General features: G+C 43.5%; 1 long non-coding RNA gene and 1 pseudogene across 1 annotated transcript; one reads left to right on the plus strand and one right to left on the minus strand.

The window, feature by feature from the left end:
• Nucleotides 1-6,565: 6,565 nt before the first annotated feature.
• LOC147035143 (uncharacterized) lies at nt 6,566-57,616 on the minus strand. The gene is made up of 3 exons (XR_015061354.1): nt 57,415-57,616; nt 53,566-53,719; nt 6,566-7,388 (listed from the first exon to the last, which is right to left on the minus strand). It is a non-coding gene; the product is annotated as an uncharacterized LOC147035143 (long non-coding RNA).
• A 7,428-nt stretch (nt 57,617-65,044) lies between these two features.
• LOC147035144 (uncharacterized) lies at nt 65,045-69,810 on the plus strand (annotated as a pseudogene).
• Nucleotides 69,811-72,089: the final 2,279 nt, after the last annotated feature.

The raw sequence follows: 72,089 nt of genomic DNA on the forward strand, positions 1-72,089 counted from the left end.
ATTAAGCGTCAGAATGGAAAATCGGTTAAAGTGTCCCACTTGTCTTCACTATTCCTTGTCCAAATATTTCATATCACTGAATTTTTTTTTTTTTTTGCATGATTGCTGATTCACGCCTGCCTGAATTACAAGGGATGATAAATCCTTAGCATAAATAATTAATCAATGACATAACAAAAATAATTTCTGCATAATCTTATGGAGAGTCAGAAAAATGGACGAAAAAAATGATTATGATGAAAACAAAGAATATTGTTGCGGTTCTGCAAAGCCGGCACTCCTCGAAGGTAGACACCCAACATATATCAGTCCCGAGACAGTTATTTCATTAGTATTCGTTCAGTTAGCTCTTCCATTATGTGTAGTGGGTAAATGGCTCAAGATGCATTGTGTAGGGCTTTTAGTTAGGTCTTTAATTTGCTATCCTTTCATGTGTTTTATTTTGCTTTATTTCACACACGACCACTCCTTTATATATGCATGCATGCCACAGAGCAAACTACACAGCGACAGCTTCATGAGCATACGCACGTCATTCCCCAATGGATGCTTCACCTCAGACCCTCAACTGTACTCACTACGATGCTACAACCTTCGTACAAATCACAATACCCTCCTAAGAATCACCACAGTAAAGGCGCTGTCACACCTTGACGATTTAGCTAGCATATGCCGACTTATGAAAAATTTGTCTAAAACGCTGGCACACGTCGAATATGTTATGGGTAAGTTTGTATACGTTAAGAGCACGCTGAAAAATACTGCCATACGTCGTATTGCGCTGGCTTTCATCGTTGTACTTTGCAGTTGTCCTCAAATTTTTGCATGCTTGAAATTTTACGACGTATTCCAGCATATGACTCACACGTTCCGCTACGCTGGCCATAAGTTGTAGGCATGTTATGCGATCGTTGACACACGTCGACACACGTTACTTGTAAGTTACTCATAAGTCGAAACACGTCGAGGTAATGATTAGCGTACCCGAAACTTATTAATAACCTATGAGTAACGTGTTGTAGGCACGTTACACGATCGTTGCACACACGTCGAGGCACGTTATGCGATGGTTGACACACGTCAAGGCACGTTATTGTAAGTTACTCATAAGTCGAAACACGTCGAGGTAATGCTTAGCGTACCCAAAACTTATTTCTAACCTATGAGTAACGTGCTTTGAACCGATGTGTAACGTACCTCCAACGCATATTGACGTATGTAGACGTATTTGATTGACATCTTCCGGACGACCACAGAACTTACTGAACGTGTTTCTAATTTACAGCTACCGCATAATGACGTATTGGCAGCGTTAAAAAAAACAACAATAACTTGCAATATTTCGTCACGTGACGTACGATTGCCTCTTCAGTTTGCTCATCTTATTCTTAGTTCCTCCTCTGTGAATATTTTCTGTTTGAGGATATTGTCACGTCGACGTCGAAACTTAAAAGCAAATGTCTGAATATATTTTAAAATTCGTGATAGACTAAAATAAATAAATAAATAAATAAAAAACAACAACAACAACAACAACAACAACAACAACTTCAGATATTCCGTCACGTGCCTTCATGGAGCCAAGGAGAAAAAAAGAAAATGTGCCTTGACAGAGAAAATAAGTTTCGGGTAAGCTAAACATTACCTCGACGTGTTTCGACTTATGAGTAACTTACAAGAAACTTGTGTCGACATGTGTCAACGATCGCATAACGTGCCTACAACTTATTCCCAGCGTAGCGGAACGTGTGAGCCATATGGCGAGTACATCGTAAAATTTTCAGCATGCTTGATTAAAGCACAAGCATCCCAGAGTGACATGAGGTAATGGCAGTAGATCTACTTGAAGTCTGTATTGGAGAGTAGGGCATGGCCAAGTCCAAGTTTATCTTCAAATTTGAGCCTATATTTTATCTGTTGCAACATAAGTTATACAGGGTGGTGCAGAGCCGACTGACATTTCAGACCGCTCTCCTGTCCGAGGGGTGGGGTGGGCATGTTTGGGGTTGTGGGACAATTTATCTAAGACAATGTGCTGTAACTGGTGGAAGCCACCTTCCTGATGTTATCTACCATAAATAATAAAATTGCAAGCTTTGAACATGAATCTTATGTGCTTCACTTATCGCATATCCAAATTCATCAGCCGGTTCTGCGCCACGCTGTGCAATGTAAAGTTCAAAACATATTCAGGAGTTATACCTTTTAAATAAAACCAAAAAAAGACAGGAAAACAATTATTGCTTATGAGTGTCTTTGAATGTATAAATTTAAGCTTCAAATTCCAAAATTTTCCTCCTAAGGGAGGTGGGGGGGTGCACCTCCTCCCAGTCCCTCCACCACTTGATCGCTTCACTCCCTTGCACCACAGATCCTTTTCCACCTGACCGCTTTTTTTCTCTCTCAATTTTGGCAACTACATATAAGTTAAACACACACCCATGCCAAATTATATATAGTATGATGATCTATTTTTCTGAAAATTTTCGCAAATAAACGGTATTTAAACATTCCTATAATCGCCCCTCTCCCTCCAGGACTGATAATTATTGAAGGCCTATGCTGAAGCAGTCTTACCCTTAAGTTCAAGATGAAGGTCCATATCACTTTCTGCAGGAGATGATGTTGCCACCAAGTGTTCATTTTCAATTGCTGTCACGGTTGTGAGCTTTTTGTTTTTGGAAAAAGCTTCCACTACAATAATTTGCTGAGCTTGCTTCGTTAAGAAGGTGAAGAGAGGTTCTTCTGTATATTCACAAAAATGGCCACCATTGTCTGATTCAAAACAATACTCCAACCAAATGAAATGTTCAGAGGCATACCCCTGTTATGTATGCTGTCGGACCCGGCTATTTGTGGATTCACTATTCGCAGACCCCTGCGTATTCACGGTTTATAAAATGTGACCTGCTTTGATATTCGCAGCCCTGTGCTTTGCATTCTCGCAGTTTTTCGTGGATATATTTGCATTTTTTTAAATTTTTTTTGCGGGCATAGTCGCAGTTTTTCCATGGTATTTTTGATTTTCCCTCATGAATCACGAAACGACAGGAACCAATTCCCCATTTTCCATTGAAAAATAATGCCCCAACATTCGCTACATTTTCCAGGAACGTATCACCCGCAAATAGCGGGGTCCCATAGTACTCATAGGTATTGAAGTGTGCAGTTCATGCTTTTATTGTAACATACTTTTCATCCTTATTCCTCAAGATCAACAAACATGCAAACCCCTCCACCCCCATCCAAAATGCACAATGAGAGGTCCAAAGATAAGGTTGGTGGATGGTTTCTCCTTCAGACTCCCTATTTCCCTCTTCCTCTTACTCTGTAACCACTGCCAACACAATAAATTTGTTTGGGGAAGTTGTCACAAGAGGATCCAGTAAAATTGTTTACATTGAATACGGCCATGTTGTTAAGATGTACCAAACACTGTTCCTTTTCAGTACTCGCTTGAGCACTTTGGATCAAGGAAGATGCTTGGCGAGCGGTAAATGAGCTGCATGCTAACGGAAACACTGCTGATTTTGACAACGATCGATAACATAACAAATAGGAATGAATATGCAACCTGATATTAAAATAACCGAGAGAAGTGATTGCAGTGTTCATTAAGCATAAATCGAGAGGAATAATTTTAGTTGTTCATTAAATTATGGTTACAAAATGGTAAAATAGGACTTTTGGGATTTAATACAAAAAAAAACTCACGGAACTGCTTTAAAAAGGTGTGCATATACCACTGGTCGCTGGCCTTATCTGAGCTGAGATTGGATGAACATCCTGTGATCAGCATGTGATTTTGTCTTATGCCATCGCCGCTCAGAGCATCGTTGAGCTCAGCAAGCTTCCTTCACAGTGTCATTATACTGTACCTATTTGGTTTCAGACATACAAAACACTTTTTAGTTGTTGCAGGAACATACACCTCAAGAACTTCATAGCAGGCTTCATTGTTTTGCCAAACAAAATCATTTGCATCATAGTCAGAGCTTTCTGGTATGAATCCCATTTTAGTTGCTCGATCAATTAATTTGGACCTTCGCAGAGCAAACACGTCTTTCACAAGTGTGGTCTTAATAAGTTCAACACAGAGTGAACCATGGGGTGATCAGAGAGCTGGATTTGATCAACATGACATGATTTTAAGACAGTCACCAACCTTCGTGATCACAAGATCGAGGGTATGCCCAAGCGATATCGAGATCCTTGTACTACTTGTTCAAATTTCAAAGAAGACAAAACTGTGTTGTGTTGAACATTCTCAACTCTGGCTTTGTATGGCAGCCAACATGGAGGTTGATATCTCCCTCGACAAGCAATCTCCTTGGCAGCCTATCACAACTGAGTAACCCCTCAATCCTCTCCAGAAAACGTGGCAACTTCAATGAAGCTGAGAGAAATGACCAAAAAGTAGACTTTTCCCTGAGAGATTAAGGCATACCCTAATGATCTAGTTGATGATAGAACATCAGTCCTTCGCCTGAGCTTCAGGCTACATCTGTGAATGGCAGCAATCACTTCACCACAGCTTTCAGCTTCCTGTGGAACACTAAGAACTGAAATACCAGGTGGACATATCTCTCCAAATCAGAAAAATATTCCTTTTTACCTCTGCCACTGAAGGTGGACAGAGGTTATATTTTCACCCTGTCTGTCTGTCAACAGCATATCTCAAAACATTGTGGATGGATTCGGGCAATATTTTGTGCAGGGGTTGGTTGTGTAACAAGGACGAAATGATTCGATTTTTGTGAAGATTCGCCGAGTAGAATTTTTAAGTGATTCTTCACCATTGAGTAATAGTGTCAAAAACTATACAGTCATGGCCAAAAATATTGGCACCCTTGCACTATTATCAAATAATGCACCATTTCTTCCAGAAAATTGTTGAAATTAAAAATATATTTTGGTATCCACATATGTATTTCTTTGGTTTGCAGTGGAACAAAACAATAAAAAAAAACAGTAAATAAAATTACAAAATCTTACCTTATTCCACACAGAAATCCTAAAATGGTCCGGGCAATATTTTTGGCACCTTTTAGAAGTTGTTAGAAATAATTAGATTTTAAGCAGGTGATTCTCCTTTACTTTGGAATTTAACTCACCTGTTTGCAGAACCTGCAATATTTTTTTTTTAAATCACTCATTCAACCAGTTTGAAAGGAGAAAAGGAGTCATTCTGCTGTTTTGTGTCACTGTGTGGAAAGCAATGAGCATAGAGAAAAGAAAGAAAACCAGAGAATTATCTGAGGAGATCAGACGAGATGGTAACCAAACATGGACAACCTCAAGGATACTTCATTCATTCACACTTTGGGCTGGCAACAATTACAAATTTTTTTCCGGTTCCGGTTTTGGAGCAGCAAGAGGTCTCCTTCGGGGCTCCCTGCTGACGTTCTCAAAGCTAAGTTTCCGGTTGTTATTTGTCCCGTTTTAACTGTTTAATTTTCTCACCTACATGTTACTGTGTGTTGCTAGTTCGGTTTTGTTTCAAAAATCGTGCTATTTTGTGAGTATTTTTGTCGACGTTCTTACCTATGCTTGAGGCCTAGGCCTAGACTTGAGGCCTACCGGTTCCACTCGGTGTTCGATCGTTTTTTTTTTGTTTGTTTGTTTTTTTTTTTCTCCCCATTACCTTCAATTTCTATCCTCCCCATTACCTTCAATTTTGATCCTCCCCACTTTCCAAACATCCCCCATTCTCCCAACTAATCTCTTTCTTATCTCAAAAAAATAAAATAAAATAAAATAAAATAAAATAAAATACCCTACAACAACAACAACAACAACACCGCTCATCTTCTCCCGATTTTGCTTCTTCTTCTTCCTCTTAACTTCCTCCTCGTCTTCTTCCTCGATTTTTTTTTTTTACACTTCCATGACCTAATCTGTTGAACTCTCTCATACATTAATATTAACAACAAAAAAAAAAATATATATATATATATATATATATATATATATATATATATATATATATATACCCAACAACAACAACAACACGCTCTCCTCCCAATTCTTCTTCCTCTTAACTTCCTCCTCGTCTTCTTCCTCGATTTTTTTTTTTTTTTTACACTTCCATGACCTAATCTGTTGAACTCTCTCATACATTATTTTTAACAACAAAAACGATCTTATAATGCTTCATCTTACTCTCTCACACATGTGGTACTCTTTACTGTTTCACAATGCACTACTCTTCTGCTATTTTAACAGACTGCTCTCATTTCGACCTCTCCTTCATTCCTTGCCTAAAATATCCAACGATTACAGCGCTTCTTCTCTCCATTCTCTGAATTCGCCTTCATTGCATCCATCAAGAATTGTGTTAAATCGCATCTCTGACTCTTCACTCTTTCATTCACCTTTTTTCCCGCCTTTGGAATAAACTTCCTCACTCTATTCTTTCCCATTCTTCCCTCCAGGCTTTCAAAACAGCTGTTCACCACCACCTCTTATCTTCCCCCATCCAAATCCTCGATCTTTTCTACCCCCAATAATCCACCCAAGCCCACTTCCTTCATTTCTCCTGCTTTCCTTCCTGAAAGTCCCTGAAATGTCCATCTTCTCTTCGCCATGTTCCCCGTCCCATCCCCATCCCTCTCCCTTCCACAGTTCACCTAATGTGTCTGTTCCCCACTGTTTTGTCCCTTCCACTCCCGCCCCTCTTGTCTCATGCCTCCTTGCTGTGAGTTGTGTGTTTGCTCTCATACGAGCCTCGACCAAGGTATACAAAAAAAAAAAAAATGCCTGAAGAGGAAATTTTCTTCGACATTGGCAACGATGATGATTAAGGGCACTGAGAATGACGGTGCACTATATACTTGATGGTGGATGAGGCACAAGTTTGTGTGTCATGCAGAGATGGAGAGGGAGTGAAATAGGAAGCAGACTTTGAGGAATGTATTTGGAAGCAAGTATGTTGGAAGATAAAATATTTTAAAATTGTTGTTTAAAGAGGTTTAAGTTGATGGGGAGAGATGGGAGGAGGAGGAAGAAGAAGAAGAATAGGAAGAATAATTGTCTTTTATAAAAGCAGAAGGTATAAGGAAGGAATTAAAGTGAGGGTGGTGGATCATGGTACAGAGATAAATGGAGACAGGTCATGGGTATGGCAAAAAAACAACAACAAAACATAAAAACGTGTAGGCCCAAAAACTCTCCGATCCTGAGACGGAGAATCAAAATAAGTATAATGAGCACAAAAAAATAAATAAATAAAAATACAAATGAGTGAGCACGCGATATGAAGAAGAATTGACAGAAGCAGCTAGAGAACATGAAATCTACGGCAGCACAGACACATTCAGAATGATTCCTTAGCTTTTTGGAGGCAGACATATCCTGGAGGACCCAGAGATGCAACCATGACCAGGCAACTGGAAACAGAAGTATGTTTATGATTACAAAGTGTTCTGTTCTCGTCACGAAACATGTAAAATAAATGGCATGGCAGTGATTAAATCATGTATATGAAACTAGCATGGATCGGCTCGCGTGGCGAAAGTGGGGCAAACACCGCCACGTAATTCAAAACACCACCAACATATAACCACCATGTTATTCAAAACACCTCACCAACATGTAACCACCATGTTATTAAAAACACACCACCACGTAATTCAAAACACCTCCCGCTGTGCAATACTCAACACTTCACCATACGTCGTTCGAGAGACCGGCTTGTTTTAACTGAGGATAAGTACGTGAGTTGCCGTGTTGTCACAATTTACACCAAGCAGAATTAAAATATTTATTTTGAAAATGTATTTGTAATATTCTTGATATTACATTTTTATAAGCAATTGAAATTGAGGATTTAAGTTAAAAAAAAAAAACCCAAAGGACATACACACAGGAGAGGTAGGTGCAGCCCAGAAATTTGGTGCAATTTCACAAAAGTTTGAGGGAGTAGGTCAGTGACAACACAGGACAGGACAGGACAGGGCAACACAAACATATATGCGACATGAAATGACCATGGCAGTGATTTGTATTAAGAATATGGCAGTCATTACTGGGATATAACTCAGTCAATGATAGGTTAATATCAGCGAGGTTGAAAGAACATGCAGTGAATGCCACCATCATTCAGATATATGTCCCAACTTCTGGAGTAGATAAAAGAAAGTGTGGAGGAGTTTGATGGAAAGTTGCAAGAAATGATATAACAGGTGCTTGAAGGAGAAGTTTCAATTATTATGGAAGACAAAGACAAAAATTGGTGAAGCAAGTGCATGATAGATTGATTGCAGGAAAGCATTAACTTGATATCCAAAATGAGCCAGGGATGTGAATGCTGGAGTTCTATGTGGAGAATGATCTCATAATTGCAAGCACTTGGTTCACATAGCCCAAGTGTTCAAACAACCCAAGTCCATGTACACATGGGCTTCACCTGATGGGCAACAAAGAAAACATATTGACTACATTCTAATCAATAGATTATGATGAAGTGTTGTGCAGTCTGCAAATACTCCACCAGGCACAGACTGTGGGACATATCATGAACTACTTGTGGCAAAGCCACAAATCAAAGTGTGAAAGGTGTAAAAAAAAAAAAAACCAACTCCAACCACGTACGACCTGGAAAATAGAACTAAACTAGAAGGGCACTCGGTGGAGTGCATACCTCCCTCCGCCACACAATGCCTGATCTAATAGAACATATCAGGCCCAATAAATGATGGAAATATCATGCTATATATCATATTTAACCCCTTCTCTCAATGGTGAAGTATCACTTTGTACATACAGCAACCTTTGCACCCCACCGGTCATCTCATTCCAAATCTCATTCATACAATGCTATTCCCCTCAACAGAGAGGAAAGGTTGAAGAGCAGGGGGGATGGTGGGAGAGAGATAGAGGGAGGGAAGAGGAAAGGGGAGGGTGGAAGGGAGGGGTCTGAGAGAGAGGGAAAACGGTGGGAGAGAGGGGGTAGGGTTGGGAGAGAGAAAGAGGGGTGGGATAGGGGTGAGAGAAGCAGAGAGGTGAGGGGGAAAAGAGGGGGATGGGTGAGCGAAGGAGGGGGTGAGGGATTCTGGCAGATAGGATGCCCAATTTGTCATCTATCCAAGAGACGGCACACACATTGATGAATCACCCTGCTTGTGAAACATCGGGATGACAGTTTATTGGGATTTGAACATAGGCTACACAGAGCAAGCATGCATACCTATCAGCTTTCCTGCCATGATATATCGATTCATTATTTCATAACTAAAAACATTTTTTAGTCATTGTGATCAAATAATTTATTTTGTCTTCCTACCATAGAATAGCGGAATTGCCATTGAAACTTAAAGCATGCCAAGCAGCTTCACCAAGCAAAACGGCTGAAGAAACTTTTAAAAAAGAAGGAAACGTTTAATTTTTATTTGTATGTATCTATGCTAAAGTGATGGGTCATATAATGGAAGATTGCTGAAAAACGTCGTGGAAAATCTCACATTTTCAGTGAGCCAGTCACCGCATGTTGCACTGCAGAACAACATGTGGCTAAGAACGCATGCGAGTGATCCCTGAACTTTGTTCAAGTCAATCAACGTACAGTAATCAGTGACAGTGTGAATATTGTAGAGTCCTCACCAAGTGGCTTAAGCACTCCAAGGAAACGTTTGATAAGAAACGGCTCGCTTGGCACATGATTAGCAATCACCAAACCGTCATATTGAACATACACCTCCCGGACTCAAGAGGCACCTAAAATGTCAAAGATGTTTGAATTGGACAAATGATCACTTTACTTGGAGTCGAAACTGCTTGTAAGTTCGATTCTGGAGCTTGCAGTTTGTAATTCTGCTATTTAAGAGATTCTCGCGGTGAGCGCACGTGCCAAAATGAAATAAAGCAATGAATGCTGAAGTCTCCGGGTGTTTATAAGCATTGCGATGTATCCAGTGATTTGTAGCTATTATTAACAGGCATTCGATAATCTGAGTGAAGAAAGTGAAAAAAAAACTTTGTTGTTAAAAAATCGTTGCGGCCTGTTCAAGTAAAGGCATGGTTGAGCAGGCCAAAAACATTGGCACATCAGACCCCAGCAACGTTAACGAGGATACGCCTTAAGACTCCATAGCAAGCGGTGTCCGAGTATGCACTTGATAAAGGATATAATTAAATAAGGCCGTTAATTATCTTCAAAAGGGGTGTTTTAATTAACCCAAACACCCAATTTTCAGTCCTGCACTTCCTTGGAGTTCGCTTAGTATGCATGCAAAGTTTCAGGCTGCTAGGTTTCATGGCTTTGTAGTTATGGAGGACACACACACACACACACTGACATTTGTTAGTATGGAAGATCATTCAACACTGAATAGAAAACTTAATGAAATGAGAAATGCCGGTGAGCAAGCAAGTTTCAGAAGAGGAAGATGTACTTGTGATGAATTTGCAAATATGAGGTGGATCATGGTAAGGGCATATATATATATATATATATATATATATATATATATATATATATATATATATATATATATATATATATATATATATGTATATATATATATTAAAGTTGTTCGTCCAGATTTTTTTTTTTCAAAGGAAGGAGGGCCTTTTTATTCATTATTTGTTTTGTTTTTGCAAAATGGGTGTCATGTTTTTGTACCCAACAAATCATGTACTCAATATGCCAGTTATTTTTGGCCAACGCATCACAAACGTTGGGAATTTATAAGAAGTACCGATGCCTACTTGCCCACCAAGTTTGGAGACTGAGGCATGACGGAATTGGCAGATAATGGGGTCTAAAGTTGGTACAACGTGTAACTTCTCCTTGCCGTGATCAAACAAAGTGTCGTTTTTTACTTTGCCTTGCTCTGTGATAATAATGGCAACACATCCCACATGTTGGGAATTTCTAGGAAATATCGGTTACTACTCGTCCACCACAATGGGAGACTGAGGCATGACAGACGCTGCAGATAATGGGGTGTAAAGTTGGTACGCTAACCCAAAATGAGTCATTTTGTCCATATAGTGTATGCTTGGATGGATGCTGGGAAAATACTGCAGGGTTTTGCGTGGATAACTTTTAACACAGGGTACACATGGTCACTGGCTACCAGAATCTGGTTTAATTAAGTAGCCCCCTGATCAGTGGAACAAAACAAATTTTCTAGCTACATCCTCACCCACTGTTGATAGCCTAATAGGTTGGTTTCCATGGGAAGGAGGGAATTCCTCCTTAGAGAATACCTCGCTGAGTACATTGAGAAAGGCAGCGCCATTGTTGTGGCATCACTTGAACTCAGAGATCCCAGGAAAGTGAAGGCACTTTCCTCAAGCTCAGTGGCTGTGTTTGTCTCATCTTGCAGTCCTGTATTCTATCTCGTGTCTTTGTCAGTGTATCCATGTGTGTGAGGTGTGTGTGGCAGCTTCATGATGAGCTTTAGATTTTGTGGGAAAAAAAAAACGTTCCAACTACAAATTGTTGTGATCTTGTTTCACAATACAGTGCATTCCATTCTTTTTCAGGGAAGGAGGCTTTTTATTTAATTTTATACATTGTCGAGGCTCGTATGAGAGCTAACACACAATGCACAACAAGGGGGGGCAGGAGACAAGAGGAGCGGGAGAGGGAAGGACAAAACAGCGCGAACAGAGACATTAGATCTGTGGAAAGGAGAGGGATGGGGCAGGGTACATGGGGTTAACAAGATGGTCACCACAGGGACTTTCAGGACCTTACACGACAGGGAAATTTTGGGAAAGACAGCAGGGAATTTGAAGGAGGTCGATTTGGGTGGATTAACGGGGGTAGAAAAGATCGTGATTTTGTATGGGAGAAGATAAGAGGTGGTGGAGAACAGCTGTTTTGAAGATCTGGAGGGAAGAATGGGATTGAAGAGAGTGTTGGAGTTAATTTCAAAGGTGGAAAGAAAGAGGAATGAAAGAGTGAAGGTGAGCAGTGATTCGTGATTTTGGTAATTTTACCAGAAAGGGGTTGATGGCGGACCCTGAGCGCCCTGCTGAAATACAGGGGGACATATCGCAGACAGGGCGGGGAGACCGGAGAGGAGACGGGAGGAGACAGAAAGATCACCGACCTGCCTGTGGTGAGAGAGTGAGAGGCCCAAAGACAACGTCACCGCAGGAGATACCAATGATCCTAAATGCATTAGTTTCCACAGTGTGGAGCAGAGAAAGGTGAGAGGTGGGCACACCAGCCCATAGGGGAGAGCAGTACTCCATCAGACTGCGAACAAAAGCTTTGTATGTGGTCAGGAGCTCAGGTGGGCCGAGGAAGGACTTTGCACGATAGAGGATGCCCAGTCGGCGACTGGCTTTGGAGGCCAGGTTTGAAGTTGACTGTTGGACCTGCTAGCATTTATGAGCCAATGTAAATGATTCCACGTGTTTTTTTCAAGAGTGGCAATTATGTGTTGGCCGAATTCTATATCCCTGCCTTTATGTTGGGAAGGGGGAGGGAGTGGTGAGTAATGCAATGCCAAAGTAGCATCTTAGATGTGAATCAACCAGCAGAGTCTGCACCTTCACAATTTGTTTGAAAGATACTAAATTGAGGCTGAGTTTGTGAATGCTATCTCTACCTTTCCAGGAATATACTCTCTCATCTTGAATGAATTTTATGTGCCCTCCTTTATTATGAGGAAGTCAGTTGTTTTTATAAACTCATTACGAGCATGTTATTTTCTTTAGCACATATTATTGTGCTTATAAATTATTAATCACTTCACATTCCACAAAAAAAAAAACACACAAGGACAAAATAAAATATAAATGGTTGGTTTTCCTCAATTAAAAAAAATATATAGCCTGCTCATTAAAAACAAATGACCAAAATCTCAGCTGTCCACATTCATATCCATGATCTTTCTTGCTGAAGCAAATTACGTATTTCATGAATGACATGCATTTTCAAGTTTCAGAAAAATTATATGGAAACAAAATGAGCACAGGAGGGTTATAAATACTGACAGACAATTCTTGCTAAATTGATTAAAACAGGATCTAACCCTTGTCTGATCACTTAATAAAAGACATAACAGTGCCTCATTACGAACATCATCATGAAAACAGCAGAGATTGCATCCCACACATTATCCAGCATTAAACCTCAGCCTTCAAAAGAATCAGCTCGAAAAGAATGCAACATCCCATTTTTTTAAGGCTCCTTCCTACATGAAAGAATTACCCTGGACCAGGACAAGCTGGATATTCTTATTTTTACAATTATTGATTGGAAAAGTACACAAACTTGGCAAACTTATTCGATAACTTTATAACCTAATTTTGCAACTGGTGAAAGCAATAGTCAACATTTCAATTACTATATGACATTTGCAATTAATGATGCAGAAAGACAAGTTGTGGTTATAATAATTGCTTTCAGTTTGATGTGAAAAGAGGATCTAATGGTTACAATGGAAAAGAGGATACATCACAATCTGGTTTTTCTAATTCCATCTCTTTCATATGTCTTATGACCAAATACCACCCGTCACTTCACTGACGAAAGTACTAGAGGGGAGAGGGAGAAAAAGAGGGGGTAAGAGGGAGAGAGGGGTGGGGGAGAGAGAGTGGGGAGAGAGAGGAGAGCGGGCAGAGAGGAGAGAGTAGGGAGGGGGAGTGAAGAGGGGTGGGGGATCTTGAGGAGGGGTGGGGGATCAAGGAAGGGTGGGGGATCAAGGAAGGGTGGAGGAATGGAAGACAGTGTGGGGTGAGAGGAAGGGAAGGCAGATGTGCAGTGAAGTGTTAAATATCTTCCTGACATATCCAGAGACGAACACCGTCTGGACGTGTCCAGAGACAAACACCACCCGGACACATCCAGAGACAAACACAGCCCAGACACGTCCAGAGAAAAACACCACCTGGACGTGTCCAGAGACAAACAGTGGCTGGATGCATCCAGAGACAAACATCACCCAGACGCATCCAGAAACAAACACTGCCCGGACGCGTCCAGAGATAAACACCACCTGGAAGCATCTCGAGCCAAGCTTACCAGAGACAAACACCACCCGGACACGTCCAGAGACAAACACCACATGGACCAGTCCAGAGACAAACACCGCCTGGACATGTCCAGAGATAAACACCACCTGGAAGCGTCTCGAGCCAAGCTTACCAGAGACAAACACCACCCGGACACATCCAGAGACAAACACCACCCGGACACATCCAGAGACAAACACCGCCCAGACACGTCCAGAGACAAACACCACATGGACCCGTCCAGAGACAAACACCGCCTGGACGTGTCCAGAGATAAACACCACCTGGAAGCGTCTCGAGCCAAGCTTACCAGAGACAAACACCACTTGGACATGTCCAGAGACAAACTCCTATCCGGACATAAACACCACCTGAACATGTCCAGAGACAAACACCGTCCAGATATAACCACCATCTGCATATGTCCAGAGACAGAGAGAGTGGAGGAGAGTGAGAGAGGTGTGGAAGAAGGGTGCTGCACTGTATTGGGAAGGGGACGAGCAAGGACAGACACAGAGAGAGAGAGAGAGAGAGAGAGAGAGAGAGAGAGAGAGAGAGAGAGAGAGAGAGAGAGAGAGAGAGAGAGAGAGAGAGAGGCAGAGTGATGCTTTATGAACAACACACACACACACACACACACACACACACACACACACACACACACACACACACACACACACACACACACGGCTGATATCAGTAACAACCCAAAAACCATGAGTAGCTTTCACTGAAAAACAATGGTGCATTAAAAGGACATTTCAGGGATATGTTCAAAAACATTAATCTTGATAAACAGCTGCGTGAGACAGGTGAAAAAAAAATTGGCCCTGAAAATTAGAAAACAGGTTAATATGGAAAATGGCTCGGAAATGGGGAGTTATTTCACAACAACTCGCTCAGCGTGACGGACCATGAACCACTCTTTCGGGGTGATGGAGCACGAATGACTTGCTCAGGGTCACGGAGCATAAATCACTCGCTCAGGGTCACGGAGCATGAATCACTCGCTCAGGGTAACGGAGCACGAACTCATGGTCGCTCATGGTCAGGTGAGGTCAGGTATCGGAGCATGCGCCGGAGCAGGGTTTGCTGCCTCCACTTTCTTCCGGTACTCTAGGGGCCTCCGTCTGACCATCCCCCAGGCAGATGTCTGGCCAATCCCCATCTCCTTGAGATGCTGATCAGCAAGCTACTGATCTTGAGATGCTGATCAACAAGGCACCTGATTGGACCATTGGCCTCCTCCACTCACGAGACTCCTTCGCTGAGAGAATCTGGTGAGAAGGATCAGCGTCAGGAAAATGAGCTACATGTCCATACAGAATCAGCTGATGCTCACGCACTATGCAGGTAACAAATCACATTTGAGTCTCTCTCAGCAACCGCTCATTGGACACAAAATTGGATGAGCGAGAGCCAAGGATTCTCCAAAGAGACCTGGTTCCAAATGAATTAAGATGCCATCTCAGAACCCATCTCAGTCAGAGACCAAGTCTCACATCCATAGAGCAAGACTGGAAGCACAAAGGACCTGAAGACTCGGAGTTTCATCCTCCCGCAACAGGTACCAGCAGCGCCACGCCACATGATCCAATAAATCCATGATTCCCCAGGCCTAACCCAGACATCTGTTTACCTCTGGCTCACAGCAAGCAGACATGAATATCACTACCAAGGTAAGTGAATCTCTCCGTGATCTAAACATCCTCAGCACAAACAAATACAGACAAGATAGCAGCATCCAATATATCATTGAAAGCCTGGATCTTAGTTTTGAACCAGGAAACTCATAATCTCAGCGGCTCCATCTCCTCTCCATGATCTAAACATCCTCAGCACAAACAGATACAGACAAGACTGCAGCATCTGAGATGTCATTGAAAGCCTGGATTTTAGTTTTGAAACAGGAAACCCATAATCTCAGCGGCTCCAACTCTTCATTCAGCAACTCAAAAGTCCCCAAAATGATATCTAAAGTCTCCGCAAAGATGACTGCATCATTTGTGAAATCAAGGTCAGAGATCTTGATTTTCCCAAACGATGCACCACAGCTTGGTCTCTCCATCATCCTCCCCAGAATCCAGTCCATACAAGATTTGTAAAGTGTGGGGGCCAGTAAACACCCCTGAAGAATGCCAGTAACAACTGGAAATTAGTCAGAGATGGTAACCCAACATCTCACAGCACTCTCAGTACCAGAGTATAGTTCAGACATCAGATTGATCGGTTTAGGTGACACCCCACGAAGACCAGGAATCCTCCAGAGGGCATCCTGATTCACTGAATCAAACGCTTTACAGAGATCAACATAGGCTGCAAGTAGCCCCTGCCGAAACTCTCATCTGCATTTGGTGAGGACCTGAAGAGCAAGGACACAGTCAATCGTTGACCTCTTTGGCATAAACCATGACTGCTCTGGATGCTGGTACTCAAGCAGATAGTGGCGAACCATTTCAATAATTATCTGAGTAAAGACCTTGCCCAGCAATGAGAGCAGCGTCACACCTCGGTAGTTGTTGCAGTCTTGGCGATCACCCTTCCCTTTCCAGAGAGGGACAACAAGGCCCCTCTTCCAGTCAGTTGGGATGATGCCTGTGCTCCAGGCAGTGCACAGAACTGCATACAACGACATGAGTACAGCATTTCCACCAGTATTGAGAAGTTCAGCATGGATGACACAGATCCCTGGAGTTTTACCCCATTTCAACCAGTTCACTGCAGCCTGTGTTTCCACAAACGAAGGTGAACCAGCTGATTGGGGGCACAGCAATTGCGATTGTCACAACCCTGACCTCCAACTCGACAGCTGGTGGATCAGCCTGATACAACCGCTCAAAGTAACTGGCCCAGCAGGCCTTCACTTCGGACTCCTCTGTCAAGAGCCTACCACCCTCTACTCTAACTGCAGTACTCCAAGGGTTGGGCTTGGAGCAAAGCAATGAGCAAATACCTATGAAAGCAGGATGAGATTCACTTAACCACAGGTGATGCTCTACCCCCTCACAGATTCCTCACACATAGGCCTCCTTGTCCACCCTGAGTGCACGTACAGTTTTATGCCAAAGCTCCCTGAACAGCTCAGCTCTGTCGTTCAGCCTGTCCCTGCAACTCTGGTCAATGGTATCCAGTGTCCCTTGAGAGACAAAATTCTTCTTCGCCTAATGGTGAGTTCCAAGACATCTACCAGCAACATCAAGGACGGTGGTCTTGAAGGCACTCCACAACTCTTCACAATCCCCCAAAGCATGCAGACCCCCCAAATCTCCTCTCAGCCTGTTCGCAAACCCCTCAGCTGGCCTCTAATCCTTGAGCTTACCAACATACAGCCAAGGCTGGGATCGTACCATTCTCCAGGATTTAAGCTGAAACTCCAGAGAAGCTACAAAGCTGTTAGTATTGAGGAACTGAGCATTCTGGTAGACCCTGCAGTTCTGGATTATCCACCATTGACCATCAGCAAGCACATGCTCAATCTCCTTTGCCACATCGCCAGAGTTGGATTACCAAGTCCAGCGATGAGCCTATGGGTGCTGAAACCATGAACCAGCTACCCTAAGTCCATGACCTTATTGCTATTCTGGTTCAAAGTTCCAGACCCATGGAGACCAACCCACATCTCATAATCATCCCTATCAGTTCCAGTCGATGCATTGAAATCGCCCAAGACTGGAAGAGTATCTTGCCTGGGGCACTGATCAACCACAGACTCGAGCGTGGCATAGAATGCGTCCATCGTGGTGAGATCAATCACCTCAGTCGGAGCATATATTGAGAGCAGCGAATTGACACCCAAGGAGTGATGACTCCCAACTCTCATAATATGTTCGTTGACCGATATTACCTCAATTATCATTGGAGACAGCTTTTTGGACACAGCCACAGCAACTCCTTGGGGATGGTAACAATCAGGGTGACCAGACCAATGGAAGGTGTAACCACCTGCCATGATCTCATCACAATCCGGTCTCTGAACCTCAGAGAGTGCTGCAATACCAATGTCCAAACGCTTGAGCTCAGATGATAACAGAGGCAGGTGACCATCCTCTCTTTGGGATGGAACAGTCCAGGCACCCACCCAAAGGGACCACCTCAGCTTAACCCAAGGAGACCATCGTCTGGTGGACGACACCTCAGCACCATTCCGACACCCATTACCGCAATCTGACCCGGGAAGCTTACCCCATGGTTTCCCTCCTATCATCAAAGATTGGGGGTCCCAAAGTCTTTGCCCCAATCCCATCATCCAGTGAGCTGCCCTTCGTAGGGCAGCTGCACAGGAGGTACTCCCACGGAGTGGGTTTTCAGATTTTTTTGGCTTTTCGAATGTTTTAAAATGTTAGAACTTTTTTTAACGTCCGTTTTTCACCAGATTTGCTTTGATTTCCTGTAGAAGAGATGAGGAGGTGAATGGGACCATACTCTGTGCAGAGCGTTGGTGCTGCTTCAGCAGTCTCCTTGGCTATTGGGCACAATCCTGGATGGATTACCATGCTGACGGTATACTAAGCATGCTGGCACTCATTTTGCTGACCTCAGAAGGATGTCAGGCCAAGTTATCCACACCTGGTATTAATTAAACAGCTGAGTGGGATTTGAACTCAGGACCCTCGGACGCAAAGCCCACCACCCTAACCATTAAGCTAACATCAGGCATAGATTCCCTGTAGAGCACCTCGCTAAACCTCTGAAAATATAGACACAATTCTGGCTAACGCTTTGGATTGGCAGTCGCTCTGGGGGACAGGGCATGAGGTCCAGCAGTGAATTCATTAAATCATGTAGCTCAATGAAGCTAGTTAATTTTGGCACGTTCCTAAATTTTTTGTTCACTCAATATAATTTTATGCCTGGTGTTGGCATAAAGTTTGGGGTGGTGGGCTTGGGATCCTTGCATTCATGAGTTCAAATCCAACTCAGCTGTTGAATTAATACCAGGTGGGATTGACTCTGCCTGTCATATTTCCGAGGTCCGCAAAATGAGTGCAAGATTGCTGTTATCCTGTATTGGAGTGGTGACCCATGCAGGATTGTGCTCAATCGCCAAGGAGACTGCTTACGTAACACCAACGCTCTGCACAGAGTATGATCCCGATGGATGGAATATAATTCTCCAAACAGTAGAAAAAGGTAAGTTTAATGCGTTGGAAATTTCACATTATCTTGTGTATCTATGGAGAAGGAAGGAACATAGCCTTGCTTGCTTAAAGTTAATAGGTGGATCGCCTTCGTTATAAGACTCGTTATTTCTTTAAATTATCATATTTCACGAAAGATTTCGACATATATTTAGTCAGTACAATATCCGATCCTCAAAACCGAAATAATATTTTGATGATACACTTTAATTAGTCTGTGAGAGTAGATTGTGGAAAATCGTCTCATGAAATGCATGAAATTGCTCCAAGCTCCTAATATGAAAACTTTAACAATTACAAAAGTGATGCATACAGGCATTCGATAATATGAGTACAGAAAGTGAAAAAACAAAAGCTTCATTGTTGAGAAATCGTTGTGGCCTGTTTCAAGTCTAGGTATGGTTGTGCAAGCCAAAAAACATGGCGGCTTCAGACAACAGCGAGGTTACCCAGCAAACGCCTTGAGACCCCAGAGAGTGAGGTGGCTGAGGAAGGCCTGATGAAGGGATAATTAAATAAGGAGGTTAATTATCTTCAAAAGGAGCTGTTTTAATTAACCCAAACCCCCAATTTTCACTCTTGCACTTCCTTGGAGTTTTCTTAGTATGCATGCAAAGTTTCAGGCTGCTAGGTTTGATGGTTTTGGAGTTATGGAGGACACACACACACACACACACACACACACACACACACACACACACACACACACACACACACACACACACACACACACACACACACACACACATTGACCATTATTAGTATAGATTAATGTAATACACATTGTCATAACCACAACTCACAAGGCCATAATTAATTGTCATGAAAGTATTAAAAGCTAAACTTCAAAGTATTATTCTTTTCCAGATGCAAGCTGCTTGGGGTTCCTCATATCCAAGTGTGTGACATCACATGTTTTTCACCACCTATCGTGGACAAGGCTATCCTGGAAAATTGAATGAAGTTACATTTGCTGCTTACTGGTGTATTTTGTTTTAAAGAAGACTGAGTTTAAAATTTTGAATTTGATCAGATCTTTTATTCTTCAGTTGTGAAATTTTCCTTTTGTTTCAAAATGAAAAAAAAACTATATGAATCTTATAATGACACTTGTACTCAACTGCAAAGAAAATGACAAAACAGAGTGATTTCAAAGAACACGTCAACTCTTGAAGTTATTGCTTACCTTTCTGATTCAAGAATCAGCCACATTGTCAATTAATTTTGCTGTGAGGCTTTTTCAACTTAATTAACAATATTTTAATGACGAAGCTTAAAGAGGAATTGAGCGAAAGACCCAAAGCTTAAATCTCATCCTGATGCACTACACAAATAAACTTAGAGCCTATATATCCTAGGCAATGGAAGTGTCACTATTTGTAGTGTCTTATTGGCTTTGCAATTCCCTAGAGTTGGCATGATGTTTTGAAGATGTGAGCTGTAGGTGCTTTTGAAATCGGAATCAAAACTAGGATTCTATTGATGTTGCTGTTCTTTTTAACAAGTCGGAAACATTCTATCAAATCACATTGTAAATATAACCATCTTTGAATTTAAAGGATGAGATCTGCACCATATAATCGGACAATGGTTGAATATTATACACTCCATCGTACTTATTTCAATTTGCTGTTCTTGAGCATAAGCAAATTCTTCCAGCCGTTAGTAAAGGCCTTGTGTCAAAAGCTAAGGGATCAGAGTTGGGTGTGAAACTGTGTCAAAAGAACAAGATGTATCAGATAATCTTCACTCATCTTTTTCATACAATGCAGTGTGTCTGATTGGGATGAATCAACATGAGAAAAATGACAAGCATTATACGGTGATTGGAGCAAAATTAAAATGGTGAATCAGTTATGAGAATTGATAAAAGAGGCCCATCTGTAATTAGCAGTTCAGTACCGGAGACCACTTTGGAATCAGTGAGTCTAAATATGCCTATATTTAGGCTCGCAACACAAAGTACCCTTGTATATGTATTTACATAATTAAATCACCACCAAGTTGTCTGTGACATGCCACATGCACAAGAACAAGCAGCAGAGGGAGAGAACTCTCTCACACATGACCTCTGAGACATTTGATCCGATGACGTCTCTGCAGCACCAGATAATTCATGCTTAGTCAGCAGGACACACCAGTGAGTGTACATTATTCAAAGCTGGTTGGAGGATCACAAATCCAAACCTTTTTTTGGGAAAACCATCGAAAATCAGGTACAGACCAAAATGCTGTGTGAGCACAAATTAATTATTTGATTGAACAACTTCCCAAGGTACTCTTTCTGCAAGAGGTGTGGTTGTTATTTGATATGATTTTTATATGAGGCTTTGCTCTTCTTTTTACAAACAAATATTTCAGTATCGGCAACAAAATAAATTGCAAATCATGGGATGATCACAGCAATCACAGGAAGATCAAAATTTGTCAGTGGTTGATTATTCTATACTCCTGATTAGTTTGTTGAATTTCTCATTTGTGTGTATAAGAAAGATCTTCCAAATATTAGTAAAGGCCTTCTGTAGAAAGCCAATTCATCAGAGAAAGGTATGAAACTGTGTCAAAAGCAAAAGAGATATTAGAGAGTCTTCACTAATCTCTTTCATGAAATGCAGTGTGTCCAATTAAGACGAATCATGAGAAAAAGGATAAGCATTGTACAGTGATTGGAGCAAAAGTAAAATTGAGAATTACTTCTGAGTCTTGATTAAAGGGGCCCATCTGTGATTTAGAGAAAGACAGTTATCGGTGGGTCGTTAAAGGAGTCCTCGAGTCATTTTGGTGAATTTGGCTGACAGTAATAAGATTCTTCTTCACTCTACATCGGGTCATCTGTTCATGTACTCTGGGTTTCTTTAACATCTCATGATGATGTACACTGACTCTGCATTCATATGATTGAGTTTCTAACTTATCCCCCGCTTTTTGTCAATAGTTTTCAATTTGATAATGGCATAGTTGTATCATTCTTCAAAGCCACACCACATTACCAATTTAAAGGCGAAATAACCATGCATTCTTTGAAAGCATTGATATTCTTTGTCAAATGTTGTTTTCATAACCAGTGTGAATAAATCCGCTTTGTCTGTTTGGTGTCATTAGTGCAACCTGAAAGCATTTCAAAAGGAAAATCAATGTTTTCCAACAGTTTTATTCCTCAATAATGGTCTGAGCATTCCAGATGACTACTCTGAAGGAAAAGTGGAGAACATAACACTTGGTGTACCTCTAACCTTGCTATCCATCATACTAAAATATGCAATTTGGTGTCTGTCTGCCTGTCGTTTGTCTGACAGTTTATTGACCATGACACATTCGATCGTTACTTATCCAATCTCAATCACACTTGACAGAAGGACTAAGGGTCACATTATGACGGTTGTAGCGACTTCATTTGCCCCCCTCCCTAAGGTGGATGTGCAAAGTCCGTGTTAAGGTGTATATCCATGCTAAGATAGCTAATTGTAGCGTTTTTCCAAGGCTGCTTCTAATAACAAAACTAATAACAACACTAATAATAATGGCATGATATTATTGTTATTACAAAATAATATTAGTATTAAAATATCCACTCTCCCCAAGCAGTTTTTCCTCCTTAAAAGAAACAATGTGAATAAATAGCTTATTGCGGAATTTCATGGGGCTTGAAAACGAGGAACAAGAAGAGGCCACCCAGAAGTAAAATAAAATTATAAACAACAAACATGAACAGTATGATTACCTTTTTAAACAGTCATGTATACTGCTGTTTACACGAAACTGAAAGAAATCTGGAGGAATCCCGACATCCTTGAGACATTCTCTACTTAGGTTGTCGAGACATCTCAAAGATGATCAAGGGAAATTGGATGCACCTGAGCTCAATTTGGAGTGTCATAGCAAAGGGGTTGAATACTTATTGACGCAAGACATTTCAGATTTTCATTTTTAATTAACTTGCAAAAATTTCGAAAAATATGTTTTGACTTTGTCATTATGGGGTATTTTGTATAGATCAGTGATAAAATTTTTGGATTTAATCCAATCTAAATTCAGGCTGTAGCATAAAATGTGGCAAACGTCAAGGGGTGTAAATACTTTCTGAAGGCACTGTATTTATTCTACTTTAATTCATTTGAAGTGTTTCAACTTTGTTTGATCACCGAATCCGCATGCATGCTCTGCGATGATTGATTTTTTTTTTAACTGCAATAGTTAGTTCTGATGGCTATAAATGACTAATTGCTTGTGAATGCCTTCTTTCGAGAGCTTTACAAACTCAAAGCTCTTGGAAAAGTAACATCAAGAACAAAACAGACAGAGAAGTGAGCAATTATAAAATACTCCAACAGCTGTGAGTAACATACAACATTACATGTAACATAAAACTTCCTATATCACTGACAAAAAAAATATCTCTTTTTTGACACATTAAGCTCAATACCTCTCAAGATTTTTCGGTGAGTTTGCAGCAGCTAGCCATTGCCACTTTATCCAGATAGCCATTAACCTGGTCACAGGGAGCCACACTGTCAACTCTCAAGCACCTTCCCATGATGGCACTTGGTGGTCACATGACCTGGCTCAGAAATTACGAGGTAATTGTGAAAGAAAAGTAAAGCACATGTGAATGAAGAGGGTAAAGCTTGATTAGGAATAATGCTGAATGGGGAAAAATAATGATAATAATAAAACAATAACAATTATACCTGCATTAACAACAATGACAAAGCCTGGTCTTGGCTTAACTGTTAAGGTGGCTGCCTTGAGATCATATGGTCTTGAGTTTGAGCCCCTGTCGTTCCGTTAAATAACACCAGGTGGGTTGACTCAGCCTGTCATCCTTCCCAGGTCGGAAAAATGAGTACCAGCTTACTGGAAACAGGGGCACTGTATCAGCGGCACAGCCACACTCCCAGAAATTATGCAAACAGCAGGCACAGGCTGCATATGAAATATAAATAAACAATGACGAAAAGCACAATTCATCCATCTATCTATCTACAATAATAAATGTGTGTCAGTCAGTCAGTCAGTCAGTCAGCCAGTCAGTCAGTCAGTGTGTCTCCTCCATAACTCCAAAACTATGAAACATCATGACCCCAAACTTTGCATGCATGCAAACTAAGGGAACTCCAAGGGAATGCATGGATGAAAACTGGGTGATTGGGTAAATTTAAGCACCCCCTCTGAAGATAATTTAGGGAGTGCTCATCACAAAAATAAAATAAAATAAAAATGCCTCAAGAAGATGGCGGCGCAACATCTTGCTCAGTCCTCTCTCAGCTCGCAGGGGACTGAAGCCACCATTTTGTTTGGCCTGATCAACAATACCTTGACTTGGAACAGGCTGCAATGGTTTCTTAACGATAAAGCACTCCAATTTTTTTCACTTTCCTCACTCATATCATCAACTGCTCAATCTTCATATCTAAGAATCACTGTATGCATCACTTTTGTAGGTGCTGGAGTTTTCAAATTAGGAGCTTGGAGCGATTTCATGCATTTATTATATAATTTTCCATGATGACCTCTCACAGACAAATTAAAATATGCAATCGAAATACAACTTTCGCTTTGAGGATCGGGTCTCGCGTACTCAGTGTCGAAATCTGGAGTGAAATCTGAAAATGTTCAGAAGTTAGCGTTTTTGTTTTTTTTGCGGGTGTATCCCATTACCAGTTAGCTTACTATCACTTGCCAAACCAACTATTCCTCATCAACCATTTTATTGGAGTGCTTGCTTGAGTGCTAAGCTACTTGGTAAGTGCTCTACAAGCCACGAGGTTGTTCATTTGCAAGTCATGGAGATAGATGGAAAAAGTACCAACACTGTCCCTCTGCTAAACAAATTTGCAAGACACAACCAAAGATACATTGATCGACAAATAAAATTCTCACCCCACCAGCCTGTGTTGGGCCTCACAGTGTCGTGCAGTGTCTCGGGTCATGCTCGTCTGCTAAAAATGTTGCAAAATTTTATTTTTACATGACAGCTCTACAAGCTGCTTGGCTGTAAGTTTGCAAGATATGGCGATACACGGCAAAAGTACCCGCACTGTAACTCTGCATTGTCCCTCTGCTAAATACAACCAAAAATACATTAATTGACATACAAAGTTCAGGCCCCACACACCTATGTCAGGACCCGCATCATTGTGTGGTGTCTCGCCTGCTGAAAATGTTGTGCAATTTCTTTTTTTATGACATCGCTTTGTTTCACCCTCTTGTGCAATCTGCTTTCATCATACCATTATGATTATACCCATCGCTTTGACATAGAATCAGTGCCTTCAGAAAGTATTAACAACCCTTGAATTTCTCTCATTTTATTGTGGTACAGCATGAAATTAAAATGGATTAATTTTTTTTTTTTAATTGTCACTGATCGACACAAAATATCCTATAATGTTCAAGTGGAATTTTTTTTTTTGAGAAAATTTTACAAGTTAAATAAAAATGAAAAGCTGAAATGTCTTGAGTCAATAAGTATTCAATCCCTTTGCTATGACACTCCAAATTGAGCTCAGGTGCCTCCAATTTCCTTTGGTCATCCTTGAGATGTCTCAATCACTGGATTGGAGTCAATCTGCAGCCAATTCAAGTGATTGAACGATTTAGAAAGAAACACACCTGTCTACGTAAGGTCCCACAGTTGACAGTGCAAGTCAGAGCAGAAACTCCACCATGAAGTCCAAGGAACTGCACGGAGAATTCTGAGATAGAATTGTGAGGAGAATAGATCTGGGGAATAGTATAAAACAATTTCTGGAGTGTTGAAAGTTGCCAAGAGCACAGTGAGCTACACCATTAGAAAATGGAAAGAATGTGGAACTACAAAGACTCTTCTTAGAGCTGACTGCCTGACAAAACTGAGCAATTGGGCAAGAAGTACCTTGTCAGGGAGGTGACCAAGAACCCAATGACCACTCTCACAGCACTACAGAGTTCCTTGGCAGAGATGGGGAACCTGCCAGAAAGCCAACAGTCTGCAGCACTTCACAAATCTCGGCTTTCTTGGAGAGTGGTCAGGCAGAAGCCACTCCTGAGAAAAAGGCACATGACAGCACACCTGTAGTTTGCAAAAAGGCACGGGAAACACTGAGAGCATGAGCGGAAAGATTCCGTGGTCTGATAAGATGAAAATTGAACTCTTTGGCCTGAATGCAATGCACTATGTCTGGTGGAAACCGAGCACAGCTCATCACCCATCTTCCACCATCCCTATCTTGAAGCATGGTCGTGGCAGCATAATTCTATGGGGATGCTTTTCAGCATCAGAGACTGGGAGTTCCAGATGGGCAAAGCTGATACAGACAATCCCAAGAAGACTCCAAGCTACAATTGCTGCCAAAGGCGCTTCTACAAAGTATTGCCTCAGGAGCTGAATATTCATGCAAATTCGACATTTCAGCTTTTCATTTTCAATAAGTTTGTAAAAAAAATTCTGAAAACATGTTTCTCTTTGTCATTATGGTTTATTTTGTGTTGATCAGTGACAAAAAATTCAATTCAGGCTGCAACACAACAAAATGTGAAAAAGTCAAGGGGTGTGAAAACTTTCTGAAGGCACAGTATAAGTGTGTATATATATATATATATATATATATATATATATATATATATATATATATATATATATATATATATATATATATATATATAAAAACACCTCGTGTTTGGAGTTCTGCCATGTTGGTTCGAGCTTTGAAAAGCATACACTGACATTTTGTGTTCTCGGTGGCTTGATGTATTTTTGAATTGAATTTCACTGAATTTCCACTTTAATGTAATTCCTCTTTTAAATAAATCTGATAAAAGGTAAACATTTGTGGACATAGTGTGTGTGTGTGTGTGTGTGTGTGTGTGTGTGTGTGTGTGTGTGTGTGTGTGTGTGTGTGTGTGTGAGTGTGTGTGTGTGTGTGTGTGTGTGTGTGTGTGTGTGTGTGTGTGTGTGTGTGTGTGTGTGCGCGTGTGGGGAGGGGGTGGGGGTGGGGGGGGTCATTCAGCAAAACATATTGTTACGTTTGTGGGGGTGGTTGGATATTACCTTAGAACAGATAGAAATGCATAGAATAGTATGGTCCATGTATGAATGGCTACCGCATCTAGATGTGATTAAGTAGGGAAACTTTTGCCTAAGGATTGTCTTGTTTGAATGTGCACCATAAATGGGATGGTGTGTGGTAATAATTAATGAGGGATTAAGATTAAGGAAACTGTAGATGTAACCTCCTGTATGTCCCACTGAATGAGACACCTGAGGTGATTTGTAAGTGAAGAGAGAGAAGGGTGGAGCTTGGATCACCTCTGGAGAGAGAGGATGAGCGTTTCCTTGCCTCCCGAGGGGCTGAGCCTTGGATCGCCTTCAAGAGGCACAGTTTTGTTGCCCCGGGAGGGGAGGAGCCTGGATCGGGCGAGTTCGGTGCGTTTTGAGGATTGGGAGATCTGAGTAGATTGGAGCGTGCACCGGGAGTGTTTTGAGGAAGATTGTGATTCTGCGGAGATATGGAGAGCATCAGAGAGTTTTTCTGGGTCATGTGAGTTTTGGAATAGAACTGAGGGGTTTTGGAGGAGTTTGGAGGAGGATCGCAGAGTTCTGAGAGAGTCTGAGGAGAGTTTTAAGAAGGTCATCCTGCCTCCCTGCCTTGGCCCTGGTACTGTTCTCATCTGCCTGCTGCCTGGTCATCGTCCTGCCCATATCCTCATCTTACCCATCACCTTCTCATCCCTCCTCATTGCCTGCTGTTCACACTTCCACTCCCCCCCCCTCCCTGCTGCGACCACCAGAGCTGAGTCCCCAGGTTTGTCCCTTTCCCATCTGTGATTTTGTCTGGAGTGAGGCGCTTGGATTTATTTTATCTCATTGTTTTTAGTTCGTTATTGAATTCATCTTCCCCAGTTATTTGTTTGTGTTATGGGAAATTATCCTGTTGGTTTGACCATAGCAACTTAGGTGCTCATGTCTCTCCTCACAACTGTGTGCACATAGTCCTCCATCATTTGGAACATCTCCACAGGAGTTAAAACCGTTCGGTACATCAGAGGATTTTAACCGCCCGCCACAACGAGCTTGATGTTAGTTGAGCCGTTGAGGCAATAATATCATTCTCTTTGCTTCCCCCCTCCTCCCCTCACCTTTCTCGCATTTTATGAACCCCTCCCCCACATCTGTGTCTGTCTGTCTGTCTGTCTGTCTCTCTCTCTCTCTCTCCCCTCCCCTTTCTCTCTCTTCCCCCCCCTACCCCCATATATCTCTCTCCCTCTCTCTCTCCCTCTCTCCCTCTCTCCCTCCCTCTCTCCCTCTCTCCCCTCTTAATATCCCCATCAGCGAAGCGATGGGAGGTATTTGCTCATTAAATATAAATAGCAATAAAATCAATTTTAAATCATGACAAAAAACATTGAAGTAAAACTCGATGTGGAATGAAGAACTAGTCTTAACTGGTGAAGGATAGTATCTGCATCGACAGACAGGTGGAATATTGGATGAAATCATCATGTCATTGATCAAGGTACGATAACCACCATGTGAAGCAAGGAGAAGCTGATGTTTCAGGTGTGAACCCTTCGTTAGAGCAAAATAGTGGAAGGTTAACAAAGGGTTAATGTCTGAAACATCACCTTCTTGCTTCACACAGCAGCTAACATATCTCAATCAACGTCCTGTTGATTTCATCCATCAAATAAAACTTGGGACGACAGAGAGACGAAGGATTTTATTTTACCAACATCCTATTTCTATGTCCTTATCCAAACTGATGCATTGGATCATGTTTCCACAAGTTCTTTTCACATCTCCACCAGAAAGCCCAACATCCTTCAGGAATCTAATGACAGTGTCCAGCAAACACTCTTCATCCCAAATCCACTGCAAAAAGCTTCCTGGATGACATCGGCGATCACATTTTGCAGGAGCAGTCTCACAATTTCCAGAGCCATGTCAATCAGTCAATCACCATCATTACCAGTCAGTCTTTGTCACTGGAAATTGAAATAAAGTGACATCTTTGTATGTGGTGAAAGAGGGACACATTAGTACGCGTTGTGTGCACATTCAGAAGCGTTATCACAAAAATGTTTCACAAGATATCATTGTAATCGTGTTTTGAAAGAAGTCCTTTGAAATCCTGTTAGTGTGTGCTTTTGTCAACATGAAATAATTTGCTCACATCCTCGAAATATTTGTTTCCTGAAAAAGGCAGAGAAACCTGGGCTAAGTCATCATCATGAAAGTAAGCAAGTAGACCCAAAGGTACAAGATTATTTTGGATTTATGATGCTTTTTCCACCAGACATTATTACAAATATCCTGCTGTTGGATTGTTTCTTAAGAAACAAAAAAAACATCCTCTTTCTATTCCTTCATCCAAACTGATGCATCGGCTCATGTTTTCACAACTCATTTGTACATCTCTACCAGCAAAAAGCTCCAGTGGACGACATCTGCTATATTATTTTTTTTTTAGAGGATTTAAGGCACGTTGTGGAGCTGCCACTCACACATGACATCTCACAATATGGACATACAGACAAATTAATGAGACATAACACAGGACTGTGAGATGAGCCAAACGTGAGGTTTGGGGAAGTGCCGTCACTTCCTGGGGTACTCTTGGTACCAGGGACGCCACAACAATGGTGCCGCATTTCTCACCACACTCAGTAGCGCATTTCCGAAAGAGGAATTTCCTCCTCCCCATGGATGCCAACCTATTGGGATTGTCCCTGTAATTGTCCTTTTAAATGATGAACGTCAAGCAAGGAAGCAGCATGTACAATTTTTGAAGTCTTTGGTATGACTCGGCTGTACATCATAAAGCAGTTTCCTTCTTCACTGGGCGACATCAATCCCTTCTTGTCAATCTACAGATAACCCAGTCATAATGAGCTTCTTCTTCTTCTTTTAGGAGGCCTATGTTTGTTTGTCAGGGGTGGATCCAGAATTATTTTATGGGAGGGGCGAGGGGGGGTTCACTTAAGGTGAAGATGTTCTCATATTGTGAAACAGACCACCAAGCCTTATTCAAGTCAATGCAATAGTCGAGGAAAAACATGTTAACCTATTCAGAGCTAGCAGTGTCCGACCATAAAGTTGCATTCTCCACAGGAAAATTTGGGAATATCAAGCTCCGTGACGAAAAGTCCTCGGGCCTGTCACTAAGAGGAACAAACGCAAATGAGCTAAGATCCTCGTCCTCTTAATGATGACGTCATGAAAACGAATATGACGTCATTGTGATGTATCAGGTTTGCGATGAATTATCATCTGTGCTAATGCCCGGCTTGATTCCCGCAAACAAAATTCAAACAGCTTGCCTAGTTTTGGAGATAATGGAAAAGGCGATTTCCATTAGCGGCGATACTGACGTCAACTTTTTTTCTCGGAAGAATTTCCAAAATCGGAGATGGTTACTGCCTGTGCGTGGGCTTTCTGCATATGCATGGCAAGTTTCACGAAGATCCAATGAAAACTCTGGGTTGTCAAAAAATAGGAATGACGTCACAAAAATTGATACGACGTCATAGTGATGTATCATGATATTTGTATCATATGTGCGGTAATTCATCTCTGCTAATGCCCTGTTTGATTCCCATAAACAGAATTCAAAAAGCTTGCCGAGTTTTGGAAATAATTTTTAGGCGATTTCCATTAGCGGAGATATTTTGACGTCATAACTTTTTTTATATGTGGAATTTTCAAAATCGGAGATGGTTACTGTCTGCGCAGAGTATTTTTACATATATACAGTGGGGAGAACAAGTATTTGATACACTGCCGATTTTGCAGGTTTTCCCACTTACAAAGCATGTAGAGGTCTGTAATTTTTATCATAGGTACACTTCAACTGTGAAAGACGGAATCTAAAACAAAAATCCTGAAAATCACATTGTATGATTTTTAAATGATTAATTTGCATTTTATTGCATGAAAATAAGTATTTGATACATCAGAAAAACAGAACTTAATATTTGGTACAGAAACCTTTGTTTGCAATTACAGAGATCAGACATTTCCTATAGTTCTTAACCAGGTTTGCACAGACTGCAGCAGGGATTTTGTCCCACTCCTCCATACAGATCTTCTCCAGATCCTTCAGGTTTCAGGGCTGTCGCTGGGCAACACAGACTTTCAGCTCCCTCCAAAGATTTTCTATTGGGTTCAGGTCTGGAGACTGGCTAAGCCACTCCAGGACCTTGAGATGCTTCTTACGGAGCCACTCCTTAGTTGCCCTGGTTGTGTGTTTCGGGTCGTTGTCATGCTGAAAGACGCAGCCACGCCCCATCTTCAATGCTCTTGTTGAGGGAAGGAGGTTGTTGGCCAAGATCTCGCGATACATGGCCCCATCCATCCTCCCCTCAATACGGTGCAGTCGACCTGTCCCCTTTGCAGAAAAGCATCCCCAAAGAATGACGTTTCCACCTCCATGCTTCACGGTTGGGATGGTGTTCTTGGGGTTGTACTCATCCTTCTTCTTCCTCCAAACACGGCGAGTGGAGTTTAAACCAAAAACTTATATTTTGGTCTCATCAGACCACATGACCTTCTCCCATTCCTCCTCTGGATCATCCAGATGGTCATTGGCAAACTTCAGATGGGCCTGGACATGCACTGGCTTGAGTAGAGGGACCTTGCGTGCGCTGCAGGATTTTAATCCATGACGGCGTGTGTTACTTATGGTTTTCTTTGATACTGTGGTCCCAGCTCTCTTCAGGTCATTGACCAGGTCCTGCCGTGTAGTTCTGGGCTGATCCCTCACCTTTCTCATGATCATTGGGGCTCCATGAGGTGAGATCTTGCATGGAGCCCCAGACCGAGGGAGATTGACTGTTTTCTTGAACTTCTTCCATTTTCTAATAATTGCGCCAACAGTTGTTGCCTTCTCACCAAGCTGCTTGCCTATTGTCCTGCAGCCCATCCCAGCCTTGTGCAAGTCTACAATTTTGTCCCTGATGTCCTTAGACAGCCCTCTGGTCTTGCCCATTGTGGAGAGGTTGGAGTCTGATTGATTGAGTGTGGACAGCTGTCTTTTATGCAGATAACGAGTTCAAACAGGTGCAGTTAATACAGGTAATGAGTGGAGAATGGGAGGGCTTCTTAAAGACAAAACTAACAGGTCTGTGAGAGCCGGAATTCTTCCTGGTTGGTATGTGATCAAATACTTATTTCATGCAATAAAATGCAAATTAATCATTTAAAAATCATACAATGTGATTTTCAGGATTTTTGTTTTAGATTCCGTCTTTCACAGTTGAAGTGTACCTATGATAAAAAATTACAGACCTCTACGTGCTTTGTAAGTGGGAAAACCTGCAAAATCGGCAGTGTATCAAATACTTGTTCTCCCCACTGTACGCCAAGTTTCAAGAAGTTTCGATGAAAACTGTAGGCTGTGAAACAAAAAAGTCCACAAGAAGAAGCAGAAGAACAACAACGTAAGACTTAGAGATCCTCCACGAGGATCTAAAAACTGGTTAATTTATCCAGAGCTCGCAATGTCTGACCATAATGTTAGATTCTCCATGGGAAAATTTGGGACTATCGAGCTACTTGATGAAAAGGCCACAGGCCTGTCACTAACTGATTCTAAAGAAAAGTTGAAGACTTTGGAATCTTTGCGACGGATCTTTACAACAACAATGTAAATACACAAAATGTTTCCAATACAAATCAATGAAAATATCGAACGGACAAGCACAAAATGCGGCGAAATGACCCCGAACACGAAACCTAAACTCGCCATTGCAGATCATCAGACCATTAATTATTATAATAATGGACGATGTAGCCACTGAAACTTTGAATTACCCGGTGAAATAGTTTAGGATTGTACTGCGCTTTGCTGTGGGACACGATCCCGAAAATGGTGCCTTTCTCTTCAGAGCCAGAAAGAAACACTGAGCCGCAGGGATTAACACAGAACCAGCGGCAAAAAGTATCACGGCTCGGAATAATTAACTAGTGAAAGCAAAAGACGTGCGATTGCCCATTGTTCGGTGATATCTCACACGACGATCATGTGACATAATTGTAAGGGCGGAGGGGGGGGTGTTCACCTTCACCTGGTGAACCCCCTTGGATCCGCCATTGATTTTTTATCACTTTATTTCAATTTTCTTTGAAAAAGGTTGGCTGGTGATGATAGAAATGTTCCATAAAACTTGTCTGCAGGCCCAGCTTTCCAGAGATCTATCTAACACAGACTGCGTCCAACCAAAGCACTTCATTAGTTCCGCTGCAGTGCATATAAAATAGGTTTTCTTTATCTTTTACTTCCTCACCTCTGCCACAATCAAACCTCACTTTTCTTATTTATTTTGCAATTGTTACATCAAAGTCTTTTTTTATAGGCAAATGTATGAAAGTTTCCAACACTGTACCCAGCGCATGTACTATATAGCGACTGACTGGCAAAGATGGCTGGTGACTGATTATTTGGTGTCTTATTATTCTTAACTTCTTCGTTTGGATGTAGCACAAGGCTGTGGGGTATCATCACTGGCTGAGTGCGCAGCTGTGCTGCTGATACAATGCCCTCCGCTGGTTAGGGCAGGAATTTGGAATTTGGCCACCGTACTGGCAATAGCTCGCCTACTCTTTGTGTAAGACACCATGGGTTGTTTAACGTCCACAAAATATTGCTGACAGATGGGACCTCCGTTTAACATCCATCCGAGGGAGGCATTCCCATTGATGAATCACCCTGCCTGTGAAACACCAAAATGACTGTTTATAGCTGGTTTGGCATTCAAACCCAGGCTAGACAGCTTAGAGACGAGTGTATGTACCTCACCGGCCATCCCGTCGGCCCTCATTGTTCTTCACTGTTCTATTGGAATAAATTGGCTCCGGAACACATTTTGGTGACAAGTTGTGAAATATTTGCCTGTATTGCTATATTTGGCAATGTCAGGGCTTTTAATGAAAAAGTGGTATTTTGATGACCATGTGCATTGCAGTGACAAATTCATGACAACCAATACCATCGCAGCAGACAAGAAAATGAATGTGTTCCTCACTTTGATAGTATCAAAAACATACTCGTTATTAATAAACTTATGTAGTCCTGATGGTCCCGTCTGTCAGCACTAGTTGGTAGACATTAAAGATCCTACGGAGTCTTTCGTGAAGAGTAGGTGAGCTATCACCAATACCCTGAACAAATTTCAAGTTTCTGCCCTGACTTCCTGCATCGGAGTGGTGACCCATCCAGGATTGAGCTCCCTAGCCAATTAAGCTGCCTCCGTAGTCCTATATGCCTGATGGAGTATGAGCGAGTCCTGATGCACTAAATACAAAGATGCTTGATTGTCTCAATTCCTTGCTGAAAGAGCATGATGAGACAAGGTGAAATCTGAAACTCTCTTCCCATGGTGTTCAAGGCCATCTCCACTCATGGCTCGCAGACTTCCTCTCCTGTCGCAGTCAACGTGTGGCCCTAAATGGAGTTCTTTCATCCCCTCTTCCTGTGCAGGCTGGAGTTCCTCAAGGTAGCGTTCTGGGCCCTGTTCTTTTTCTGGTTTTCATCAATGATCTCTCGGACTCTCTGGAAAATCCTCTATTTCTCTTTGCCGATGACTCCACCCTCTGCCGTACCATCTGTCATCCCTCAGACCGGCAAGCAGCAGCTTCTTCGCTCACTGCAGATCTGGATAAAATCACAAACTGGTCCAACACGTGGAACATGTCTTTCAATCCACACAAATCTCACACTCTCACTATGTCTCTTTGAAAGGACCATTTACAAAACCCCCCCATCCACTTTCTCAACAATCCACTGGAAGAAGTCTTTTCTTTCAAGCTTCTGGGTCTCACTATCTGCCATGACCTTTCCTGGGAAAGTCACATTTCCAACCTTGCCTCAAAAGCCAGTCGCCGACTGGGAATCCTCCGTCGTGCAAAGTCCTTCCTCGGCCCTCTTGAGCTCCTGACTACTTACAAAGCTTTTGTCCGTAGCCTGATGGAGTACTGCTCTCCCCTCTGGGCTGGTGCTCCTGCCTCCCACCTTTCTCGACTTCACGCTGTCGAAACCAGGGCTTTTAAGATCATTGGCATCTCCCGCAATGAAGCTGAGTCTTTGGGCCTCTCACTCAATCACCGCAGGTTGGTCGGTGGTCTTTCTGTCTTCTACCGACTCCTCTCCAGCCTTGCCCCCCTGCTCTCTCTGCGATTTGTCCCAACCACATTTCCACAGGGCGCTCAAGGTCCGCCAACAACCCCCTTCTGGTAAAACTACCAAAATCACGAATCACTGCTCATCTTCACTCTTTCATTCCTCTTTTTTCCCGCCTTTGGAATAAACTTCCTCACTCTATTCTTTCCCATTCTTCCCTCCAGGCTTTCAAAACAGCTGTTCACCACCACCTCTTATCTTCCCCCATCCAAATCCTCGATCTTTTCTACCCCCGATAATCCACCCATGCCCACTTCCTTCAATTCTCCTGCTTTCCTTCCTGAAAGTCCCTGTAATGTCCATCTTCTCCTCGCCATGTTCCCCGTCCCATCCCCATCCCTCTCCCTTCCACAGTTCACCTGTGTCTGTTCCCCAATGTTTTGTCCCTTCCACTCCCACCCCTCTTGTCTCATGCCTCCTTGCTGTGAGTTGTGTGTTAGCTCTCATACGAGCCTCGACCAAGGTATACAAAAAAAAAAAAAAAAAAAAAAAAAAAAGGTATATTGTCAATGTTGTTCAACACAAATTGTGGACCTCAATTTAAGGTGACTGCATCCAGTCTTAGACAATGACCAAAGACAGTCGTCACTACATGTACCATCAATGACATTTTTGGAGGAAACATTGAGTTCTAGATTGGTGTCTGGCCTGCATCCGATCATGGGAAAGTACGTTAATGACAAAATGGCCGAAAAAGCAATGATGGGGGTGGTAACAGGGTATCAGAGTCCAAATCTCTCAAGTTGATTACATCCCAGAAGTCTGCGGCAACTTTCACACGTAAATGCTCTCATGATGGTCAACTCTGATAGGTATCATTACAAGAAAGATGTTTCTAACAAGAATTCCACAAAAACAACTAGAATGGCACCTGGTAGAGCACATACCTCCACCAGGATGAACAGTTTACATTTTGTATCTCACTGATAGTCCGGATCTGCATCTGGACCTGAATCAAGATTGAATCGGCTTGTTCTTGTCAACTACCCAACTCATCCAACAAGTTTTGTCAAAATCCATCCATAACTTTTTGAGATATCGTGCAAGATACCGTTTTGGCCACATCTCTCAATGGTGAAGAATCACTTATAAAATTCAAGTATCCGGATCCAAATATTCACTAAAATCTAATCAATTCGTCCTTGTGCACCAAATTTTGTCCCAAATTTGTCCATAACTTTTTGAGATATCCTGCTTATGGACAAACAGTCAAACAGACAGACAAACAGATAACTTGCGTCCATCTTCAGTGATGGAGGTAACAACGGTAAAAGTGATATGGTACACGTGGACTGAGAAAGCTTTCCAATATTTTGAAATCTTCAAAGATTGTGAAGTCATTGACAATGACTCAGTGGCATTCTGGTTAGAGCATCCGCTCTAGTTCAGGGTCCTCAACGGTTCGAATTCAGGCCGAATCATACTAAAGACTTTAAAAATGCTACGTGCTGATTCCTTCCTGGACAAACGGCATTTAAAAGGACTGAACACAGGCAAACAACACTAAGTGGCAACCATTGTACAGGCTTCATGGGCCTAATAGCTTCCTCCTGTGTTGAATTTCCTTGTAAGGGAACTCACATTATATTCATGTTGCAGACATGTATGCTGTTGAAGGTTCTCCTTTGTCCAAAGCCTGCGATTGTTTGTAAAAAGCTCAACTGTACAAGGGCTACCTCACCTCCGCCTTGCCTTGAGCTACCTCTTGCATCATAAGTGGCCATAGAAGTCTTGGTAACACCCTACAATGGGAACACTACAACTTTAATTTATTTACGAGCTCACTTCTGTGAGCTCACTTCTGGTCGGGTTGTCGGCGACTAAACCGTCTCCCCCACCAGGTTTTCTGGTGAGGAGGGTGTTTGGATATGGACACCCAGCAGGATTAAAAACAAAACCTGTCAAAGGGCGGAGGAGCTCCTTGTGAGCCAACGGCCATCCATATCTAGTGCCCAACTGTGTCTGCGGACGTCCTCCTGCAGTTGGGTTACTTCTTATTAGGAGGTTGGTGGCAGGATTTGCACTCCGGCCACCGTAAAACCCTTCATTCCGCAAAACGCAAAAACGCAAAAAAATCTGAAAACCCACCCCGTGGGAGTACCTCCTGTGCAGCTTCCCTTCGCAGGGCAGCTCACCGGATGACGGGATTGGGGCAAAGCCTTCGGGACCCCCAATCTTTTATAGGAGGGAAACCACGGGGTAACATCCCTGGGTCAGATTGCGGGAGAGTGTGTCGGAGTGGTGCTGAGGTGTCGTCCACCAGACGGCGGTATCCTTGGGTTAACCTGAGGCGGTCCCTTCGGGTGGGTGCCTGGAATGTCCTATCCCTAAGAGAGGATGATCACCTGTCTCTGTTATCATCTGAGCTCAAGCGTTTGGACATTGGGATTGCAGCTCTCTCTGAGGTTCGGAGACCGGATTGCGGCGAGATAATGGTGGGTGGTTACACCTACTATTGGTCTGGTCGCTCTGATGGTTACCATACCCAAGGAGTTGCTGTAGCTGTGTCCAATAAGCTGACTCCAATGATAATTGAGGTAACACCGGTCAACGAGCGTATTATGAGATTAAGGATTCGTCACTCCTTAGGTGTCATTTCCCTGGTCTCTGTTTATGCTCCGACTGAGGCGAGTGATCTCACCGTGAAGGATGCATTCTACGCCACACTCGAGTCTGTGGTTGATCAGTGCCCCAGACGAGATACACTTCTAGTCTTGGGGGATTTCAATGCATCGACTGGAACTGATAGGGACGGTTATGAGGTGTGTGTTGGTCCCCATGGCTCAGGAACTATGAACCAGAATGGCACTAAGTTCCTTGACTTTGCAAGAAGTCATGGACTTAGGGTGGCTGGTTCATGGTTTCAGCGCCCACAAGCTCATCGCTGGACTTGGTATTCCAACGCTGGCGGTGTGGCAAAGGAGATTGACCATGTCCTCATTGACGGTCGTTGGAGGATGATCCAGAACTGCAGGGTCTACCGGAGTGCTCAGTTCCTCAATACTGACCACAGGCTTGTTGTAGCAACTCTAAAGCTGCACCTTAAATCCTGGAGAATGGTACCATCCCAGCCGAGGCTGGATGTTGCCAAGCTCAGGGATGAGAGAGTAGCTAAGGAGTTTGCGAACAGGCTGAGTGGACACTTGGGGGGTCTGGGTGCTTTGGGGGGTCCTGAAGAGTTGTGGAGCGCCTTCAAGACCACCGTCCTTGATGTTGCCGGTGGATGCCTTGGAGCTCACCGCAGGGCAAAGAAGAATTTTGTCTCTCAAGGGACACTGGATACCATTGACCAGAGTCGCAGGGCCAGGCTGAATGGCAGAGCTGAGCTGTTCAGGGAGCTGAGGCGTAAAACTGTACGTGCACTGAGGGTGGACAAGGAGGCCTATGTGCGAGGAATCTGTGAGGGGGTAGAGCATCACCTGTGGACAGGTGATTCTCGTCCCGCTTACAGGGGAATTTGCGCATTACGTTCATCCAAGCCCATCCCTCGGAGCACTACAGTTCGAGCAGAGAGTGGTAGGCTCTTGACAGAGGAGTCTGAAGTGAAGGCCCGCTGGGCCGGTTACTTTGAGCGGTTGTATCAGGCTGATCCCCCAACTGTCGAGTTGGACGTCAAGGGTGTTACAATCCCTGTTGCTGACCCTCGAATCAACTGTGGTCCACCTACGCTTGTGGAAACACGGGCTGCGGTGAACCAGTTGAAACGGGGCAAAGCTCCAGGGATCTGTGGCATCCATGCCGAACTTCTCAAGGCTGGTGGAAATGCTGCACTCGTGTCGTTGCATGCAGTTTTGTGCTCTGCCTGGAACACAGGCATCATCCCAACTGACTGGAAGAGTGGCCTTGTTGTCCCTCTCTGGAAAGGGAAGGGTGATCGCCAAGACTGCAACAACTACCGAGGGGTGACGCTGCTCTCGGTGCCGGGCAAGGTCTTTGCTCGGATAATTCTCGATAGGGTTCGCCACCATCTGCTTGAGCACCAGCGTCCAGAGCAGTCAGGCTTTACACCAAAGAGGTCAACGATTGACCGTATCCTTGCTCTTCGTGTCCTCGCCGAACGCAGACGAGAGTTTCGGCAGGGGCTGCTTGCAGCCTATGTTGATCTCTGTAAAGCGTTCGATTCAGTGAATCGGGATGTCCTCTGGAGGATTCTTGGTCTTCGTGGGGTGCCACCAAAACTGATCGATCTGATGTCTGAACTCTACTCTGGTACCGAGAGTGCTGTGAAGTGTGGTGGTACCATCTCTGACTTATTTCCAGTTGTTACTGGAGTTCGTCAGGGATGTGTACTTGCCCCCACACTTTTCAGCACTTGTATGGACTGGATTCTAGGGAGGATGTCGGAGAGATCAAGTTGCGGTGCGTCATTTGGGAATGTCAAGATCTCGGACCTTGACTTTGCAGATGATGCAGTCATCTTTGCGGAGACTTTAGACATCCTCTTGGGGGCCCTCGAGGTGCTGAATGAGGAGTCGGAGCCGTTGGGATTACGGGTTTCTTGGGTCAAAACTAAGATCCAGGCTTTCGGTGACATCTTGGATGCTGCTGTCCTGTCTGTGTCTGTTTGTGGTGAGGATGTTGAGGTCGTGGAGAGATTCACTTACCTTGGCAGTGATATTCATGGCCGAGTCAGAGGTCAATAGACGTCTGGGTCGGGCCTGGGGAGTCATGGATTCACTGGATCATGGGGTGTGGCGCTGCCGGTACCTGTGCGGGAGGATGAAAGTCCGAGTCTTCAGGTCCTTGGTACTTCCAGTCTTGCTCTATGGGTGCGAGACTTGGACTCTGACCAAGGATCTGAGACGGAGACTTAATTCCTTTGGTACCAGGTCTCTTCGGAGAATCCTTGGCTATCGCTGGTCGGATTTTGTGTCCAACGAGCGGTTGCTGAGAGAGACTCGGATGAGATTTGTTACCTGCATAGTCCGTGAGCGTCAGTTGCGGCTGTATGGACATGTGGCTCGTTTTCCTGACTCTGATCCTGCTCACCAGATTCTCTCAGCGAGGGAGTCTCATGAGTGGAGGAGGCCAGTGGGTCGACCACATGCCTCATGGTTGCAACAGGTTGACCATCATCTCAAGGAGATGGGGATGGGCCTGGCATCTGCCTGGGGGATGGCCAGACGGAGGCCCCTGGAGTACCGGCGGAAAGTGGACGCAGCGACGTGCTGTTCTGGCACATGCTCCCATACCTGACCTGACCTTCTGTGAATGGCTTTCAAATCTTCTTCTGTCAATACACTGGACATCGAACCTCCATTGCCTAACTGACAAAGAAACTTAAGCTAATCTTCCAAAACTCATAACACTCTGCAACTCCTTTACAATTGGAATTATTTCCTCAAGCAGGAAAAATGACTGCTCAGTATGTTTTCCTTTCACCAACTTTTCTTTGGATTAAACTTCATTCTGCACCAATAAGCCCTTTCCTCAAGTTATTCAACAGCATTCGATTTGTAACCACTGACTCTTCCATCAGTGTTAATTATTCCATAAAGGGCTCCAAAGATGACACCAGCAGCTGCTCTCCTGCTCCGATCCTTCTCACTCCTTTACTGACAGCAATTGCTGGACCAATGACCACAGACATTTTCAGAATAAATAAAACTGGTTCACCTAAAATATTATGTGGCACGAAACGGCTCACAGTTTATAAAGGATTCATACGAGGTGATCATTCTGTCATCCTCAGAGTTTATCCACTGCAACCAAGCCCCGTATCTCAGCACCCCCAATCAATCCTATCTCAATTAATTTCTCAAAAAAACTCATAGCAATGCTGACAACTTAATTCTCAATTTATTCTACTTTATCTTATTTTATTGTCTTGTTTTTTTCAGCAATGCACTGAAATCATTTAGCCAACAACCTTGATCTTGATACTGTCACAACAGCTTTTGGAAGCATTTTCTGTGCGAAACCTCATATTCCCTGGACTCCAGAAAGTGTCAGTTGCTTTTGTGCAGAGAGTGTTACACTGTAATAATCAGGGCTATATGTGCCCTTTTTGAATCGCACAAACATTGTGTTTGTTAGTCATACGTTAGTCATTTTGGGGATAGCGGTTTAACCCGGTTGGCCACAGTTGTGTGATGATCTCATATTTTCTATGACTAAGGCATGTGGGATGGTCGAATCGAACCTGAACAGCTCGGTAAAGATGGTGGATAACAACATAATGGTTTGTGCTGCTGGTGAATAATGAGAAAATAATAAATAAAATAAAAAACAAACAAACAAATCATCAATTGGAATTGCAAGTTGATCAATTCCATTCTGGATTTGAAACAAACATTAAGTACACCATGTCGGGTTGCACGTGAACCTGTGAAGTCACCGGTGTTTAGTATGATTAAGCTTGAGGTCTGATTGTTGGACGATTGTAACAACTTGGCTCTTGCACAGTCCAAATATGACAATGGTGTTATTCAAAAGAGCCAGACATTTCTTTTCTCCTGCAGGTGATGGCAATGGCTGGATAATGGGTGGGGTTGGAAGAACAAAATTAGTTATGAGTTTGAAAATAACAAACAAAATGTTGTGCATGGTAACCTGGTCTACATCTCATAACTGGAACATTTGAGATAATATAGTGGGCCTGTTGGTCCATTGAACCAAATTGCCATTGGTCTTCAAGGCCTTGTAGCACATCTGCCTATTGAACTGCTTGAGTATTAGCTTGCATTTCACCAAGCCCAGATGTGATTGGGCCAGAGTGAGGATCATATGTCCATTGTTATTATTGCCAAATGAGACTACTACTATTATTGTTGTTAATATTATTGGTGTTAAGAAAAATATGCTTTGCTACAACATTATCATTATTTTTATATATTTTGGAATTAGACTGCCATGCTATGGTCTAAGGATGTATTAAGCTGTTCTTTCCACTTTAACCTGGAATGCATTAAATACCTGAGAATTCTTATGGGTTATTTGTCGTGAATTAGCATAATCAACTCAGGGGATCATGACAATCATTTTGGTGCATCATGTTCCACATCAGAAGTTCCAGTCAAACTCCACCAAAAATATCACACACACACACACACACACACACACACACACACACACACACACACACACACACACACACACACACACACACACACACACACACACACACACACACACACAGTTGATGTTATTGTCATCGCCACTCAGACACAGCTGGATCAATGACATTTTCATCGGAATGTAGGTCTGCAGTTAAATGCACAAGGATTATTCTTGGATTATTCATACAAACAAGCTTGTATGGCATGACAAGATGTTGTCGTCACTCATTTCCTGCAGACTTTCTTTGGGATGAACTTGGAAGAAAAGTAATAATATCCAGTTTTGTTACGTCCTTGTCTGTGATGAGGTGACAATTAACAGCAAGAGTAAGAATTGCTTTGCAATACATGTCCCCTACTGATGTGATATTTTCTAATTCCAAAAACGGTATTCCTCTGTGAAAAATTAACAAAACGCCCTGAATTTGAACTTGTTCTGTAAAGGCCCTGTCACACCTTGACGATTTAGCCAGCGTATGTCGACGTATGAAAAATTTGTCTAAAACGCTGGCACATGTCGAATATGTTATGGGTAAGTTTTGTATACGTTAAGAGCACGCTGGCATACGTTGTAGTACAATGAACACGTTGACAAATTTTAACATGCTTGAAATTTTTCGACGTATGCCAGCGTATGACTCACACGTTCCGCATACGCTGGCCATAAGTTGTAGGCACGTTACGTGATCGTTGACACACGTTACTTGTAAGTTACTCATAAGTCGAAACACGTTGCGGTAATGTTTAGCGTCAGTGGTCCAGACTCCCTGGTTTGTTTTTTTTCTTTCTTCGGTATGACGGTGATGTTGACACTTCAATTTCTAGTGCGGTTATAATATAATATAATTAATAGGCTGCCACTCAACGATTTAAATCATAACCACACTAGAAATCAGTGTCAACATCACCGTCATGCCGAAGAAAAAAAAAAAAACCAAAAAAAAAAACCAGGGAGTCTGGAACACTGACTCTAAATATTACCTCGACGTGTTTCAACTTATGAGTAACTTACAAGTAGTGTGTGTCGACCTGTGTCAACGATCGCGTAACGTGCCTACAACTTATGCCCAGTGTTTGCGGAACGTGCGTCATACGCTGGAATACGTCAAAAAATTTTCAACATGCTGAAAATTTGTCAACGTACTCGGCGTACTACGACGTATGCCAGCGTGCTCTTAAGGTATACAAAACTGACCCATAACGTATTTGACGTGTGCCAGCGTTTTAGACAAATTTTTCATACGTCGGCATACGCTGGCTAAAACGTCAAGGTGTGATAGCGGCTTGACACTTTGATGTCTAGTGCGGTTATGATTTGAATCGTCGAGCCGCAGCCTTTTAATAGGCTACGCCACGTGATTGTCGGCGATACGCTGCTGCGTGCTATGCATAAGTTAGACTATCGTTGGGCATAGGTTGTGAACGCCGACAACACGCTCAGCATTCGTTGATATAAGTTATCTATATGTTATCGAAACGTTCTCTGTACGTTACTAATACATTATGCGTACGTCCAACTCGTTATGAATACGTCCAAAACTGGGAAAAAAAAACATCAATAGTTCAGCATATGCCACCGTTTTACATACATTTTGATACCTTGCCATACGCTGGCTAAAACGTCAAGGTGTGACAGGGCCTTAATGTATCATTGTAAAGTCATGTACTAAGTTTCAGTTAAATATGTTAAAGGGTATGGCGGAAAAAGTGTAAAAAAAAACAACACAGGTGGGACGGATGGACGGAAGGATGGACAGATGAGAGCAAACTCATAGTCTCCTCCAGTGAAACCAGAAGGGAACTAGCAACCGAGATATGCTCTGTTTGTTTGCACTGCATACAACAATACAGGACCACATGGTACTCATCCAGTCATCACTGTGCACACGCCGTCCATACCAGAACTACATAATCGATACTGCTAGTCTGCTAGTTTGATAACCATATACGGTACCTTCGGTAACATACCCTTGCCTGTTGAATGGCCTTTGTGGATGGTGTTCGTCTCTTTGTTAACGGTGTTCATGTTCACCAGATCAAAGTCTCTCTGTGAACTGTGTTCATGTTCACCATATCAAAGAAGTCCATTTTGTTAAACAGGAGTTTTGTGGAAGACAATTTTAGAATGCATAGCAGTTATTTTACAATTAATAACAGAAACGACGATGATAATTATTTTTTTATGACAATTGATTAGTAAGTTGAAAGGGTGGGGGCAAACGTGTTGTCACCCGAACAGTATGTCAGGTCGAGTGTACCTGTCTCCTCTCTACCCAATATTAGAATGGCTTTAAGTACACTGTCTTTTCAATTTGCAGTATCAAAATAATGGCTCATCAGTCCTTCATGAACATATGTTTGTGCTCGTTACTTCGTTTCATTAGTTCTCAACTATATTTGAAAGCCAACTTCCTGGTGTATGTCAGCTTTTTAAGGTCAGCTTTTTTTTTAAGGCACTTCACGCTGAGATATTACAATCATCATCAATTTTTAAGCCATTTGATGAGTTTTAATCCACTTAAATAAGTTTTTTGGCACCCGGATGATAGCTGCTACTTGAGTATGCCAGTAGCTTTGATTCACACATAGCCTAAGGTGCTTTCAGATAATGTGATGGATTCTGGAGTTTTATTGGGATTTCTACTCGATCGAGACCTATACGCACTTTGTTTCGGTTCTGCTGCAGTTTTTTTTCTACAAATGTTAAATTAGCCTCACCCAATTCCTAAGAGGGTATTGTTGTGTGTGTGTGTGTGTGTGTGTGTGTGTGTGTGTGTGTGTGTGTGTGTGTGTGTGTGTGTGTGTGTGTGTGTGTGTGTGTGTGTGTGTGTGTGTGTGTGTGTGTGTGTAACAGTGTGTAGACCCACCTTATTAATATACCGACCTACTTTAATAAGTTGTCAATTCTCAAGAAAACACAGGGCTCTTCATATTGTCACTTTTACATTTCTTTAAAATGTAGTTGCATTTCAAATTAGAACGGCCACTCGGTAGAGTGCATACCCCCACCAAACTAATTAGTTTACGTTTTGTAACCCACTGATAGGCCAGATCTGGTTTCAGACCTGAACTAAAATTTAATCTGCTTGTTCTTGTCACCTCACCAACTCATCCACCAAGTTTCATCTTAAACCATCAAAAACTTTCAGAAATCATGCTGTAGGTGGTTTTTTGCCCTCTCTCTCAAAGGTGAAAAATCACTTTAAAATTTCTCAGATCCAGATCCAGATTTGGATTTTCACCAAAATCAAATCAATTCTTCCTTGGTACATACCCAAACTGCCCACCAAGTTTCGTCTGAATCCATTCAAAACTTTTCAGAAACCCTGCTTTATGTCAATTTTGGCCCTATCTCTCAAAGGTGAAAAATCACTTTAAAATTCTCGGATTCGGATCCGGATTCAGATTGTCACCAAAATTTAAACATTTCGTCCTTGTCACATACCCAAGCTCTCCCCCAAATTTCGTCCGAAAACTTTTTGAGATATTTTGTTCACAAACAGACAGACAGGGGTGAAAACAATCTCCGTGCACCTTCGGTGGCAGAGATAAAAAACAGAAATGTTAATAACTACTCTGATAGTAGAGTGCCGAAAATGAAGTTGTACAGGTGTTCTTTGTAAGACGAAGAGGCTGCTGATATGCCAGTAATACTGTTTGTAAGGTACCATGACTATATCCTTTTCACCTTTCTTTGAACATCCTGGAAAGTTATTTGGAATAGACATGTAAAAAACAACGTCGCTATGCCAGTATTACCTTAAATGTGATCGATTAGATGGCTCTTGAGATGAGAACAATAATGGGAGAATTATTTTGGAAAGGTTTTATTTCTGGAAAATTTTGCATTGCTGCTGCCTACGAATTATGAAATGTCGCCAGTTGTAAAAACGTGGCCGAAACAGCTGGCGACGACCGGATGAGGCAACAATTTGCGTGCCATCCCTTGCATGGACGTTAAAATGGGCCTTCTCTCTGCCAGAATTAGTTGGTGGACGTTAAAGATGCTTCCATGTCCTTTGGTAAGAGTAGGCGAGCGATCACCGGTACGCTGAACATATTCCAAAGTTCTACCCTGACTTATATTAGTGCTGTGAAGGCAATGGCAAACTACCCAGCATAACCCATACCAACAAACTGCTTCGGTAGCACCAATGCTCTGTAAATGAGCATGTATGGTACAGCTCATCATATTGCTTAGGCAGATGTGTCAAAATATGTCCCACAAATGAAAACCCCAAGTAGCCGTGTACAATTCCCAAGCAGGATTGCATAAGTTTTGAAACTATTCAAACGTAGACAGGTTGATCTTTACGGTCTTTTTGCAAGATGGTTGACATAGTAGTTAAGTAAAACAGACCAAGTCTTGAATAATGTGATCGATTTTTCCCACTAGGTGTTAATAAAGGTGTGCTAACCGGCGTGTAAACCAAAGGAATGCTGACGTTTCGGGTGATAACCCTTCGTTGGAGTGTTTGCTCGAACCGTCATTCCACAAAGAAGGGTTAACACCCGAAACGTAAGCGTTACTTTGCCTCCCACGCCGGTTACAACACCTTTGTCAGCATTCGGTTGATAAAACGTATCGTTCGAATTGTCCACCAACGGAGAACGACAATCACGTTCACAAATTCGAGAACTCCCTTGAATTATGTTTTTACCTTCAACAACCGAAGGGGGATCGAGGTTATGTTTTCACCCGTCTGTCTGTCTGTGTGCAAGATCTCTCAAAAAAAAGTATGGGCTGATTCGGACGAACCTTGGTGGACAACTTGGGTGTGTGACAAGGCCGAACTGATTAGATTTTGCTGAAGATCCAATTCCAAATAAAATAATTTTTAAGGCGTTTTTCACAATTAAGAGATAGGGCTAAAATGACGTATAGCACGAATATCTCAAAAAGTTATGGACAGATTCAGATGAAACTTGGTGGATGAGTTGTTTTGGTGACAAGTACAGGCCGATTAGATTTTAGTTCAGGTCCGAGTCCAGATCCTGATACAAAACGTAAACTAATCAGCCTGGCAGAGGTATGCGCTGTACAGGATGGTCGTTCGAGTAGTGTATGGGTGTTAACATGTTCACCATAAACCCTCCAACATTTAGCTCGTGCATAAGCCTTGAGATCTGTCTGAACCACAGAGATTAGGAAGCATTTTGTCCAGAGAAAGACTGAGCCTAAAAAGTACAAATGACAGCATCGACTAAAGCTGAAATGTTTTCGAATGGCACTGGCTCACAAAAGCTCACATGACAATGCACACATGAAGCAATGTAACAATACCTCATATTAAAACGTGCTAAGGTTCCAGCATTCAAAAACAAAACCGCAAATCGACATTGGTAGGAAACACAAATGCAAAGGGAAAACAAAACTTTCGATCAAATGAAAACATTCAAACCATACCAGGAGTTAACAATTTAAAATGAAATAAATTATTAGGCAATGTGTAATGGTGGTCAGCAATTAAACAAAAGAAGAATATTTTCTTCTTTCACCCCATCAGGTGTAAATGAACAACAGCCGTTTCAGTTTTATGTCTTCCGAGGCATGAAACAATGGCATTCAGCTTTTTTCGTTTGCATTACATGACTGTGCAGTAGCATCAGTGGATGGGGGGAGGGGGAGCTGGTGGTTAAGGAGGGCAGGATGCCGCTGATGCAACGTCCCCTATAGGTCATGGCAGGAATTTGGAACTTGGCCATGGTGCTGACACCTTTTTGCGAATTACATTGTGGGTATCTTTGATGTCCACCAACTAGTCTTGTCAGAAGGGATGCCCAGTTTAACGTCTATCCGAGGGACGGCACACGCATTGATGCCTCGCCCTGCCTGCGAGACACGAGGATGGCAGTTAGCAGTTGGGCCGAGATTTAAACCCAGGCTAGATGGTTCAGCGAGATGAAGTCCATTCTTGCAACCCATCATTTATGCTACTTTACATACAGTGATCTTGAGGTTAATGGTCGAGAATGCACATCAACCAAATGCAGGACAAGACATGAACAGACATCGGTGGACTTTTGCATGAACTGCAAGGATATTAGTGGACAATGAACAAACCAGAGCAAATGGAATTTCAACCTGTGTTGCCAATATCATAAGACATGGGCTCCCAAGGAAATACTAAACCGTTCAATCGAAACAAATCACAGTCTTCAAGAAATTTCATTGACAGTGAGATAATATTGCAAGATAAAAAAACAGCTCGAAAAAGGCAATGATGAAAGGGTAAAGAAAAGGTTTTATAAATAAAAAAGATAAATCTAGAGCCTTCTGTGAACACAGCATATGCAAATACATTTAGGTATCATACATGGGATATGTTGGATAATTTTAAAGCTTGCATTGCTCTGCCTGATTGTGGTAACAAGCATTCCCACATGTACAGAGCAGCCGATGCACCCCTTCCTCTCTGCGTTCTATGCAATGTGCACTTCCCACAGGTAGTGAGCTTTGCATAACAAGGCTGGGCACAGTGCCAAGTGCTCAAGCATTCCAGTCATGGTAGGCTGTCTGGCTTTGGAACTGCACCATGGCGGGCCGAAGTGAAAGCAATGAATTTTGTGGCGCGCCGATGGCGGAGACTCACTGCCGAGGGACAGCGGGGGGTGATAGAAGCAGCAGAAGCTGTAGGCTTACGGCAAGATGGTGTGGTGGAGGGGGCAAACGGGAGATGAGCTGGCACCCACGCAGACGATGGCAAGCACATCTCAACTCAAGTGATGGTAGACATGCTTCCAGCCCTATCCAGACAGCTTCTAATCCAGCATCTCAGATTGTTATGTCCTAGGAAAATGGCTCGGGATACCACAATGCACCAGCGCCTGCATCTGTGAGTCCAAAGTGCTTGACAGCCAATTACCATGCACCGCCATACATTATCCAAATGATTTATTGTGTTACATTCTAGTTGTCTATTTTGCTCGGTTCCTCAATAGCCTTTTCTCCTTTGCCTTTCTTTGGCATCGTCATGTCAGTAACCTGAAGCGACCTCAAAATGTCACCAAAAATGAGCATTTTACTGTAACCATTGGAGATCAGCTCATCTCATTTGAATAAGCACTTAATCAACTTATATTTATCTGGAATTAACTCATTAGCTGAACACTTAGCAATGCAGATCCAAGAGGCAAAGCACTCGGAAAATCGTGGAGAGAGCTTTTTTGTTCGACGAAAGTGAATATGGACATAGGTTTTCAAAGAGATGTGCAGTTGAAGATTTGGAAAGGGCCTTTTAGCCCCTTGGTTGCAGTCCATTATGAATGAGTAGAAACAGCAGGCACTTTGAGGATCCCACTCCTGACACCATTCTAGCTCTCACTTCACCAATAATGATGCATAAAGATTCCTGTTTCCAGAGCCGGTTTGTCTCGTCGTGAGAGAATTTGGGATCCTTGCAGAATTTATTTTACCCTTTTCTGCCAGACAGGAGATTTAAGCTGCATTATTGATGCGAATGTTATATTTTCTTTTTCCAGATTTCATGGATTAAATACATATTTGTCTTACCTGCATTTGCCTGATCATTAAAATTTAAATGGCCATCTTGTTTGTAGACAATAGTGCTTCTCCATGATCTCAGTACATTGCATACCACAGTGTTTGAATCGGTTATGGTCATTACATCTCGATGCATGAAGAATAGTGAAAGAAGATTCTGTGGTATCATGCAAAAAAAATTAGGTTCTGAAGGATCTCTGATGAAAACCCACTGTTGCCTAAAACCTCAAAACAATTGAGGTGGGAATGGATATTGTGGTCATTTAGGTGAACTGGATCCCAAGGAATTTGAGATTTTGTTTAAAAAAAAAAATACTTTGAGGCAAATGTAATTGGGTGGTCCGACAGGATGGTGCAGAGGATATACTTATGTTCTTCATTGAGTAGATACTCAAGGCTGGTAGGATAGCCTGGAAGTATGTGTGATCGCCTCTAAGATATCTCGCCTTTGTTTGAATCTCAACCCAAATATAAATGATCACCCTGGTGTTTCACAGGTAGGGAGATACATCAATGTGTGTGCCTTACCTCAGATGGACCTTAAACTGAGTGTCCCATCTGCTGGCATGAGTTGGATGCTTACAATCCACAGTGTCCTTCACAAAGAGTAAGAGAGGTATTGCCGGCACCCTGCAAAATCATGCACCTTCAGTCGAGTATCCTGCATAAGAATGACGACCCATCCAGGGTTGTTAAACAGGGCCAGATTAAGGTCTTCGTAGGCCAAGGCCCTTGAGATTTCGTAGGCCAAATTCAAGAGTGACCAAAACAATGATTTTGAACATTAAATTTAATCGGAACAGACTGCGGTAAATGGCGATTTGTCCGACTTTCAAAATTACAAGTGCCTGTAAAATCCAATTTGGCTTCGAAATTGAGAAACGAACGATACAGAAAACAAAATTCTGAGGAATGTATGTATATTCAATTTCCACCCTGCTGAAACACCTTCTTTCGTGCCTTTTGGTTGGCAAACGACGCGATCACTTTGGAGAAATCGATTTGCTTCATCAGCTCAGATTCAACACAAAGTAGAGCGAGCGTGGACACGCGCACCTTCCCCACGGTCGACCGAAGACAATTTTTCACGCGCTTTAGTGTGCTGAAGGAGCGCTCACCCTCGCAGCTCATAGCAAACATCGAACAATATATTCAGAGGGCAACAAAAATATTGGGGAATGTCTGTGTCAAATTGTTGTGAATAATGTACTTGCGCATGTCCAATGCATCGATGAACTTGGAGTATTTCGAGAAACGTTCTATTTCCTGAACTATGTCCATTTCAACGTCAGCAGGGTACGCTGAAACCAGTTTCTCTGCTCTGCGAGAGAGTGTATCATGGTCGAGGCTGTTGGCCGTGGGGATGAATCCAAACAGATCCGTGATTTTCTGATAGCTCTCTCTTCTCCTCTGGATTTCTGTCAGAAGGTGATCGAGTATGGAGAAGTACGTCTCAACTCTGCACTTCTTCCTGCCAGATTTTGGGGTTTCTTCCTCCTCGTCATTTTCATCGAAGGCCTTCTTTCGCCTCTTGACCCGACGATCATCATCAGCGTAAATGATGGACTCAACCATCTTTTTGGCACGGTCCTGAAATGCATCAAATCTTTCATCATTTCGAAGCGACTCTATGTATTCATAGAGGGCATCATAATGCTGCTTAACCGCTCTGACATCTATTCCAGGTTGTTGGAGACATCTGTTTACTCGATCAATGTGGCCAAATAGATCAGACCAGACAGCGCACATGATTGCTGTTTTGGTCAGTTCCATCTTCTCAGCCAATGCTTTGGCTTCCAGTCTCACTGACGGAGTGTCTTTAGGGCTCTCGGCTATCTTCATTAGCGCCTTCTTTATGTCCTTGTAGCTTGTGCAAAACGCTTTACAAGCGTCCACGCGAGCTGACCACCTCGTATCAGACTCAGACAAACATTTGAGTTTGATGGCGCGTTCATCGAGTGACTTATTTAAAATGGCCCATCTTTGGGGAGATGCTGACATAAAGTTACACACGGCTTGAATAAGTCCAAAGTATTCGATGGCTTCCAAGCAACTCTCTGCGGCAGCGACTCCTACCAGGTTCAAACTGTGCACAGCACATGGTACCCACTGAGCAAAATGGATTAATTTTACAGACTCTTGCTTGTATGCCTGAATAGACACCGGACATTTTGCTTGCATTGTCGTATGACTGCCCTCGACAATCCATGAGATCAATCCCATTGGCTTCCAGTACCTCTTGCATTTTTCCAAACAGATATTCACCATCGTGATGCTCAATGACGACATACTGTAGAAACCTTTCGACGGCGCTACCATCTTGCATCACATATCAAAATATTACTGTCAACTGATCGATATGCGAAACGTCTGGCGTCGAATTGATGGAAACACCATAATATTTAGCATCTTTTATTTCTTGCACGATGGTAGATTTCACTTTTTCGGCCAGTAGTAGGATAAACTCGTCGCATATTGTTGATGACAGGTACGATAGATACACTTCCTTTTCCCTTGTTCCTATACACATCAAGATGCTGGGCGAGAAATGGATCGAATTTTGAGACTAGTTCAAGACAACCAAGATAGTTTCCATTGTTAGCACAACCCAGCTGCTCGGTCGTGCCCCGGAATGGAAGCCCTCTTTCTGTGAGCAACGATATTACAGCGACAATTCGCTTCAGGACATTAGTCCAGTAAGCTTCCTCGTGGAGGTACCGCTGTTCAAATGATGTGTGAATCCTGTTTGTCACCTTCATTTCGAGTGACTTTTTGATTGCGAGAATATGGGCAGTCCCACGCTCGTGCGACGCGAGACGTGCAGAGGCATTCTTCCAATCATTGAATCCGATTCGAAAATTACTGTGATGGCTTTCGTGATCATCGCCGTTGGGACATAGGAGTTTGCACACGTAGCAGTAAAGTTTACCATTTGATGGAGAAAACAGCATCCAGTCCCTGTTCACCGTTTCCCCGTTCGTGAGTTTCTGCTGAAAGTGTTCGCGCCGAAAATACCGTGTTTTATCTGGATACACTCGGGCCGTATACGAAAAATCTGCATTCCTATCTTGGCAGGGAGGATTCTGGATGAAATTATCCATGAGTTCTGTGGAAAGAGTCCATTCAGCATGATCAGGATTGAAACTACGAGCCGCAGCACTGGCTGCAGGTGTTCCAATGCTTCTCTCGTTGCTCAATGTGACGGTATTGGTATCATCAGCTTTCGAAATGTGATGCAGTGCGAGATTACTTGATCCCTCGACATTGACATCAGAAGACTCTGCATGCGCACATTCCGTTTGCTCATCTCGACTCTGGTGAGGTAAAAAAAATTTCAACATGGATCCAGACAGTCTTTGTGTTTCTGTTTCACGCCTCTTCCTATGGTGTACGAGGTGCAGCGGAACACGAGAAGCAAGAGTGTTAGCATCAACTCCGCTTTATTGTGCGTCCGGATGTACATTCCTGCCACCCATAGCGGGCGAGTCATGATATACGAAAACCCAATCACGTGATACAGCACACTCCTCCCCTCGTAAAATGACAAGTCAAATGATGAAAGGACAATCATAACATGACCAACCGAAACCAATCAACACTCATAATGCTCCAAGTACCACGTGCCGCTTCCACACCTCCCCACCATCAGTCCGCACCATGCAATTCGCCGGCCCCAGTACCACAGAGACCACAGCCGGCACCCATTTGGAACCGTGGAAATAATTGCGCACCATTACCCGCTGTCCCACATCGAAACCGTGCAGCAGCGTCGGACGCGACACCGTCCCACTCCCCGACCCTCCAGGTCGCAGCAAATCCAGTCTGGACCACAATGCCCGTCCATAGAGACGAATGGCAGGCGAATCACCCGTGACAGGATGAATCGCATTCCTGTAATGGAGCAAAAAGACATCAACCACTGTCTGCACAGGTGCAACACCCCCCCCTGCGCAAAGCCCGTTTCAACATCTTAACAAACGACTCAGCCTGCCCATTCGTCTCAGGATGATACGGTGCGGACCTTAGATGTCGAATACCATTTTGACGCATAAACTCATCAAATACACCTGCGATGAACTGCGGACCGTTATCAGAGACCAGGATCTCCGGTAATCCTTTATTAGCAAAGATCGTCGGCAGTTTCTCTACTGTAATGTTTGCTGATGTATGCTGCATTACTACAACCTCCAGCCATTTTGAGAATGCATCGATCACAATCAAAAACATTTTGCCATTAACCGGCCCCGCAAAATCGACATGGACCCTCTGCCAGGCTCTGTCTGGGGTCGGCCATAGCCCCGAGGTTCGACGCGGGTTATCAGCATCTGTTTGACACGTGGTGCAACGCTTAACCAACTGCTCAATGTCTTTGTCCAACCCCGGCCACCACAACAGGCTATGAGCAAGACTCTTGGTCTTCACGACGCCAAGGTGACTGACATGCAGTTCTTCCAAACACCACTGCCTGAACTTCGGTGGAATCACCGTCCTCATTCCCCACATAACGCACCGTTGGACCAACGACAGCTCCGATGCGTGCGACGTGAAAGGTTGAAATGCCGGTGTCGAAGGTAGATTGCTCCAATTCCCCGTAGAAATCGCCTGGACGACACGGGCGAGCACCGGATCACGAGCCGATTCCACCGCGACCTGTCTGGCCGTGATCGGCCCGCTTTGGACCTGGCCCAGCGCGAACACATCGAACCGGTCGGCTGACTCAGACGCAGCTGGACCCTCCGCACACGGCAAGCGTGAGAGCCTGTCGCAGTTAGCATGCTTCTCGGTTCTTCGGAACTGAATATCATAATTGTAAGCAGCAAGAAACAGACACGACTGCTGTATTCGCGCGGCCGCTACCACCGGTACCCCGCGTTCAGGTGTCAGGATGAATTGAAGCGGTTTTTGATCCGTCTGCAAAGTGAAATGCCGCCCCAGCAGGTATTGATGAAACCTCCGCACACCCCAGACGAGGCTGAGAGCCTCGCGCTCGATCTGGGCATATTCCCGCTCTGCTGCGGACAGGGTCCGGGATGCAAAACAAACAGGCCGCTCGGAACCATCATCCATCCTGTGGGAGAGCACTGCCCTGATGCCATATGCAGAGCTGTCACATGCCAATAAGAGCGGAGGCGCAGGCTCGTAGTGCACGAGGACCATATCCTCTGTGAGCAGCCGCTTGCTTTGGTCGAACGATGCCTGGTGTGCAGGCCCCCAAGCCCAGCGCTCGTCCTTCCTGAGCAACCGTGTTAACAGTGCAAGTTGTGAGCTGAGCCCACGCACGAACCTTTGGTAATACTGGGCCATACCAATGAACGAGCGCAGCTGCGTCTTGGCGCGAGGCGGTGGCATGTGTTGAATCGCCTCCACCTTCCGAGGACCTTTCAACAGCCCCTCCGGCATGATGATGTGCCCGAGGTATTCCAAGCGCTGCTTGAAGAACGCGCACTTGTCCCTGTTCAAGCGCAAGCCGCACGCTTCTAGCTTTGTCAGCACTTGGGCAATGTTCGCAAGGTGCTCGTCCGCCGTTTTCCCCGCAATAATCACATCGTCCAGGTAGGTCTAAGCGGGCAGGACAATGCAAACCTGATCCATGGCTTTCTGCCACAAGGCTGGGGCCGAAGCAATCCCAAAACAGAGTCGGGTATATCGATAGAGCCCTTGACACGTGTTGATTGTCAAAAGCTCGCTACTCCCGGGATCCATCGCCAGGTGAAAATATGCATCACGCAGGTCTAGCTTTGTGAAGTATTGACTCCCCGCCAATCGCGCATATATTTGATCAATTGACGGCAGTGGATATTGCTCCACGCTGAGTCCCGGGTTAACCGTGGATTTGAAGTCCCCGCACAATCGGACGTCTCCATTCCGTTTCAGCACCGTGACAACCGGGGTGGCCCAATCTGAGTACGACACCCATTCGATCACTCCACAGGCCTCCAGCCTATCCAGTTCACCCTTGACCTTGTCCCGCAGGGCAGACGGCACCGGTCGTGGTTTACAAAAACGAGGAACCACCCCCTCCTTCAGGAAGAGCTTTGCCTCCATGCCCTTGAGTTTCCCAAGGTCATCGCAAAACAAACCTTGATGTCTTTGAAGAATCTTCTCCAACTGATCCTCCCACCGGCTCGGCACGGGTTGCACAAGGTGAACTGCGGCCCAGTCTAGCCTGATGCGGGACAGCCAGTCTCGGCCGAGGAGAGACGGTCCCCTCCCCCGTACAACGTACAACGGAAGCGTGGCGACCTGGCCTTGGTACCGCAGAGACACGTCTGCCATCCCGACTGGCGTTATCTTCTCGCGGGTGTACGTGAACAGCGTGAGGTTTGACCTGATAAGCTTCAGGCCGTTGAGTCTACGCGCGGTCTGATCGCCGATGATCGACACAGCCGCTCCCGTATCGACCTGAAACGTGATCGGCATTTTGTTCACTTCGATTTCCATCATCATCGGGCGCGCCGCCTCCGGGCCAATTGAAAACAGGCCCATCAACGGCCGCCGGTTCCGCCCCGGGCCACCTCGCACATCGCCGTCCATGACCTTAATGGTGGCCGGCGCCCCACGGCACACACGCTTCAGATGACCCACCTTGTGACAATTTAAACACACGGTGCCTTTATACGGGCACGCACGGCGCAGGTGTTGACCTCCGCATCCCAAACACGTCCGCGGGGTCACCTCGCCGCACGTGCTGCCGCGCGGTGACGTCCGACCCGCACCGAAGGTCGTGGGCGCGTCCCGGGGTGCTCGCGACCCCGCGTGGCCGGTGATGGCCCGAACATCCTCGCGAGTCTGCTCGATCGCTGTAGCCGTGCTGACAGCCGAGTCGAATGTAATGGCTTCACCCTTCAGCCGTAGAACCGCCGAAACCATCTTCGCATGTTGTAAACCAGCAATAAAACGATCTCTGAGCCGAGCTGGACGCTCCCCCGCCGTGAACTTGCAGGCCACGGAAGAATGCTTAATCCGCGCCACGAAATCAGCAACGCGCTCCTCTGCCCCTTTCGAGAGGCGATCGAACTGGTATCGAGCGAGCTGTAATGACTTCTCCGGCGCCATGTGTGCTTTCATCTTCTCCACAACGTCCCGAAACGACAGCCCGTCATCACGGGGCTTGTCCGGCGCCACCAAATCACTCAGCAGTCGATAATGCTCTGTCAAAAGTGATTGCTTCTCAATTCTCAACAATTCGAAGTCGTCTCCGACGAAAACGGGCACAAGTCCGTTTTCAACCATCCTCGTCAGCCAACTATGGTGTACGAGGTGCAGCGGAACACGAGAAGCAAGAGTGTTAGCATCACACTCTTGATGCTCGCCCGTTTATACATTTATCGTTTTTAAAAGACTAGTCTAATAATATTGTTTATAAAGCATTGCAGTGAAGTCTGATCCAAATAATTTTAAAGCAATATATGTATTTGTATATTGTAATCAGTAAAAAATAGTGTGGTAGATAAACGTTAACATTTTCACGCTCACGCTCACACCGGGGGTACTGCTATAGCTTTCTGGTCTTGAACAGGCGAGCTAACAACGACAAATAAGAGAAAAACGAAGAACTGCAAGCGTCAGGATGCTCGATAACTCACAGGAAAGTAAGAGGAGGCCAGGATGTTCACACTCAGCGCGAACGCTGCTCCACCAATCAGCCAGACGATAGCGGCGACGCCTGTGATTGGCTGATTGTGATCACGTGGTTCCATGCTCGCTGTCGACGATCGCTGTCTGGCAGCGTGCCAGCCGTCTTCCCTCACGGTGTGTGCAGCCTTCTTGCACATGTCCAGTCACATAATTAAGACTGAAAAAGAAAAGGAAAATTTTTTTTTAAAAACCTCCTCGGTAATTTTCGGAGGCCAAGGCCCGGGCCTCACGGGCCTAGTGGTTAATCCGGCCCTGGTTGTAACAACTAGCCAATGAAACTGCCTCGACAGCATTATGTGTGGAATGGCACGAGGAGGATAAGCAAATAAACAAACAGCATATGATTGGTTCGACCAACAGGATGTTCTTCACGAAGAAGCTGCTTTAACCTGCCAGGATAGCTTAGAAGTATGCACACTCACCTTTGAGCTGCCTATCTTGAGTTTGAATCTCCAACCAGGTATAAATTGTTACCCTGGTGTTTCACATGCAGGGTGATTCGTCAATATCTGCGCTATCCATTTGGAACAAGTTCTGGTTGGTGGTGGACATGAAATATCCCATCGTGTCTTTTGTGTAGAGTAGACGAGTTATCACTGGTACCCTGAACTCGACAAATTACTGCCTGAATCATCTTCAGTTGAACAAATCACCTTCAGCCAAACTACAGGCCTGGTTCAACAGTTCATGACAAACCTGAACCAAAACTTTCTCCAGCCAATCCAACAAGAGGGTCAAATAATAATTGGGGCTATTGAAGTTTTGTAGTAGTAGTAGTAGTAGTAGTAGTAGTAGTAGTAGTAGTAGTAGTAGTAGTAGTAGTAGTAGTAGTAGTAGTAGTAGTACTAATAATACTACTTTTGTTGGAAAGCTTGAGAGGCTTGCGCTCAGGGTGCAGGAAAGCTCAGACAGACATAAGTTTCCTTTTTAATGTCGCTCGACTTCCTCATCTCTGCAAGTTCATGGTTAGAACTGAGTGCAGTTGGACAAGGTGGAGCATTTAAAAGTAAAAGCACTACCAAGACAGATAATGAGGGAGGGAGACAAGCACAAGGAATTATTTAATTAATTGTTCAACTCTTTAGAAGTTCTTGACCCACTCGATCAAGAGAGGGACTGATAGTTCAGTTTAAGGCCCTTCCAATAATTACACATTCTTCACGAGGCAAATCTGCACAAGTGGTCAAATAAATTTACTCTTCCAGCTCCAACACATGGCACGTAAATATTCACGAAGTTAATAACATCTTCAAACAGCATTTTCACGTGTAACAAATGACAAAAACTGACCTCGTTGAAAACAACTACAAAGTGACAATCAATAATTAACTCTTTTTTTGTTGACAAATTGTTTTATTCCCTCTGCCCACCGAAGGTAGAAGGAGGTTATGTTTTCACCCCTGTCTGTTTGTTACTTGCGAAAATCGAAGATTTTTCAAGTATATTGGTTGGTTGTGTTCGTTATTCTATTTGCCTAATTGTTTGATACTTGCAAAATCGAAGATTTTTCAACTATATTAGTCAGTTTCCCTGGGAAACCACCCCTCTTGTCTCATGCCTCCTTGCTGTGAGTTGTGTGTTAGCTCTCATACGAGCCTCGACCAAGGTATACAAAAAAAAAAAAAAAAAAAAAAAAAAAAAAAGTCAGTCAATTTTGTAATTACTCGGCGAAAATGATTTTTTGCCAAGTGTGTTGGTCTGCAGTGTTTGTCTGCCTGTCTGTCTCTGTTTGTCACACGATTTCTGGCCACAGTTTTCAAGCAATCGTTCTGAAATGTTTTATGTGAGTAGGTGACCAGCCAAGGACAGCAACGCTTAATTTTGGTGAAGATCCGAATCCGGATCTGGATCTGAGAATATTTAAGTGATTCTTCTCCATTGAGAAATAGGGTTGTCGAGGTTGTCATACGCAAGAAGCGTCTTGTTTTTGAGGTCAACATCGACCAAAAGGTCAATATAGGCCAAAGGTCAACAAGTAAGCTGGAATTTCTAAAATCCTCAATTTTGATCCCAGTGCCATGAAATTTGAAGAGAATTTGCATATGAAGTTACTGAATTCACCCACCAATTATTTCTGAGGTCACCATCGGCCAAAACGTCACCATAGTCCAAAGGTCAACAACTTAGGTGTGATTTCTAAAATCCTCAATTTTCATCCGATCGACTTGAAATTTGAAGAGGATTTATATTTCAAGTCGCTGAATTCAACCAGCCAATTATTTTTGATGTCAATATGGACCAAAAGGTCAACATAGCCTAAAAGGTAAACAACGAAGCTGCAATTTCTGAAATCCTCCATTTTCATCACATTTACTTGAAATTTGAAGGAGTTGCATAGTTGGTTATTGAGTTGAATAGTGATTGGAGTTGAACCACCAATCACTATTGAAGTCAAATTTGTTTTCTGCATTTCGTAAGTATCGTGCTGTGCATGACATCTTTCTTGCTCTGTTTGTTTGTCTGTTTTTGTATGTTTATCGCCTACAGGTCACAATTTTAAACCGATCTTCACGAAACTTCACCACATGGTAAAGTTTCGCATCATCAAGAACCCTGGTGTTTTTGAGATCAAAAGGTCAAAAGATCAACATAAGCCAAAGGTCAGCAAATTTGTCAGATTTCTGAAATCCTCAATTTTCATCCGATTGATTTGAAAACTGAAGAGAAGTTGCATATCAGGACATGGAATGCAACTATGCAATTCTTTTTAAAGGCAACATTGGCTGAAAGGTCAACAGAGGCCGAATTTCTAAAATTGACAATTTTCATCTGATTGACTTGAAATTTGAAGAGGTGTTGCAAATTTGGTCAATGAATTCAACAACCAATTATTGTTGGCTTAGCAGTTAGGGTGGTGGTTTGGGATCGTAGGATCCTGAGTTAAAGCCCTGGTTGCTGCTGAATTAACACCAGGGGGTTGACAGCCTGTCATCCTTCCGAGATCGGCGAAATGAGCACCAGTGTAGCAGCCAAAAGGCTGCACACGAAGGGAAGTGGTATTGACGGATTTATTAAATCTGGTATTGGTGTGGCACAGGCATGACGGACCGAATGGTCTCCTCCTGCACATAATTTCCTTGTAATCCATGTCATCCTTGTATTTTTGAGGTCAACAATTGCCAAAAGGTAAACATAGAACAAAGGTCAACAACTTAGGCGGGATTTCTAAAAACCTCAATTGTCATCCGATTGACTTGAAATTTGAAGAGGATATATATTTCAGGTAACTGACTTCAAACAGACAATTATTTTTGATGTCAACATAGACCAAAAGGTCAATATAGCCTGAAAAGAACAACGAAGCTGGAATTTCTAAAATCCTCAATTTTCATCACATTTACTTGAAATTGGAAAAGGATTTGCATATCAGGTTACTAAATTCAACCACCAATTATTTTTGGGGTAAACATAGTCAAAAGGTCAACAAAAGCCAAATTTCTAAAATCCTCAATTGTCATCCGATTGAGTTGAAATTTGAAGAGGATTTATGTTTCAAGTCACTGATTTCAACCACTCAATTATTTTTGAGGTCAAAATTGACCAAAAGGTCAACATAGGCCATAAATCAACAACTAAGGTGGGATTTCTAAAATCCTCATTTTTCATCACATTGACTTGAAAGTTGAAGAGGATTTGCATATCATGTTATTGAATTCAACCACTAATTATTTTTGAGGTTAAATTTGTTTTATGGATTTCGCAAGTATCATGAAATTCATGACATCTTTGGTTTTTTTTGTCTATTCGCATGCAGGATCTCAAAAAGTTGTGGATGTATTCGGACGAAATTTGGTGGACATGTTGGGTGTGTGACAAGGATGAATTGCATGCATTCACGGCAGTGGAAGATTAAGTTTCCTTCACCTGCTGATGTGTTTCAGAAGAAATGCGACTTATTTCATCATGGATCTCTTGATTTCAACTGCTGTGATACTTGGATTTTATTGCGATATCGACTAAGATCCTTCTTAACAATTGTACGCATAGTTTCCCTGTTAATGCCTATCTCTTGAGACTTCCTTCTTGCCGACTTATTTGGGCTCTGTAGGACTGCTTCTTTCACTCTTTCAATTGTTTCTTCAGGTCATACTGAATTCCTTTGCCCTGACATTTTATGCCTCCACTGATGAAGTCGCCAGTGGAATTATGATTTCAGGTTGTCCGTCCGTCAGTCTGTACGTCCATCTATGCTAATTTTCTGTTTTTTCTGCAACTGCTCATTTTATTGACCCAAAATTTCACATGTGCGATTGCTCATGTAGAACGTTCTGGTGATAATTATGATGCCATAGGTCACGTGGTGTGGCATCCATCTTGGAAAAAAAGGAAAATATTTGGACCTCTGTATCTCTGAAACCGCTCCTTAGAAAAATTGAAACTTGGCACACACGATGTACTCCCCTCAGGAAACAAGTGTGATTTTTTGATGACGTCATAAGTGCATACGTCGAATGCTTTATCCAATCGGTATGAACATTTTCCAGGGTCATCTCGGGCTAAATTGGATGGGGGAAAAAAATTGGTGACGTCATCGGTCATGTGGTTCAGCAGCCATACTCTTTACAACATAAAAACCTTCCAAAATCTTCTTCCCCAAAATGGCTGAAGAGATTGAGGCGAAACTTTAGAGGTGTGATCACCTATCCATGAAGAACCAAAAGTTCTCCACCTATGATATCATAAGTTACATGGTTTGGCAGCGATCATTGTTTGAAAAATAAACTATTTCAAATGTTCTTCTCCAGAATAGCTTGACAGATCAAGGGGAAACATCACCCACATGTTCCCCAAGTCTTGGGGATACCAAGGTGTTATGAATTATTAATAGGTAACAAGGTCTGGAAGCCATATTCGTTTGAACGAAAATGTTAAAAAAAATTATTTATCTTGAACTGTTTCATCAATCAACATGAAATGTCACAATTATGATCTCGTATTCATGGAGAATATATGTTTTAAATTTCAACCTCATCGGACACATGGTCCGGAAGCCAGAATTATTCAATATTTTGAATCTGGGTTCAGGGATTTAAATCAAACTTGGTAGAAGTATGTATAATGAGTTAATATTGTGGCCGGAGGCATATCTGGTGACATTGTGACATCGAAGAGTACCCTTCTAGTTGCATCTGCTACACTGCCAGTTGTCCTATGTGATTTAATATATCGCAACATTAAATTCTGTGTGGGACATGTTCGCAAACCAAACTCTGCCTGAAACGGTCTTTGAGCAATAGAAATGGAGTAGTGATTGGAAAAATATAGCTCCACAATGGCAGTTCTGTGTTCCACGCACAATTTGTCCATTTTCGGTTTTGATGATTGGGTTCAATTTTCCAAAGCTTAGTCCTTCACATCACCTGAAAAAAAAACAAAATCAGATATTTATTTTAAAGAGTTGTTCATGATTAAATTCTGTTAATTAATTAATTGTCACCCTGTACATCAGGCTGAAATGATGATGAGAAGAGGATAAAAGATGACGAAAAGAATAGCACCCCTCTGCAGGATGTATCCGTTAAGTGACTGAAATACGTCGATCCTTGCCATTGACTCCTCCATCAGAAGGCAGCGTCTTGATTTGTATGAGTCTCCTGGAGAAAGGCCACTCCAAGTTTCTCCTTCAAACAGAGGGAAAATACCTGATGCACCCAAAAGGCATGTACTGTATATACCTATGAACATTCCATGATCCCAGACGAAAACCTATTGCCAACATTAGATATTTTAATGTTCTGTGTTTTATCAAGTGAAAACTTCATCCGAAGCCAGTTCTCAGCCCAAGGCATTTTTTGTCTGCATTGTCAAGGCTCGTATGAGAGCTAACACACAACTCAAAGCAAGGGGGGCATGACACGTAAGGGGTGGGAGAGGGAAGGACAAAACAGTGGGGAACGGAGACGTTAGGAGATCTGTGGAAGGGAGAGGGATGGGGCGGGGAACATGGGGTGTACAAGATGGACATTACAGGGACTTTCAGGAAGGAAAGCAGGGAATTTGCAGGAGGTGTGTTTGGGATGGATTAATGAGAGTAGTAAAGATGGAGGTTTTGAATGGGGGATGATAAGAGGTGGTGGTGAATGGCTGTTTTGAAGGCCTGGGGGGAAGAATGGGATTTAAGAGAGTGCAGGAGTTTATTCCAAAGGCGGGAAAAAAGAGGAATGAAAGCGTGAAGGTGAGCAGTGATTCGTGGTTTTGGTAGTTTTACCAGAAGGGGGTTGCTGGCGGACCTTGAGCGCCCTGTAGAAATATGGGAGGGACATATCGCAGACAGAGCAAGGGGGGGCGAGACCAGAGAGGAGATGGTAGAAGAGAGAAAGCCCACCGACCTGCCTGTGGTGAGAGAGTGAGAGGCCCAGACTCAACCTCACTGCAGGAGATACCAATGATCCTAAATGCCTTGGTTTCCACAGTGTGAAGCCGAGAAAGGTGAGAGGCAGGAGCACCAGCCCAAAGGAGAGAGCAGTACTCCATCAAGCTGTGCACGGAAGATTTATATGTGGTCAGGACCTCAGGTGGGCCGAGGAAGGACTTTGCATGATGGAGGATTCCCAGTCTGTGACAGGCTTTGGAGGCCAGGTTGGAGATGTGACTTTCCCAGGAAAGATCATGGCATACAGTGAGACCCAGAATCTTGAATGAAAGGACTTCTTCCAGCAGATTGTTGAGAAAGCAGATGGGTGGGGGTGGGGGGGGGGTTCCAAACGGTCCTATCGGAGAGACATAGTGAGATTCTGAGATTTGTCAGGATTGAAAGACATGTTCCACATGTTGGTCAAGTTTATGATTTCATCCAGATCTGCAGAGAGCAAAGAAGCTAGTGTTTGCCGGTCTGAGGTATGAGAAATGGAACAGCAGAGGGTAGAGTCTTCAGCAAAGAGATAGAGGATTTTCAAGAGAGTGGGAAATATCATTGATGAAAACCAGAAAAAAAAAAAGAACAGGGGCCAGGACGCTACCTGAAGGAATTCCAGCCTGGAGAGGAAGAGGGGATGAGAGAACTCCATTTAGGGACACACGTTGTCTACGGCAGGAGAGGAACTCTGCGAGCCGTGAGTGGAGATGTCCTTGGATACCATAGGGAGAGAGTTTAGTGAGCAGGGCAGGGTGCCAGACTGTGTCAAAAGCACTTGATATGTCGAGGGATGTGGCTCTGATTTCATGTCTGGCATTGAGTACCTCCATCCATTGTTGGACGAGCAGAAGCAGCATATCCATGGTAGAGTGACCTGGTGTGAAACCAAATTGATGATCGGAAATCAAGCCATTGGAGAAGAGGAAGGATTTAATGTCTGAAGCGATGATTAGACGGGTCAATATACAACCAGAACAGCCATACCCCAAAAAAATTGCAAATTATTTGTTTTATTGCATTTCCTTATATTTTAAGACTTACTTAGGAACATATCAAAAGTTGGACAGAAATGGACCATGGGAAAGTAAAAATTTTTGACATGATAAAAATGTCACAAAACCATGCACGATTCACTACGTCGAAAACGAACCACTATGCAGATTATTCCATAGTATGTTTCCTCCTCATATATATCTTACATAAATATCTCGGTTTCAGGGGCGGAGAATGCTCTGATGGCATTCAATGTATATGGCCAATGTAAATTGACTGCATGCTTCTAAAAGATCTCATTTTTGTATTTTCAGAGATAGAAAATGAACTCTTTATATGGTAAAGAGACCTGCCCTTTATGCCAAAGGGGATTGGACTGTGAGGAAACGGTATTAGTTCGTGAGAAAGGAGCAGAAGGCATCAACCATGCAAGTGCCGAAAGGGGTGTTGACATCAGAATTCTATCTGGAACCAGTGTTCACAAATCATGCCAAGTGAATCACATAAACAAAAAGGACATTGCTTTAACCAAGAAGGATCATGCGGAATCAGGTCCATCAGTCAAGAGGAGTGCTCGCATTTCCCTGGGACCATATGACAGAAAAACACATTGCCTTTTCTGCGGCACTGAAGTTAAGGAAGAGGACCCAAAGCGAGGCCATGCAGAAACAGCCAGTTTTGGCTACGTGAAGACTGACGCATTTGTTAAAACTATATCAGTTCATTGCAAAACAAGGAGCGATGAATGGGCCATTGGTGTTCAAGGCCACATTGAATATTTTGAGGGTGATCTCCATGCAGCTGACTGTGTGTACCACAAGTCCTGCAACATTAATTTTCGCACAATGTGAGACATTCCACAACGGTTCAAGCCGACTGAGTCAAACAAGAGACGAAAAATGGGAAGGCCTAAGGACAGTGACCAGAATTAGGCTTTCTATAAGGTGTGCTCTTTTCTTGAAGACAATGATGAGGAACAGTTAACAATTACAGACCTCGTGGCTAGAATGGAGCAATACCTGGGCGATAGTGAATCCAATGCATATGGGAACCAATACATGAAGGAACGTTAAAAAACGATATGGTGAATCTATATTCATGGCAGAGGGTAGAGGTTTAAAAGACATTGTGACATTCAGAGAAAAAAACGTCCCAGATCCTCCGTGACCACGACAATGCACCACGAGAAGATGATGAAGAAGCACAAAAACGTGCAATTCTTCAGACTGCTGCAAAACTAATAAAAAGTGACATAAAAACAACAGTTGCACCACATGGGGATACATACCCAACTACTGCAGACCTAAGCCTTACTGCTGCATTGGGGTATGTCCCAGCTAGCCTGCGATTCTTGCTGCAGCATCTTTTGGTCGGGAAAGATACATCTAGGGAGGTTGCTGGTATTGGACAAGCAGTCATCCAAGCAGTGCGTCCAAGGGCTGTAATTGCACCATTGCAGCTTGGTCTTGCAGTGCAAATGCATCACTTGTATAGGTCTCGTTTCTTGATAGATAGTCTATCAACCTTTGGCTTTTCCTCATCTTACTCTGAAGTGCAGCGGTTTGAAGTAAACGCAGCCTCTTCTCTTGCTCCGGATGTGTTTGGAGGTGACACCGACATTCTTGATATATCCTTGTTATTTGCTGGAGACAATGTGGACCACAAGATCATAACGTTGGATGGAAAGGGTACCTTTCATGGGATGGGCATGATAGCAGCTATTACACCAGGGCGGCAATCTAGCCACATCATATCTAGAAAGAAAATGTCTGACAGGAAGCTCGTCGAACTGACGAAGATCAATATAATAGATTACCGCTATACAGAGCACATCAACCGCAACCTCAAATTTCAGCCCCTCCCTTTGTTATCAATTTGTGATCGCACAATTGACATATTATCCATCCATCCATTAGGACCATACTCTGTGCAGAGCGTTGGTGCCGCCGAAGCAGTCTCCTTGGCTATTGGGAACAATCCTGGACGGGTCGCCACTCCGACACAGTATACCAGCATGCTGGCACTCATTTTGCCGACCTCGGAAGGATGACAGGCAGAGTCAACCCCACCTGGTGTTAATTCAACAGCTGAGCGGGATTTGAACTCAGGACCCCAGGATCCCAAGCCCACTACCCTAACCATTAAGCCAACACCAGGCATACATATTATGGGAGATGTCATTTTGCTTCGAAAAGAGTGCACCAAATTGGCAAGGCATGATGCACTTTCTGCATGAGGAGTGTGATCACCCAGGGAAAGCCTCAATAAAGTTTCTCCCAATGATTGATATGAACCCAGGTGACAAAACCTGCATCTTGTCAACTCTTGATTACCTGAGCAAACTTGCATCAAAACACAACATGCCAGCAATCATCACATTTGACCAACCGCTGTTTTGGAAGGCCTCTGAGATAGTGAATGCTCTTCCTGCTGATAACCCAATCCATAATGCAGTGCTACTGCTTGGGAGCTTCCACACATTAATGAATTTGTTGGGTGCCATTGGAAGTTTGATGGATGAAAGTGGACTGAAAGAGATCCTGGAAACACTGTATGGTCAAAATGCTGTTGTGCACATGCTGAGTGGGAAGGTGGTGCAACGTGCTTTTCGTGGCCATTTGCTTGTGGATCAGTGTCTTACACGTCAGGTTGTTGGCAAGATTGTGGAAGTTGACCCTGGGTTTCAAGAACAAGTGGCAGAACTGGAGCGACTGTACATTTCCCTGGAGACTGTCGAGAGTGACACTATAGAGTCTGTGTTGCAATCAGAGTGTATTCATTTCATTGACAATAGATTGAATCAGGAAAGGAATAAACTTGCAAAGGACTCGAAAACCAGTGCACTTTGGATCAACTACCAGCGTATGTTGGGAATTGCAAGGGCACTTGTGGCAGCTGATCGGACAGGGTCCTGGGAGATGCATCTCCAAGCCATATCAGCTTGCTTGCCGATATTTGCAGCTGCTGGCCATCCCAATTACCTGAAGTCAGCTCGACTCTATCTCGAGAAGATGCTTGCGTTAAGAGGATGACAACCCTGAAGTTCATCAGAAGTTCCAATCTGGTTATCATGTAATCCGGCGCAGTGACCAACACTGGGCTGGCCTAGGCTCTGATCTTGTGAGAGAACAGACATTAATGCGCTCACTGAAAAGCCAAGGGGGGCTGACTCGAGGAAGTGGGATGTCAGAGCACCAGAGAGCAGTTTGGACTCTGTCTTCAACCATATCGTCCTCCTACAACCTTGCGATGCAAGAACTGACCTCGAGTAGCTACTCAACAAGTGAACAACATCAGGAGTTGACAACATCCAGGGTGAGTCGAGATGAAGCTGATCGTGGCAAAGTTGCCGAAAAATTGGACAGCTTCACACCATTTTCTGATGACGTCATTGCGCAATATCATCACAGGGGTTACTGCAAATGAGGATGTCAATGTTCATGACCTATTCAAAGTAGGTAGTGACATTGTTAAGAAGATGGATGATCACCCAGCTTACTCCTATTCACACTAAAGGACTTCTAAAGTCAAGACACTTGTATCCAGCAGGGCAGTCAAATTTGCTGAGGACCGCACAATAGATCCAGCGTTACTATTCCAGAGGTTCTTAGTCGTGTCACAGATGGGAGATCTCCAGATAGGTGAAGTGATGAAATATGAACTCTGCCCATACCGAATGTCTCTTTTTGAGGCAAAAAACATCCTGCGCCAGCCAGATAAACCACAGTTGGCGGAGGCAATAAGGAATTATGCTACAACCAAATCTGACAATGCTGTCAACCAGACAGTTCCAGGAACAGATCACTATGTTCTTGATGGGGGATCACTTATTCACCGCTTAAAGTGGACAGAGGGATTCACCTACAGTTCCATTGCAGATGAATATGCCTCATTTACAGTCAGACACTATGGCAAAGCGACTGTTGTGTTTGATGGTTATGAGGCTGGGCCAAGCACAAAGGACTGTTCTCATCAACGTCGGAATAGAAACAAGAATGCCACCAAGGTTAACATTACGGAGTGAACAAAATTTGTTGGGAAAAAGGAGGACTTTCTGTCGAATGAGTCAAACAAGCAGGCAATGATACTGTTGATTATAGAGGTGTTACGCAAGGAAGGCTGTGAGGTGATCCAAGCAGAGGGAGATGCTGATGTTGAGATTGCAAAAGTGGCCGTCGCAAATGCGGCTTCCAGATCTACAACCCTCATTGGAGAAGATACAGATCTCCTTCTCCTCCTGCTCTTCTATATGGTGGAGACAAACTGCATTGAACTCTATTTCCGTTCTGACAAGGCAAAATCAAATGTCTACAATATCAAAGTCCTTCAGCAGATACTTGGAAATGCAGCCTGCAGAGATATATTGTTCCTTCATGCATTAACTGGCTGTGACGCAACGTCTCGTGTCTTTGGGATTGGAAAGAAGTCAGGGTTTCAAAGAATCATCAAGAAAGAAAAGGAACTGATAGACAGCTGAAAGGTGTTCTGTAAACCACAGCAGAGTCAGGATGTTATTGAAACTGCAGGCTGCAGAGCAATGGTGGCATTGTTTAAAGCAAATCAGAACGACTCATTGGCATCGATCAGATACAACATTCTCTGCAAAAAGGTTGCAATGGCTAAGGCATTTGTCACTCCTGAAAGACTGCCCCCGACATCCGCTGCCTGCAAGTTTTATTCTCTGCGGACCTATTACCAGGTCATGGAATGGATGGGCCTTTGTTGTGGAATGGAGCCAACGGAGTGGGGATGGAAGGTAGAAGGAGGAAAACTTGTTCCAGTGATGACAGACAAAAGCCCTGCTCCAGACATACTACTTCGGATGATTCACTGCAACTGTTCAGGGGGGTGCAAAACACTAAGGTGTTCATGTAGGAAGCATGGATTAGAATGCACCAGTGCATGTGGACATTGCCAGGACAGCAACTGTGACAATATGAGTGTTGAACCAGAGATAGAGGAGGAGGAGGAGGAGGATGATGAAACTGGAATCTAAGTCTAGAAGGCATATGGTACTTCCACATGTGTCAAAATTGTCCAATTTTTTTTTGTTGCTTTCCATGTCATAGACTGGCAGAAACAATCAAAGAACATATATTTGTGCAAATATTTACTTTAAATTGCGAATGGTCTCAGGATTAGCACTGCATAAACTACCAGCAACGATCATAATACAAATATTGGTGCAAAATTAACTTTAAATTGTTAGTGGTCTGATGATTAACAGTCAATTTTTTGACGTTTTATCTGCCGGCAGCCATCTTGTTTTCTGACGTCACTGAGGGACTTTCCCATGCGTCAAAATTGCCCAACTTTTAATATGTTGTCTTCCACATCATAAAGTACTAGAAATAAGCATAAAACAAAAATTTGCAATTTTTTTGGGGTCAGGCAGGATACTGACCCATCTAGATGGACTCCATAACGTAACTGATGATCGTAAGAAGGATGATTGGTCTGTAGTTGCAGGGATCTGTTTTTGCACATTTTATATGCAGGACGGTAATGTTTGCTGATTTTCAAACAGATGGCAGATGACCTTGAGCAAATGAGAGGGTGAATAGAACAGATAGAGGATGAGCAAGAGCAGAGGAGCAGGTTTTTAGGACATGTGGGCTGATGCCCTCTGTACCGGTTGCAGAGTCTGAGGTGAGGTTTGACAGCAAGCTCTCCACTTTGTCAGAAGAAAAGGACACAAAGTCCAGAGACAGTTGGGTGCGACTGGGTAAGGTTGGTACAAAAGCGATGGGTTTCGGACACAATATTTTGATGCAAACACCGAGTTTAGGCATTCAGCCTTTTCACGTGCGGTATGGCAGTGATGGCGATTGAGGTAAGGGAGGGGATGGAGGGGGAACATACACCAGAAACAGATTTGATTAGATGCCACCAGGATTTGGAGGAGGGAGAGACGTTTGAGAGTTCAGACATGAGATGAGAAAGATGTTGTTTTCTGGCTCTCCTGAGGGAAGACACACTTGTTCTGAGCTTTATGGAAGGAACTGAGATTACCCTCAGTTGGGTTTGCTTTCCATGAGGCAAAGGCAAGTTGTTTCAGGACAACTGCCTCGCCACAAGCTTCAGTGAACCATGGGTGGGAGGAAGGGTCGGACAACTGAAGTGGAGAGGGATAAATCTGTGCATGAGAGAGAGTAAGTTTCTTTGAAAGAATTCCCAGGATGAGTCAATGTTGGAGAAAGTAGCGATGGGAGACCAGTCTAGAATTTGATGGCTGCTTGGAGACCCTGCCAGTAGACCTGAGTGAAATGCCAGACCTGACGGCGCTGAGGTGGTTCTCTGATAACAGCCAGAGAGATGTCCACATTGACAAACGCATGGTCAGAAGAACTGATTGGAGCGAAGGAAGAACAGCAGATATTTTCAGGAAAATTTGTCAAAATCAGATCCAGGTGAGATAGAGTACCATTGGTTGAGATCCGGGTCGGGAATTTGACCAATTGAGTCAGTCCCAACGAGTCACAGAAGTCTTTTGCTGAAGTGGCATGACAGGTGAGAGAGGTTCCCACACCAAGCCAACTGGCATGATGACAATTGAAGTCACCACATATGAGGAAGAGAGAGTTCGGATAAGAGGATGTAAGTTGGTGTACGTTTTCGGATGGTGAAGTGTAAATGGAATCGTCACTGTTTGGTGGACGGTACAGTAAGCATATAAACATGAGGTGGGGGTGGAGGGGAAGCCATAGCCAGAGGTATTCCTTGGGTGTGGGAGAGTGAATGCAGTGCATGGAGAGTGAGGAATAGAGTTTTGATGAAGAGAGCAACTCCTCCACCAGGATGAGGCTCAGGTCTGTCATAATGGAGGAGCGAGTAACCAGGGAGAGATAATAGGGAGTCAGAGACGTCTTGAGGGAGGAAAGTTTCTCTTCGGCAGATTATGTCTGGTTTGTCAGTGGCAACCTGTATAGAAAGATCTGAAAGGTTTGAGCGAAGGCCCCGGATATTTGAGGTCCACACTGTTAATGAAGAGGGATGGGAGGAGGCTTTGGGTGCAGGGGATGGGAGGCGAGGGGGATGGTAGGACAAGGGAGGAGGGGGAGGTAAGGAGAGTTGTTGAAAGAGTGTGGGGGATTGCAGAACAGCTTGGGGAGGGAGTGGATGAGGAGGAGAAAAGGCTCTGTTGTGCTGAGTTAAGGTACAGTGGGGAGTAATAAGAAAGGGGGCAGGAGGCAGTTGAGGATTTGAGGAGGTGGAGTGATCAGATGGAGGTGAGAGTGAAGGGGAAGGAGGCAGCTTTGTGGATGTGAGGGGGGG

This window comes from Eptatretus burgeri, chromosome 1, assembly GCF_056783735.1.
Source record: "Eptatretus burgeri isolate ZD-2024b chromosome 1, Ebu_testis_v1, whole genome shotgun sequence".
In the NCBI taxonomy this organism is placed as follows: domain Eukaryota; kingdom Metazoa; phylum Chordata; class Myxini; order Myxiniformes; family Myxinidae; genus Eptatretus; species Eptatretus burgeri.